This window comes from Telopea speciosissima, chromosome 1, assembly GCF_018873765.1.
Source record: "Telopea speciosissima isolate NSW1024214 ecotype Mountain lineage chromosome 1, Tspe_v1, whole genome shotgun sequence".
NCBI classification, from domain to species: Eukaryota; Viridiplantae; Streptophyta; class Magnoliopsida; order Proteales; family Proteaceae; genus Telopea; species Telopea speciosissima.
The window spans coordinates 11,022,935-11,095,023 of record NC_057916.1 but is presented as its reverse complement, the minus strand read 5'-3'; the positions used below and the strand labels follow the sequence as shown (position 1 = coordinate 11,095,023).

General features: G+C 39.6%; 4 protein-coding genes across 7 annotated transcripts in view; 1 reads left to right on the top strand and 3 right to left on the bottom strand.

Annotated features, from left to right (window-relative positions):
* LOC122651564 (calcium-binding mitochondrial carrier protein SCaMC-1-like) overlaps positions 1 to 10,617 on the bottom strand; it is a 22,907-nt gene extending 12,290 nt beyond the window's left edge. The window contains exons 1-4 of one of the 2 annotated variants that reach the window (XM_043845000.1): positions 9,554 to 10,617; positions 9,150 to 9,464; positions 3,116 to 3,533; positions 1,990 to 2,134 (exon numbers count right to left, since the gene is read on the bottom strand). In XM_043845000.1, the coding sequence (XP_043700935.1) occupies positions 1,990 to 2,134; positions 3,116 to 3,533; positions 9,150 to 9,464; positions 9,554 to 10,259 (1,584 nt within the window). In that variant the 5' untranslated portion in view covers positions 10,260 to 10,617. The remainder of the gene's footprint in view (positions 1 to 1,989; positions 2,135 to 3,115; positions 3,534 to 9,149; positions 9,465 to 9,553) is intronic. The other variant, XM_043845009.1, reaches the window with a different exon arrangement.
* A 3,785-nt stretch (positions 10,618 to 14,402) lies between these two features.
* On the bottom strand, positions 14,403 to 42,466 carry LOC122651549 (calcium-binding mitochondrial carrier protein SCaMC-1-B-like). Of its 3 annotated transcripts, none has more exons than XM_043844970.1 (7): positions 40,924 to 42,466; positions 32,078 to 32,495; positions 29,589 to 29,733; positions 28,268 to 28,383; positions 28,094 to 28,172; positions 27,589 to 27,822; positions 14,403 to 14,942 (listed from the first exon to the last, which is right to left on the bottom strand). In XM_043844970.1, exons 1-7 carry the CDS (start codon positions 42,059 to 42,061, stop codon positions 14,625 to 14,627), a joined length of 2,448 nt encoding a protein of 815 aa, XP_043700905.1. In that variant the 5' UTR covers positions 42,062 to 42,466; the 3' UTR covers positions 14,403 to 14,624. The 3 variants fall into 3 exon arrangements, with proteins under 3 accessions (XP_043700905.1, XP_043700915.1, XP_043700922.1); XM_043844980.1 differs by having other exon boundaries at positions 14,403 to 14,933; XM_043844987.1 differs by having other exon boundaries at positions 27,589 to 27,738.
* A 4,843-nt stretch (positions 42,467 to 47,309) lies between these two features.
* Positions 47,310 to 54,826, top strand: LOC122646630. Its single transcript, XM_043840218.1, has 6 exons — positions 47,310 to 48,021; positions 48,777 to 48,968; positions 49,073 to 49,312; positions 50,340 to 50,557; positions 53,185 to 53,439; positions 54,296 to 54,826. Exons 1-6 carry the CDS (start codon positions 47,613 to 47,615, stop codon positions 54,551 to 54,553), a joined length of 1,572 nt encoding a protein of 523 aa, XP_043696153.1. The 5' UTR covers positions 47,310 to 47,612; the 3' UTR covers positions 54,554 to 54,826.
* Positions 54,827 to 57,790: 2,964 nt separating this feature from the next.
* Positions 57,791 to 71,281, bottom strand: LOC122658305 (mitochondrial import inner membrane translocase subunit TIM14-1-like). The gene is made up of 3 exons (XM_043853228.1): positions 71,075 to 71,281; positions 61,167 to 61,345; positions 57,791 to 58,260 (listed from the first exon to the last, which is right to left on the bottom strand). Exons 1-3 carry the CDS (start codon positions 71,075 to 71,077, stop codon positions 58,104 to 58,106), a joined length of 339 nt encoding a protein of 112 aa, XP_043709163.1. The 5' UTR covers positions 71,078 to 71,281; the 3' UTR covers positions 57,791 to 58,103.
* Between the last annotated feature and the right edge of the window lie 808 nt (positions 71,282 to 72,089).

Here is a 72,089-nt window from a genome sequence, read left to right as displayed (position 1 = left end):
ATGCCAAATGAATATAGGAAAAACATTGTGGTTCTGATTTATAAAAATAAAGGTGATATTCAAAGCTACAAAAACTATAGAAGCATAAAACTAATGAGTCATACTATGAAATTTTAGGAGAGTTATTGAAACTCGCCTAAGACAAGAAACTACTATTTTGGAGAACCAATTTAATTTTATGCCAAGAATATCCACAACAAAAGCCATTTACTTACTTAGGAGACGCATGGAAAGATTTAGAGATTGCAAGAAGGATCTCCATATGGTCTTTTGTTGACCTATAAAAAGCTTATCACAGATTTCCTAGAGAGTTAATCTGGAAAATTACTAGAGAAGAGAAGTGTTTCAACTTCAAGTGAATATGTTGACATAATTAAAGATGTGTATAATGGTATGGGGACTAGTGTAAGAACTGTGGGTGGTCAAGGTAATGAATTCCCTATTACAATTGAGTTACATCAAGGATCAACTTTAAGCCCTTATTTGTTTGCGCTTATCATGGATGATTTAACCAGAGACATTCAAGATGAGGTTCCTTAATGTATGCTTTTTGCTGATGATATTGTTTTGGTGGATGAGTCAAAAACAGAAATTAACACCAAGTTGGAGTTACGAAGATCAACCTTGGAATCAAAAGGTTTTAAGATAAGTAGAATGAAAGCGGAGTATATGGTGTGTAACTTTAGTTACACTAAGACGGATACTGAGTTGTTGAAGATTGATGAGAGGGAGATTCCGCAAAGTTATTATTTTAGGTATCTGGACTCAATCATAAATAAAGAAGGTTATATAGAGGATGATGTTTTACAAAGAATTGAAATAGGACGGATAAACTGGAGAGGTGTGTCCAAAGTGTTGTGTTATCGACATATTCCTTCAAAACATAAAGGAAAATTTTATAGGACAGTTATACAATCAGTTATGATGTATGGTATCGAATGTTGGGCAGCTAAGAAACATAATATAGATAAACTCAGTGTAGCTAAGATGAGGATGTTGAGATGGATGTGTGGCAAAACTATGAAGGATAAAGTAAGGAAATATCATATTAAAGCTGTTTTCAGAGTAGCTCTGATACATGATAAGCTACAAGAAAGTCGTTTGAAGTGGCATGGCCATGTTCAATTGAGGCCTTTAGATGCTCCAGTACAGAGGAGTGATTTAATTCAGATTGAAGGAGCTAAAAGAGCCAGGGTAAACTTAAAATGACTCTAGGAGAAGTGGTGAGGAAAGACATGCATAGCTTAGGCCTTGTATCAAGTATGACCATTAACAGAGTTGATTGGAGGGTAAGGATCCATGTAAGCGACACCATTTAGTTAGGATAAGGCTGAGTTGTTGTAGTTGTTGTATCAATTTAGTACACAGTAACAGACTACTTTTCTTCCACTTAGGACTCAATCATGCTCTCCCCATTATTAGAGATATTTCTTATTCAAAATTTCTCATCAGATTTGGATCCACAATAAAGGCAATAATAAGCATTGAGAAGAAGTCATGATGATAGAAAATAAAGAAATAGAACCATTAATGTTTTATATTAATATTTCTCATCCTTCAGCCTCTAGTTAATTCTTTCCAACATAATAAACAAATGAAGGCCCAACTAGTGGTACCAGGTATCTGATACAAACCCATGATTTCATTTTTCACCAAATGCAAAGCTCAACACCATCTTGTGCACCAATAGGAGTGCTTCACTATCGTAAAGAAAAGCATCCAATTTCAATTGAACTTATAGAGAAGTTGGTATTTAAAGCATAGTTGTCACGGCGTCTAGGCGATCCTAGGCATTGGAGGAGGGGAAAAACAAGGCTTTACCTTGACAACTATGATTTAAAGAGTGGAGAGAAGAAGTCAAACGCGCTGAGATATATCTAGCCTTAAAACTGGCATTGTCAACCATGCTTATTAGAGCATATTGTAGGAATATTTTTCTAGCTAGATATGTAGCCTACTATGCAAGAAATTATTAGCCAAAGAACTTGCCTTTACAGTATCGACAGGATGCATTAGAAAAGCGGACAGCGCACAAGAAAGACCCCCTGCCAGTGCAGATTTCAGAACACTTCCAGAAGGAATTTCCACAGGTGGTGCAATAGCAACAACAGTAGCAGCTTTAAACCATATATTCCTGTAGATAAAATAAAATAAACTATTTTAAAATTCAATTAATAAAACAACATGCTACAAAAATGGTCCATAACCATCAAACACCACATAAATAATAAAAGAGAAAGAGAGAGTGAGGCTGAAGCTTTGTTATCTAACATATCACAATCATAGTACTAAATCTCGTTTCGTTTCGGTGTTTCGGTCTGACCGAAATTTCCGAGATACCAAAATTTCGTCGAAATATGGTATTTTTTCTGTGGGTGTAAAATGCCAAAAATGACCGAGATTTCCGAAATTTCCGAAACGAGATGACCGAAATTTCCAAAATATTCGAAATATTGCATTTTTCAATTCGATGTTGCATTTCGTTTCGACTCGACCGAAATACTCGAAATTCTCGAAATCTTGACCGAGACAAAACGAGTTTTAGTACTATGATCACAATCAGTCACACCCTTGGAAACTGTGATAATATCAGGAATTAAAGACCAGTAACACTGTAACAGCAATAGAAAGAAGAAGTCGAGACTACCAAAGAGAAGCAGCACCAATAGATCTTTAGCAGTCCCCCTCTCACGTATATAAATAGAATTCAGTTACATAAGAAAAACTAGAAGATTCCCTAGTTAGTCCTAGCTGGAGTAGAAGTCTAACTAGGAAATAAAACAAAAGAAGAAAAAACTAACCAACCAACCCAAGAAATGACAAAATAGGGACACTCCCCCTATCGTGTTATGTACACATATATAATAAATATACCCCCATGGCACATATGATACATAACTTAAAGAAAAACTGGAATTCTTATACCAAAAAAAAAAAAAAAAAAAACTCAATAATAAAATCATAAAACCTCTGAGACTCTGCATAAGTACTTAATAGTCCCATTAAAATGAACACTTAAAAATCCTTATTTAAAAAATGGATTTATGAGCTTAGTTATTCTTTTCAAAACTTTTGAAATCACTCTGCTCATTAGAACAGGACAAACTCGTCTTACCGGGGATCATCTTCAAGTCGATAAGAAGGAAGAAGTAACATGAAATTTCGGAAATGGCCATAGGATATAGATCCTTCAGGGTCAGCATTCAGAAAGCGCATCATAGCAACAGCATTATCTTCATTGGCTGGAAGTCCAGCATTTTTAAGGGACGCCAAGATTTCATTCATTTGCAGTGTTCCAAATTCGCTCAAGCATAGGGTTGTATAAGCCCGAAGAATGGTAGGTTCCTTCTGCTCCATCAAGGACAAAAACTGTTTCCACCTGAATGATTTTGAAAATAAGTGACTTCTAGTGCGGTGCATAAATTCCTGAGCATATCTCTGAGGTAATCTTCTCTTTCTCATGGCAACTTCAAGATCTTCTAGCGTTACCTGGCCATCTCCATCCCTATCAAGTTCCTCAAAGAACCGCCTTCCTGTAAGCACATATCAGCAGTTTGAAGTCAGGATTAAACATTAAGACATGACAATAATCAGAAATCCATTCCTACCTCCTATAAACCCCCAGGACTGCATGAAGAGTAAGGTCAATTAATCAAATGATAAACAGGCTCTCAACAAATAGAGGTAATAGATAATAACAACTATAAATAAAAATGTCATAGTAAAGCTCAAGTTATAGTAGTTGTTGAAACAACCCAAAGTGAGTTCAACTGAGGACCTTCACAAAGTTATAGAAACCATCTCCCAGGATCATGGTAATAGCAATGAAAATCTGTACTGCAACATAAGGTAAGTGTTAAATGATGAAGAAGATTCTGACAAATCGATTAAGTTCCACCATGTGCCATATGATAGAGGCTCAAATATCTTTTATTTTAGCACTTGATCTATGTTAGTTGAACCGTGGGTCAGAGAGAGGAAATAAAATAATGGAATTGATTGATTTAATGAGAGAAAGACCCCCTCTATTTATAATAGAGGGGAAGTTACAACTTACATAAGCTAGGCGATGTGGGACTAAACCCACACAGCCAATTAAACACTTAATAACATAAAATACCCCCAAAAGGACAAGAATACCCTCACGGTATTCTGGAGTACATTCTTCTAATACTCCCCCTCAAGCTGGATTGTACAAATAAGAGAGAAAGAAGATCCAGCTTGGAATAAAAGAAGAAAAAAAACTCTCAAAGAAAAAACTCTCTCCATAACAATGCTAACACTCCCCCTCAAGTTGGCGCATACAAGGTACTAATGCCCAACTTGAATGAAAAATGGGAAAAATAAGTTGTAGCAGAATCCAGCTCCAAAAGGAATGCAGCTCCCAAATAGACCTTCATGAACTTGAAAAAAATAGACCTTCAAACTTGGGCAGACTTGATCAATTGTTACCAATCTTCAACAATTGTCCAGGGATGAATCTCTGACTGATAATCTTGAAGGTAAGTAACTAGGGCAGCAAGCAGATGAGTCAGGCAGCAATAAAGATCAAGCAGCGGAAACAACCAAACTATAGGACCTCATATGGGCAGGCAATAACCAAACATCTTCAAAACTTTTAACACCAGCCTCCCCCTTACGGCAAACGTAACCCAATAACAAGGTAGATACTTATTGGCAATGGTGAAACCTCTGACCTTCTATGTTTTGCACCAAGTGTCCCTGCATGTTCTGCTCTCTGCAGTGGCTGCAGATATACTGTATATAATCCCCCCCCTCACGTGTAGTGCACGTGGACATAAGAGAGATTAGGTTAGAGATAGGGCAAAACATAACATTCCAGAATGGTTCAGTGGCTGCCAAGTATAATGGAAAAAAAAAGAAATGGTAAAGAAGAGAATACCATTAACTTCCAAGGGTGTTATGGGTAATGCCAAAGGTATGTTTTGGGAGGTGGTGAAGGAAAAACAGCAGTGGGATAATGGAGTAGGATTAACTTGGGTAACATAGAAAGCTCCAACCTTCTTCCATCAATCAAACAAACACTTTGAATGGAAACCCCTGTAGGGGAGAAACTCCTAACCCTAATATTCAGATCTGAAAAAGATACAAATCTGATTCGAAGTAAGGAAATGCTCCAATTGTTAAGGCTTGTTCAATCTTCAAACAGGGAGGAGCAATTGTGCAAGAGTTTCCATAATAGAAACTCCCACATGCTAGACAGTACTAAGAAGATATCCGGACAGCAATGAATGGAAGTAGCCTCAACAAAACTAGATCAGATCTGAATCTATAACAATGCTAGTATGCAAGCTCCAAAGTATGTCGGATATTAACCAGAAAGGCTCCACATGACCGAATAGTTTCGTAGGTGCAACCAAAAAATCGTGGAACACACTGTGGTAATCCCAAATAGGCTAATCTCCAGGGTAGTAGATTCGAGTCTTCAATAACGAGAGAAATTCGATCTCCAATAAGAGGAAACACAGTCACAATTATAGGGCAGCAATAACACATCAACCAGTCATGCTTACAGAAGCCAATCAATAACACCAGCCTGGTAGGTAGTGAAGCTCATAATAACCAGCCAAATAAGATAAATAATCAGACAAATCCATAGGTAATTGAAGCAGCCAGCCATATAGGAACAAGAAAAACAGCTTGATAATTGAAGAAACCAAGCCAACAAAATGCACTGGAATTTTTTTTACTAAAAAACCTGATGTAAGATGCTGAATAATGGGCTATATACTCCTCTGATGTTGATAAAATTCTCCTAAAAAAATTAACAACTGTGGACTGCCCTACCCCTTAGATCGATTATAGCCAGGGTTTTGTAAAAAACCCTGAAAGTGAATATCGATTGTAGGGAAGGGGTCTTCAACAAAGTTGAGGCCGACATGTCAAAGGTGCTTGCTTATTGTAATACTTGCTGACCAAAAACTACTGGAATGGATCTCCAGTTCGAATGACCAATCTCCTTGGTAATTGAGACTTGATCTTCATATGGGAGAAATACCTAAAAATCACAGATAATGAGGGCAGCAACTATCTTGGGCAGTAGACCTTCTTCAAGCCTTGAACTGATAAAGGAGAGTTCTCTTTTAATGTTAGAACCACCTCCAAAGCACTCGAACAACAACAAACATCCCTAGCCCAAATCGATTTTTATCAGGGTTTTGGAAAACCCTGAAAAGAAGAGATCGATTGGGGTAGGGGTCTTCAAAAAAACTTGGATAGGTGCAATATTGAGGTCGATTGGTCCTTGAAGTGGGAGTAATCGACCCTCCAAAAAATTAGCAAAAACTGAAACCTGAAAGTCAGGGTTTTTGGCAGGTAACCAAATTAGCAGGTTAAGTAATTTTTGCTGTAGAAACAAATCCAGCCATCAAAAAGGGTCCAAACTTAGGTCGAGTATGGCTTGTAGTAGTAGGGAATCACCCCCAAAAAATTAGCAGCATCTGAAAAGCGAAACCCTAAAATCGATTGGAGGCAGGGTTTTGAAAAACCCTGACAAGTTGAGATCGATTAGGGTAGGGGCTGGAAAGGTTAATGAAAGATGGAGAAATAGAAAAAAGGAAAGGAGGTCAATGGAATAGGGTAGGAGGGTGCTGGAAAAGGCTGCATATGGTGCTCCAAAAGTGGAGGATCAGTCTTCTTTAGGTGATAGGAATCTGATCTCCAAAGACAAAAGGGAAACTCCAAATCGCAGATTAGGGTCCAGCAGGATTTTAATGAAAAACTATAGAAGAGAAAGGGGGGCAGCACTAAATCATCGATATTATGTCTACCTCGTTAGTGCTGCCCCTGTTTTTGGGCTGAAAGGGAGAAGAGGAGGTGAGATCAATTGGAGGAAAAGAAGGGAGAAAATAGGGTTTTTCTCTCTAGATTAGACCAACTCTGATACCATGTTGGTTGAACCGTGGGTCAAAGAGAGGAAATAAAATAATGGAATTGATTGATTTAATGAGAGAAAGACCCCCTCTATTTATAATAGAGGGGAAGTTACAACTTGCATAAGCTAGGCGATGTGGGACTAAACCCACACAGCCAACTGAACACTTAATAACATAAAATACCCCCAAAAGGACCAGAATACCCCCACGGTATTCTGGAGTACATTCTTCTAACAATCTATTTGAAACTGGACAGGTTTGAGTTACAGGATAATCATACCCCTTCAACATGCTTGTGTTATTTTTAATTGAAAGAACCCATGTCATTCGGCGGTGATTATTGGAAAAAATGACCATTCCTTGTGCAATGCCTGCTTGTTTGTTTAAGATTAAAAAATATAAGCATGCCGCATGAGCTTGTTTGTGCTTGCTTCTTCAGTTCTGTTGTCTTCCAGTTCTATATTGCTTTTGATTAGTTAATGTAGCTTAACGTTGATTCTTGATGTAGCTTAATGTTGATTTTTTATGATAAAGGTATATGTTGTAGCATACTAAACATGTTAGAAAATAGGGAAAATTTAAAAAAAATAATAATACTTAGGCGCCAAGGCAGCCTAAGCGCTTAGTTGCCCCTCCAAAGCTGTGGTCGCCTTGTCTCTTTGACAACTATGCCGCTTCAAAGTAAACCCATAAATATGTTTTGTAATCATCAAGCGGTCATCTACATTGCTAAATCCAGTTTTTCAGAAGAGGACCAAGCATATTGAGGTCAACTGTCACTTTGTGCGGGATGCAGTAATGAGAAAACTAATTTCTATTCCATTTGTAAGTAGTTGTAACCTTTGTGAATCAGTTCAGTGATATGTTTACTAAAGCATTGTTTCTTCCAACTTTTCTTGCAGGTTGTTCCAAATTGGGCATGGGTGATGTCTATGCTCCAACTTGAGGGAAGTGTTAAGACTTTAGTTATGTGTGTGGTGACATTTAGTATATATGGTGACACTTCACCATATTTGGTGATGTTTAGTATTCTTGGTGGAGTGTAGGGATTAAATACTAGGTGACTTGTAGTTGTATTCTGTTACGACTCTATAGAATCACAACCTTACTAATAATGATCTGCCCTACCCACGACATAACACTAGCAAAGTCGTGGGTTGGGTTTTTACCTCTCCTATGGTTCTCCCTCTCTTTCTACTTCTTCTCTTATTTTCTTCTTCATTCTTCTCTTGTATATGTACTGATCTTACTTTGTCCAATACTGTCACAGATCCAACATTCTTATCATTGTCAACAACATTTTTTATGTCAAGAAATTTCATAGCACTTCAAATAGCAATAAAGTAGTCTCTGCTGATTATATACTTGCACAATTTTCATCTTTTCCTAATAGAAAACAAAAATTAATGATTTCATTCTTTAAACTAAGTTGTCTTATTCTTCCATTGTCAATGTCAACTTGATTTCACGGTTTACACCCATTAAAAAAATGTTAACTTGATATCATTTTTGCGTTATAAAGTTTCTTTTCCATTGGTACCATATAGGATTGGATTTTTAAATGCTTCAGTATATAATTGACTGTTCATTATTGCCAATGTTGTAGGTTTGTTGTGTTTAAAACAGCTTCATTTCTGACCTATACAATTATCTCCACATTATGTTCTTTCTGAAAAGCACTTCCATGATTTGATGGAAGTTCTTGTTCACTCATGAACTTATTCTTGTTGACAACCATTTTATTCACTTGCATTTGTGTATTACATAAATGCTTAATTAGCATCTATGAATCCAATATATAATTTTAGAATGGCATAATGTAGCGTGAACTATATGCAGTTATGTGGGCATAAAGTATAGCATAGCAAAGAACCTCAGTCCTGTGATCAAAACCTTGCTGGCCCACACAAACCAGCTTAAGCATTGAGAAATGAGAATAAGTAAATACAAGAGGTCAAGATTAGGTGAACTAGAAGCCATAGAGTAGGAATCATGGTTTCAGGTATTGGTATTGAATCAGCTGATCCATACCAATACTGATATGATACCGAAAAAAGGAATTCTTTATGAATTTTTGGCCGATTTGGACCGATACTGTCCAATACGAACATGACCGACGCCGATCCGATATGATGAACTAAATCCTTGTTAGGGAATTAATGACTCATCTGTCTAAGGTTGCGCTTTCAAACGCCAACTCATAATAAAAATACCTATTGGCTACAGAGGTAGTTTAAAACACGGGTACATTACCTTCAGACTCAGTATACATGAAGAAATCCTGCACAGAGAATAACTTTTTCTTGTCAGGATGGTTTTTAGAGGACTTCCCAAACTGAGGCAATCGCTCCACATTTGATAATGGAATATTAAGCAACCCATTTGCGAGCTTCTGAGGTGAACCGGATTCTGTTTCTTCCCTATTAACAGCAGAGACGCCATCATCTTCGCCCTCTACTTTGGCAGAAGAAGTTACTCCCACCAGACTTGCTGGCACACCTCCAACTCTTGCGAAGCTCAAGTTCCCGAGAAAGTAATCAACATCTGCTTTTTTTCCTTTCAGTATACCTGTTATTGCCCCAAAATGATCAAATTTAGCCAAAGGCGAAGAAGTTTCAGCTTGACCATAGAACTCTTATGACATTTCTGCTGCTTACCCTGATTGAATTTCTGAAGATTTTGGGTGAACTGGTCAAATATTAAACCTATAAGGAGTTTTAACGACAAACTGTCTCCTTCGTTACATGTTGTGCCCTTGTTCTGAAATGACCCAGCAAATTGACCATATTCCCTCCGCTTCGGTTTAGATGCAACCCCTGATGATGTTGACTCCCTGTATGAATCTGAACAACAATTCTCTTGGGCACCCTGATTCTGAAGACGCTTCCTTCCGTTTTTGAATGGGCTTGGAAATCTCTGAACAAAACTGTTAAGCAACAAAGAGCAGGTAACTGCAAACTGCAAACAATTAGCAGAAGAGACCTTCACTCCAACTGAGTCTTTCTCTTTGGACCCTTTCTTCAGAAGCACGACCTTGTGATCATTGGCTCTGGAGCTGGGTAAAAACGTTCCCAAGAACGTCTTGATCGGAAATTTTATCGATACGATTTTTTTTCTGTCATCAACAACAACAACGTCCTCGCACTGTTTCTTCTTCAGAGAAGAGCTTCTCTTACTGTTCTCGGCAGAGAAATTCAGTTCGGGGAACAGTTCGAGATCATTCGTCCCACTTCTCGTACCCACCCAGCACGACTCTAGATCCTTCGCAGCGCGACGAATACCAGATTCAAGTGGTGAAAGAGCACCCTTAACCACGTGAATGGAATTGAAGAAGGAATCTATTGGGTCATCCACAGACACCATTACTAATAGTGCAAATCAAGCAATACTTGCACTGCTTAACAGAATCACAACATCATCCGACAGGAGCAGAGCAAGAAGAATAAACGATTCACCCGCCAAACCTTCAATTTAAAAAAAAAAAATTAATGATCGTAGAGACTCAAAATCCGGTAGTCCCGATCAAAGAGCGAATGAGATTTGTAGAATGAATCAGACAAACAATTCCGTCTGAAATTACAAATCCCTAACAGCAAAACAGATTCAGAATTTGAAACAAATCTATCGAGGCCGATCAAATTCATCAGCATTGATCGGCGGGGGTTTCGGATTCGAACTCGACGCTGAGCAGAGTGGAGTGGAGTTAGAGCTGAATTAATTTCTCTTAACCAGAGGATTTTAATTTTTAATCCAATTAAGTCCATTGGAGGCAAAATTTTACACAAGCTAATTAAAAATAGGGACGAGTAACAATGGACAATAAATTAAGTGGAAGCCAGTCTGGTCTTTCGTTTTATAAGAATGAAAAATGGCGAGTGGGAAGACTGTTTTGTTTTTGGGAAAATATCACGTACCATCCCTGAGGTATGACTTATGTACACTTTCACCCGTGAGTTGGAAAATTTCACGTACCTCCTCTGCTTTCCAAACTAAGTAACAAAAACACCCACTCTGTTAATGGTAAGCATCAAACGTTAGAATTTTTATTTAATTGACCAAATTGCCCTCATCTTCTTCCCCAAATCGTTTTCCCAAAACATTAAACCTTAAACCCATTTTAGGGTTTCAAAACCCCGCTGACGCCTTTAGCGGCGGCCAAACCAGAGGACCGACGGCCTGGATGTTACTGGCGAAGGATTGCCGTGCTCCGGCGACTGCGATGCCGACATTAGATCCCCGTGAAAGTGGACGGCAACGGTTACGCCACCAGATCAACCATGTCCCGACTTCCTTTATAAACTAACCTACTCTGATGTGTTCTTGAGATTTCTTTCGTAACTCGTAAGTGATTTGAAGGGAAAACTTAGGCGAAGTTCTGAAGAACATGGCTTTGGACACGGTTGATGAATTTTATTTTTCTACTTTTTTTTTTTTTGTAGTTCATTTCTCCAATTGAAATTGATTCAATTACTGACTACTACATCCTTTTATGTTTCTGTGTAGATCGAATCAGAGAATTGACAATTGAAACATCTAGGGTTTATCAAGATTGCTGCTATTAATACCTTGATATGCATACCGAGCCTTTACGAATACGCTAAATAGAATTCTGGGCCTTTGAGATCTGGGGTTCGAACTGTCGAGGGCACTGTTAGTGCGCAACAAGTTGGAGCTGCAGCGACAGAGTCACAATCTTATGTCCAGCGATTAAAACCTTGGCTTGAGATGTCGGTAACTGTACACGTTACCGAATTAATGGTGGCCGGAGACCTGCGGTAGGGTTTTTCACGATTCCTGTTTTGGCCGCTGCCACAAAGTGGGCAGCAAGTTGCAGAAATTTTTTTTTTTTTTTAAAGGGGTGAAAGAAGGGTCGCGGCATAGAGGTTGGAACCACTGTCACAGTTCTCTACCTCATTCGGATCCTTCGCCGGATTCCTTAATTGCCGGAATCAGCTCCTGCTTTCACATTTAGGATTGAAGGGTTTGAAACCCTAAACGATTTGGGGAAGAAGATGAGGGCAATTTGGTCACTTAAATAAAAATTCTAATGTTTAACGTCTACAATTAACGAAGTGGGTGTTTTTGTTACTTAGTTTGGAAAGCAGGGGAGATACGTGAAATTTTCCAAATCTCACGAGTGAAAGTGTACATAAGTCATACCTCAGGGGAGGTACGTGATATTTTCCCTTTTTTTTTTAGGGTAAGAGGTGATAAACCAATCAGAGGCTTGCAGGCTTCAGCTGTACCCGTAACCCTAGTAAGGACAAGCACGAAAATAGTGGGGAAAAGAACACAATAGGGCCGTAGGGGTAAGGAGCAGGTAGTAGTTGAGAATTGGTTCACATGTTCAAACTTCAAAGTAGGAGAGATAAAATAAAAATGGGAGAATGTTCTCTGTGCCACAGTGCACAGGCACATGGACAGCCTGTGTAGGGGCCACAGGATGGTTATTGCACCCACCTTCATGTGCCTGGGCACAGCTTGCGCTGCAGCACAGAGAACAGCACCCCAATAAAAATATTATCAATAAAAATTAAAAAGAAAGAACATTGTGTGGGCCCTAACAGCACTCCCATGAGTCTATTTCTCTCATTCCTCCTCATATGAAAAGACATCTCTGCCCCTTGTTTTGAGGAGAAGAGAGATAGACACATGGGAGTGCTTATGTAGGCCACACTCTCGGACAGAGAACTATTTCCCTTGCCACACCCCCGGACAGAGAACTACTTCCCTTGCCACACTCCCAAATAAGAAATTTCTCCCAAAAAATATATGTAAGAAAGAAATTGCACTTAGGCTCAGTCAAGATCAATCTTTTTTTTTTTTTTTTTTTTTTAGGAAGATGAACTATGTTCGGGAGTGTGGCCTACGCCAACACTCCCATGAATCTCTCTCTCTCTCTTCCCCCATATGAAAAGACACATTTGCCCTTTGTTTTGAGGAGGAGAGAGATAGACACATGGGAGTGCTGGCGTAGGCCACACCCCCGGATAGAAAATTGATTCCTTTTTCTTAAAAAAAAAATGGGAGAAGGTTCTCTAAACAAGTGACATAGAGGACGGGCAATATGGTACTTTCAATTCATGTGAGAAGGATAGATAGACAGAGTTACTAACATACCTTCCCTCATCAAGTCAAAGAACCTTGTGCTTTTTTTATTTTATTTTGGGAAAATTATGCGAACACCTCCTGTACTTTGCCAAACGTATTAATAAACTTGAAGTTTCAAACAAATGCGTTTGTATATCCCCTCTATTTTTCAAAAAAATACAAAATTAACAATCTATTAACCAAAGCACGTTAAGTGATTACGTGGGCTTTTAAATTGGATATGAAATGACTATTTTACCCTTTCACCCTACCCTTGACAAACCAATCGCCTTTCCCAAAATTAACAATCTATTAGGCAATGCACGAGGCTCCCGTCACTACGGGATCTAAGGAGTCATAATATACGCAGCCAATTTCTCTAGGAACTTGAACCCGTGACCACTTTGTCACAATGACTCCTATTTCTCTCTCCTAAGAGGAAAATATTTCCACGAGGGTGAATCATTGTTCTCACAACAGGCGACATTGTGACACAAGGAAAATGCCTACCGCAAGTCCGCAACCTTGTTTGGGTAAGGATGGTCTAATCTGACTTGATTTTCCAATATATATATTTTTTTATTTTCTACTACAGAAGTACAGTACTTTGAAAAATCATCTCTTTTAATCTACAAGTATGATCTTTACTAACCAACCGTAGTTGGAAAGCTCTTCCAGAGCACTTTCCAATTATACGGAAATTTGGTACTGGTTTGGGAAAAAAATATGTTTGAAAAATTGCTTGAAATGTAGGGTTCACTTGATAGTAATTTACATAAAATAATTATCAAAAGACGTTATTTTCACACCATCTTTAAAGATTGGATTTTTAATGACAACACACTTAATTGTGAAATTTAGACCATTTTCAAAACAGTTTGATGCGTCAACCCTTCACAGGGGCAATTTGCTCATTTTCTGAAAAGCCTCTCAACTAGTGAAGAAGGGGACTCTGAGATAGCCCTGGAAATTTCATTTCATCATTGTCTCGGACATTCCTCGCAACATATTCTACCCATATTTTTAGATTCCACAATGCTGGTATCAATATGCTTCATTCCATTATAGTTATACAAGTACATTTCCCACATATTCTGCAGCATCATAACACATGAACATGTCTACTGGAGTTCAATCATTTGTACCTACTTGCTGATTAATGAAGTGTGGAACTGAAACATAGGAGAATAACCAATAGAATCCACATCTCATTACATGTAGAATGAACATATGATGAATATCGTAACCAACTACACAAATGTACAAATAATGGGAGTGTTACCAAAAAAGCAGACATCACCTGCTCGCACACAGCCGTCACACCCTGTCAATATTTGTTATCGCTTTGACTTTTGCTTATAAACTCGTGCCCCCTTTCCAATACACAAAAATACACCCAAAGCCGTGCTAAGAGTCTGAAAGAAAAGAAGCGATTACCTAATCTCAGATATTACAATGTCACGACAAAGCGAGCAGAGATTTCGACAGAAAACTGGAAGCATAAGATGCTGTTAAAGCCAGAAAAGCTTAAATCATCCAGCCTACATAAACGGGAAATGGAAGGCAGTACCAAATATTGTTGTTTTCCCCTTGTAGCAGTGACTTTCAGCCAGAGGAGGTCAGCCTCTTTTGAGGAAGCTAATCAACTGTCCCCTCTTCGGTCTTGTCCATAGCCTTCTTTGCGAGCTCGTAGCCTGCAAAATTCATTGCACCCAAAGGTGCAATCCAGAAGAACCTAGGCACTGCACCCTTGAAAAGGCCAAGAGGTCCTTCCCGACGAAGGATGGAGAAGACTATCATTGACGTTGACACTCGCAGACCCTGCGGTGCGGTCATCATCCTTGTCTTCAGCACATCAAATGGAGTGGTGACAACAGCAGCAAGCCCTCCAGATAAAGCCCCAACCATAATTGTCTCCCAAGGCTCCAGATCCCGTTTCAAAAGCTGCTGCACAACCTTGTAGCAACATACAAGAACACAGTGGTTAGTCATGTTGACTATTGAAGAATTTTGGGGAAATATGACTCAAGTCAATGAGACATCAGCCACCTTTATTTATAATAGAATGATGAGGTACAAGTACAATAATGCCCCTAGGACAACACTAGAGAAACCTAAAGACAATTCTACCATTATACACATAGTTTACAACACTAGATAAATATCACACATGCCCAACTTACACACAATAGGATGAAAAACCTTGCTATTAAGACCTTTAGAAAAAACACATCAGCCAAATAATCACCAAACTTAACAAATGGTATACAGATAAGACCCTGATTGAGTTTTTCCTTGATGAAGTGGCGGTCAATCTCTACGTGCTTCGTCCTATCATGCTGAACTAGATTATGAACAATACTAAATTACTAATAGCCGATTTACTATCACAATAAAGCATCATAGGAAGTTGGACAGAAACACTGAGTTCTTGAAGAAGACTTTGAAGTCATAACAACTCACAAATATCATGAGTCATAGCACGAAATTCTGCTTCAATACTCGATCTAGCAACTACAGCCTATTCTTGTTACGCGAAGTAACAAGATTCCCACCAACATAGGTATAGTACCCTGAAGTCGATCTCCTATCATCAGGAGATCCAGCCCACTCTCTGTAAAGGCTTCAACACGCATGTGATCATGAGGAGGGAAGAGAACCCCTTTTCTTGGAGCAGACTTTTTTTTTTGGATGAATAAAAATTTCATTACCAAAGGAAAGAAAATGGGGGAGGGAGGGAACAAACAAGCACAAGCCAATACAAGGCCCTACCAGAAAAGGCAAGGACAAGAGCCTCAACAAAAATAGCACTCTACAGAAAAGCGCCTGGCCATCAAAGAACAATCGAATCCAACCTCAAAGAAACCACTCTATCCTGGATCCGTGGGCACGCGGCAGAGAGCATGATCTCTAATAAACAAGCTCAGAGGCAAAACCTTTTCCTGGCAGGGAAGGGAATAGCAATGTAGGGACGGATCTTGGGGAAAGGAGGGGAGTTGGGGTTAAGACGGCAAAAGACACGAAGGGGCGGGAGGGCTTTAGGCTGGGGAACAGGGGGATTAAAACAAGAAGAAGTTGGCCATTTGGGGCTGGCCCATTAGGCCCAGCTAGGTCAGCCAGAAGGGAATGGGGGATGGGCCGAGCTAGAGAGGGAGTGGGCGAGGAGATAGAAGGGGCCACAGGGTTATCGTTAGGGGAGAGTAAGACGGGGGGGAAAGGGAAGATCGAGGGTTCATAAAAGGCTTGGATAGCCCTTTGAGGAAGGAGGAAATCCCCAAGCACGAAGGGGCAGGACTGGGAGAAAGCAGAGGAGAAGGATCAGGCGTAGAGAGAGGGGAAGAGGAGGTATGGACAATCTGGAGAGCAGAGGAGGCTGGTAGGGGATGGCGACAGGTTGCCTGGTTGTAGAGAATAGGAAGGCGACAGGTTGGCCGGCTGGGGGAGAGAGGGTCAGAGGTCAGATCATTGGAAAATGGGTTAGCTACAACATCACAGAGACTGTCGGTCAGAAGAATGGAGAATCGATTAGGACCAGCAGTAGCCGCTAAGGGAACCAACAGACCAAAGGGAGGGTGACCTCGGGGAGAGCCAGGTTCAACATCAGAAGCCGAGGTCTCTTTGCGGCGAGACTTGCGATGTCTCCTTCTTTTCCGGCCATGGCTAGGGCTACAGGAAGGAGAGGCCACCGGAATGGCAGGCGAAGGATCGTGAGAGGTAAACTGGCCATTTTAGGAGGTCATCTGGTCCAAAGGATCGTCCACGGGGATGGCATCTTCAATAGTGTCTTGGCTGAAGTTCGATAGAGGAGCAACGACTTCAATAGCAGTTTCACAAGCAATCGAAGCTGCCAATGGGGCACAGAAGGAAGATTCATGGCCAAAGGTTTTACAGATGAGACAATGGGGAGGCTTCCAATCATAATGAACTTCTTGCTTAAAAGAGTAGTCATCTCCTTCCTTAATTTTGATGAGAGGACGGAGAGGAGATTCTACAGGTACCTCGACACAGATACGAGCAAAGGCCAACCGATCCTTTCTCATAGTTCTAACATCTGAGAAAAGGGGATTACCCATAACAGATCCTACCATGCTTAGACCTTCCAAACACCAAAAGTGGAGCGGCAACCTAGGAAGAGAGATCTACAGTGGTATGGTAGAGAAATCTACCTGATTCAGCTGAAGATGACGCTGCCATTGCCGGAGAAATAAAGGCTTCTTCCCAACTTACCAGGGGCCGCCTTCAAGGGCACGATTTTTGTCGGCACCATTAGCGACTTTGAAAACAAATAAGCCGTTTTCAAGAAGGAAGATTTCAAGGTTGCCAAGGGGCTTCCATTGTTTGGACAGTGAGAGCTTCACAATGTGGAAAGGAGGGCGGGAGCCTAGAAAATGGCCAACCAAACAGTTACCCCAAAGATTTGCTTCATTGTTGAACAGACCAGGAGGGCAAAAGGCAACTCTGGAGTCACCCTCAAGAGAGGGGGAAACGAAGGGAAAATCCTTCTCTAGAGGGGTTAGGAGGAGAACTAAAAAGAGAACTCCATTGTGGAAGAGGCAGAGAAGCAAGGGGTGAAGATGGAGGGGATGAGGGAGCGACAGGGGTCACCAGGGAAGGAAGAGGAACATGTGAAGGTGCAAAGGGGTTACCGGCAGTAGAGGCCGCCAGAGGAGAAGCAGGCGAGGGCTCCGGCATGCTACATGTTTCCAAGCTTAGAGGCCAACTCAATTACCAAGCCCTTCCCTTTATGCAAAATACAACCTCCATATAAGTAGAATAGGGATCATGCATGTACTGACTAACCAAACTCACAGCATAGGCTATGTCAGGGCAAGTATGAGAGATAAATCAACCTGTCTATCAGTCTTTGATATCTACCCTTGTCGACTGTTTTTTCCTATTTATGTTTGAGATGACCATTAGCTTCAAGAGGTATATCTGCAGGCTTGGATGCAAGTCTCAGATAATAGATCAAGAGTATACTTTCGTTGAAAGAGAAAGATACCTCTTGATGAGCGGGCAACTTCAATACCAAGAAAGTAACGCAGAGATCATAGTTGTCACGGCGTCACAGCGATCCAAGTCGGTGGAGGGGTGTCACGTCGATATATCGACATGTCGCCCGCCATGGCGTTGCCATGGCCAGCATGTCGACCATGTTTTATTTTTTATTTTCTCTATTTTTCATGTTTTAATAGATGTATACTCAAGCCATGTTTTATTTTTTCTCTATTGTTTCTCAAGTTTTAAGAAGAAAATTCAGAAATCGAAGAAGGAAAGAAGAAATCGAAGAGGGAAAGAAGAAATCGAAAGGAATCGAAGAGGGAAAGAAGAAATCGAAGACAGGAAGAAGAAATCGAAGACAGGAAGAAGAAATCAAAGAGGGACGCCATAGCGTAGGTCGCCATGCAACCTTCTCCAGCGCCAGGACGCCATGGCGGCGCCATGGTGACGCCATGACAACTATGGCAGAGATCCCAAGTCTTTAATCTCAAACTCCTTTCTCAAATAAGACTTATTAGATATCTTTGTAGGGTCACTTCCAGTGACAACAATGCCATTCACATAGACAATAAGAACAGTAATATGATCACCTGATTTCTTGATAAATAATTTGTGATCAGCGTTACCCTATTTATACCCAATAGAGACCATCGCCTTATGAAAACGGCCAAACCAAACCCTGGGTGATTGCTTCAATCCGTATAGTGCCCATTTCAGCTTGCATATTTTCCCTTGAGTGTCTTTGTCAGAGAAGCCAAGAGGAATTTCCATATACACCTCCTCAAGTTCACCATGCATAAATGCATTCTTGACATCAAGTTGTTGTAGTTGCCATCCCAAGTTAACATGTGAAAGAATAACTCGAATGGTGTTCATCTTGGCCATTGGAGCAAAAGTCTTCTGATAACAATCCCATACGTCTGGTTAAAGCCCTTTGCAACAAGCCCAGCCTTGTAACTATCCACAGTGTCATCTATTTTTTGTTTAACTGTGAAAACCCATTTCAACCTATAATTTTCTTATCCTGAGGAAGAGAAACTAGTTCTCACGTGTTATTTTTCCCAAGAGCCCTCATTTCATCATCCATAGCATCTTTCTATCGTGGGTCTACTAGAGCCTCCTGCCAATTCTGAAGAATGGAAACAAAGGACAGAGAAGACACAAAAACACGATAGGATAGAGAAAGGGAATCATAAGACAAAACATGAGAAATAGAATGTAAAGTTCAAGTTCGTTTACCTTTCCGAACAGTAATAGGTAAATCAAGAGATGGATCAACAAAAGGACCAGCATGATTACTACGGGAGAGAGACTCACCTGATGGGATGGTTGGAACTATGGATCCTAGATCAAAGGAAGGTGGTTGACTGGGTAGAGTAGGCACAGTTGCAATGGTGGTATCAACTTGAATGTTCCAAACACGCCCATAAACATGTAGAGGCTTAAGAGATGACATAAACTCCCCCTAAATTGTCATTGAGGATGTGTGGACTCCCATTGAATAGATCCATTCTCTTGCTCTTGAAATATTGGTCCATCAGATGGAGAAACCATCGACACATATTCCCTAGTATTGTTTACCCCCTGAAGATGTGTTAAGGGAGAGTAATAAGCTTTAGAATCATGAAAGATCACATTCATGGTAACCAAGACACGTCGGGAAGGAGGATGGTAACATTTGTAGCCCTTTTGGGTAGCCGAGTAACCAATAAATAAACATTTGAGATCCCTGGGATCAAGTTTACCATGAGGGAAATGGTTACGAACAAAACAAACACACCCAAAAACTTTAGGGGGAACAACAAAGGAAAAAGAACCCTGAAGAACAAAGGGGGACACCGAAAATTTAACACACGAGTGGGCACGCGGTTAATAAGGTACACTGCAATTAGGACAGCTTCACTCCATAAACAAGAATGTACATGCATCTCAAACATAAAGGAACGAGCAACTTCCAGAAGGAGGCGGTTCTTGTGTTCCGCCACACCATTATGAGCAGGTGTATCAACACTACCCTGATCAATCCAATAAGATTGGAAGTCACCATCCATATATTCAGTTCCATTGTCAGTGAGAAGAATTTTTATTTTAGCATCAACGAAACACCTCATTTTTTTTACACAACAACAACAACCATAACCTTATCCCAACTAAATGGGGTCAGCTACATGGATCCGTTAAAGGCTATAACAATAAAAAAAATAAAAAAAATAAGAGAAGTAAAAGGGAGTAAAAGGAATAAAATGAAGTAAAAAAGACAATAAGTAAAGGGAGAAGTCGAAGCAGTAGTCAAAGCAGTATCCTAGGGACATTCCCCTATCAGGGGTCGGCTACACGGGTCTTTGTCCTCCACATCGCTCTATCGGCTGTCATACTAGGATCAAGCCCTACCACATGCATATCCTTTCTTACCACTTCCCCCATAGTCATTTTAGGCCTGCCCCTACCTCTTTTAGCTCCGTCAACTTGAATCTGATCACTCTTCCTCACCGGTGCATCCATAGGTCTCCGTTGTACATGACCATACCACTTCAAGCGTCTCTCACGGAGCTTCTCTGGGATTGGTGCAACTCCCAATTCAGTTCTAATACAATCATTCCTTACTCTATCTCTCCTGGTCTTGCCACACATCCTTCTCAACATCCTCATCTTATCTATATTACTCTTCCTAACTGCCCAACAATCCGCCCCATAGGTCATGGCCGGTCTTATTACTGTCCTGTAGAATTTCCCCTTAAGACAGGCATGTGTTTGTCACATAGCACTCCCGAAGCACCTCTCCATTTCAGCCATCCTACTTTAATTCTGTGGGAGACATCATCCTCTGTATCCCCCTCTTTGTTAATGATTGATCCCAGGTATCTAAAGCATTCACTTCGTGGTAACTCTCGTTCCTGAAATTTGACCACTTCATCACCTCTGCTGGTTTGACTGAAGTTACACATCATGTATTCTGTCTTTGTTCTGCTTAATTTAAAACCTTGTGTTTCCAAGCTTGATCTCCATAACTTCAACTTTGCATTAATCCCTTCCACTGTCTCATCTATCAAAACAATATCATCAGCAAAAAGCATACACCAAGGGACCTCATCTTGGATGTGTCTGATTAAATCATCCATGATGAGTGCAAACAAATATGGGCTTAGAGCTGATCCTTGGTGTAACCCAATTGCAACAGGGAATTCACTACTTTGACCATCTGCCGTTTTGACACTTGTCACCACGCCCTCATACATGTCCTTAATTATATCCACATAGTTACTGGAGCTCCTCCTTTTCCTTAAAACATGCTAAATGAGCTCTCTAGGGACTCTAACATAGGCCTTTTCTAGGTCGATAAAGATCATATGGAGGTTCCTTTTATAAGCTCTAAAAATTTCCATAAACCTCCTTATAAGGTAAATAGCTTCTGTCGTGGATCTCCCCGGCATGAAACCAAATTGGTTCTCCGAAATATTAGTTTCTCTTCTTAGGCGGGCTTCAATGATTTTTTCCCATAGTTTCATGGTATGATTCATTAGTTTTATGCCTCTGTAGTTATTGCAATTCTGGATATCACCTTTATTCTTATAAATCGGAACTACAATGCTTCTCCTCCACTCATCTGGCATTCTCTTTGTACTCAGAATCCTATTAAACAACATGGTTAGCCAAGACACTCCCCCGAAGTCCTAAGCTCTTTCACACTTCAATTGGTATCTCATCCGGTCTTGATGTTTTACCTACCTTCATCTTTTTACACAACAAATATACCCAAATGGTACGAGTATGACAATCGATAAAGGTAACAAACCAATGAAAACCAATAATAGAAACACAACGGGTAGGGGCCCAGACATCAAATGTATCAAAGAAAGGGAGTTATACTAATTTGATCAGAACTAGGGTAAACAGTATGAATCTGCTTGGCTAAAAAACAAGCATCACAGAAAGTCACTGGAATGACAATGCTGAAAAATAGAAAAAACTTTAGCTGAAGTACTAAGGGGTGGATGGCCCAAACGTCTATCCCAACGATGCAAGTCAGATAAAGCTAGTTGAGGAGAACCCAGGTGATGCTCTTAAGAAGGAATAGTAGTTGAAGGAGATGATCCATGATCGAGCAAGTACAAACTACCATGCACTCTACCATTGCCAATGGTTTTCACCGTCACCAAGTCCTGGAAAACGCAATGAGAAGGAAAAAAGGTAAATTTACAGTTCCAATCTCTGGTAAGACTATTAATAGAGAAGAGATTAGTAGTAAAGTAAGGGACATGTAACACAGCGAAAAGAGATAACAGAGGAGAGCATCGAATAGAACCCTTCCCTAAAAAAATAGAGAGGGAACCATCCGCAACTCTAACTCTTATCTTTACTTGAACATGGAGAATACTAGAAAAAATGGGTTGATGACCCGGTCATGTGATCGGTGGCCCCTTATCTATTATACAAGGGTTGGATGCAACTGAGGCACAATGACCACCAAAGGAGATACCTGAATGGGTAAAGGTGGAGTTAGAGACTGCAGGAACTGTGGCAGTAGAGGCAGCAGATGGTGAAGAAGATGTCGAGGGCTCCAATTTTGTGATGGGCTCCAGTCTGAGAAGTAGAAGCTCATCCCGAGATAAAGAGATCCCATAGGTGCAGTATCAGTTGTCTCAGTATGATGGGCAAAACCCGAATGAGGAGTAGAGCCACCACGAGATGTAATGTGACGACCATGGAGTTTCCAGCAAGTTTCCTTAGTGTGACATTCTTTCCCACAGTAATCTCACTTGACTACCACCCTATTAGTAATAGAACGGTCACCAAAACGGGTACGACCTCCTCTAGGTTGAGAATCATAACCAATATAAAGAGTTGATCTCTCCTGAGATATGGGTTGTGACATCGCAGTACGACGACTACCTTCCATCTGAACCAAGGAATATGATTGCTCCAAGGTTGGAAAGGGATCACTTCATGACTGAGTACATGAGCTCGAATTTGATCAAACTCCACATTTACTATGAAAACCACTGCAAATTTGAACTTTGGAACTTGTGTGATTTCAGGTTTCAGTTCTGTATCCATGGTTGCCTCGATGCTGTGGGCTGCATCAGTAGAGGATGCGGATCAACTCCTCGACACACCTATGGAGGATTCTAGGGAGTCTTCCCAGCTTGCTATTCTGGAGTCTGAGGACCCTGCTGGTACCTTGCATCAAAGCTACTTGTGTCGGATCTGCTGGCTTGACCACATGCAGAACCTTTCTATTTCCTAATCCTATTGTAAGTACTAATTATTTATATTGTATAATATTGATCAATTAGAGTTTATAGGGATAGAATAGTAATTTACCTCTGTGGGACCCGCATCTCCAGTGGGGAATCCAGTTCCCAGTAGTTACCCATGTTGGGATTTCCCCTGATGTCATATGATATCATTTTATAGTTAGAAGAAGCTAATTAATTAGATAATTCTAAGTAGAATCAATTTTAAGAACTAATTTAGAAATCAGATTTTTTATTAATTAAACAAACAAACCTTAATTAAACCATTATATATATCTAAGTCATTTACACTATTCACAAATCTCAAAACATAAGAATCGGTCCAGCCTTAAGAACCTTAGAGGAGAAAAGAAGAAGAAGAAGGGAAAGGAGAGGACATACCTTAGGGCTTTGATTCTCTACTTGAAATTGAAGCTTTGGAGTGCAAGACCTTGGCTGCATAAATCAAGGCTGCCTTCATCTTTTTCTCACTGCTGTACTCAGGTAGGCCCTGATTCTGCTATTCCCATCTCTACCTTCTCTATTCTTCAGTCCTACTTAACTCCTAAACCCTAATAAGCCATTAAAGCTTGCAATTTATGGGTTAAATTGACCAAAACCTATGTTTTAACCCTAAATTGAACTAATTTGGGTTCAGATGTGACTGTGACCTGAGAATTGCATATTAGGAATTTAATTCACAGCTGAATTATTCAATTGACAAACCCTAGATTGCTAATTAGGGTTAATCTCTTAAAACCCCCAAATTAATATTGGTTTTTGAAATTAAACTATTAAATTGAATTGACCCACCTTAGAATAGGTCTAAAACATGAAATTGGAACCTTGCATGTCAAGATCCAAGGGTTACAAACAAAAGCCCCAATTCTGACTTTTGGACCGGATGGAGTTGCAGGCCTGCAACCGGTCGACCGTAGGGCCTGAGCTCTGAATCCGGTTCAGTGTTTTTACCCCAATTTGTCCCCCAATGCTTGGGTTTTGACCTAGGACTCTTCCTAAGCCTAATTTATGATGTTTTGTGTTATTTTAGGACTGTATAAATCTGTTCTTGAGTGGACTATTGGAGTTCTGCTGACCTATACTAGTCTATCATATCAGGTAAGGGGATTTTGACTTAATTTTGTGTGTTTATTGACTTAATTATATCTTTGTTAAGTATGCCATGTCATGCATCACAAATATAACTTAGATCATGTAGTTTTATAGCTTTTAAATTCTTTGCATTAGTTGCATGCGAATTAGGATGCATCAGCATGATGCATTGCATTGATACTTTACTTTGGAACTGTATAAATGATGATGATATATTGGTTATCTTACAATTACTCTATCTGATACATATGCCATCATGTTAGACTGCATATGGTTAGGATTTACATTGCCCAGTACTACGTCCCTTATTAATAGGGGAGAGGTGTTGGATAACCCATGGTAGGTCCGCAAGGATAATTCCGGAATGCCATTCACTGTCCCATGTTACCGTAGAACACTCAGGTGTGGGAATAAACAGTAGGGTTAGTCGCTAGGGGTCCGTTAGCGTCAGATGTATAATGCCTGAGCTACCGGGTCTCCACCATAGTAGAATGGTTTCGCTCAGATGACCAACATCTGGTTATGTGTTTCCGGGACCGAGGCTAGCATTCTATTACAGTAGTACTTATACCTCATGTGACTTAGTATCCATGTTAGGAGCATGTTGTTTAGGGACATTCATCATAGACTATTTGTATGTGTTTGCATGTTTTTCCTTACTGGGCTCAGTGGAGCTCACCCCTGTGTACACCTTATTTTTTAGATGATATTGCTGCTATCTCTGGTGTTGTTGTGGGAGTCCCTTCTACTCAGGACATTCCTTCAGCTCTCGGAGTTGATACTCCTCTCGTGGTGGAGCACGAAGCAGTGATGACTGCGCGTTCTCTTGAGCTGCCTGACAGATCAAGCTTCTTCCTTCTTTTTTTTATACACTTTTGTACATAGACTGTGTAGATATATCTTTTGGTCATAAACTGCTGTGTGGGACAATCTTGTAGCTCAGTTCTCTTTCATATATATAACAGCTTATCACTAGTTTTCCTTTATTACTGCCTTAGTTCTATAATTTAAATTGCTTCCGTTGCTTTTAAATTCTGTATTTGTGAATATGATTGTGAATAGGGTACTGCACTTGCGATCCTGGTGGGTTGGTTGGATGTCAGAGACATCCAGTCACCATGACCCTTATAAACCGGGCTGAGGTGTGACATTTACCCCAGCCAAAAAATCATACACTCTAAGTTTGTCTTCTCTCTTCTTGGAGTTCGTGGCATCTGTGGAGCAGGTAGCCTGAAACTGGAAGTCCTCATAAAAATCTAACTTATGCCATATCCACGTAACTCAGAGTAATACTGAGATAGTGACATCTCCTTCTGCTTGGTTTCATGAACTTTCTTCCTCAACTCATAAAACTGAGCATCATTCCCAGCCTGGGAATAAGTATCTTTGGTTGCTTTCCAGATCTTGGCAGCAGTATTCATCAACAAATAGCCCCTTGCAATATTGGGGTGCATAGCATTGAGAAGAAAGGACTATGCACCATTGAGAAGAAAGGACATTACCAGGGAGTTATCTGAACTCCATTTCCTTTGAGATGGACCAGCAATAGTAGGCTTCTCAGTTTCACCTGTAAGATACCAGGCAAACCCTCAGAAATCGATAGCAGGTACTTGCTCCCATCCAACTTGATGGAGCTGGGGAACGAAGAAAAATCATTGCGAGTCCCATGACTCACTCCATTGGTCCAGTTGATGCAGTGGTTAAGTCAGACATGACTGCTGATCCCAGAAAAAAAAATCGCAAGTAGAGAAGAGAAATCTCTCTAAAACATGTAGCAGCAATTGAACTTCACAATACACGAACCAAGACTTTCAGGTCATAGATCTAGGCCGAAGAGCACCAAATAGGCAAAAAGGAGCCCTCGGTGGGAAGAGAATCACCACCAAGGACCTAAGAATGGTGGAGACCGATAAGTAGGAGTACAAAGAGAGAGAGAGTCAGAAGGTGGTGGTGGACGACGAGAGGGAAAGGGGAGAGAGGTGAGCGGTGCTAGGGTTTTTTCGACTTCACTGTGGCATTAGGGTTTGGATCCCAAGGAGGATCCTTACTCTGATACCATGAAGAATTTTGGCGAAATGTGACTTGTATCAACGAGACACCAGCCAGCTTTATTTATAATAGAATGATACAAGGTACAAGTACAATAATGCCCTAAGTCAACACTAGAGAAACCCTAAGGACAATTCTACCCTTATACTCATATTACAACAACTATGAATTCTTGTGCCAACACCATAATTCCCATTTGCCTTTGTACCATAATACTAGGTCAGAACAATTAGATTATCAACCAGGCAAAGTAATATTCTTCAAATTTGATACTTCAGTATCTAAAAATATACGTATTATTCTTGATATACCAATAATCCATAAAAATAAAATTGAGCAATCAAGGAGTAACACACGATTATGAATGGCAACGGGTAGGGAAAGGTTGGATAATGGCTTTACCCTTATCATCCAAGTAATGCAGAGGGCCTTTAACCTTGCCCTATAGCATAGGATAAAAATTCACCCTTACCCTTACAGTAGGGTATGGATAAAATCTTCCCTTATCCGGTGATAAAGCATCTAAGCTCATAGCTAGAGGTTCATTTCCCCAACTCAAATCAGCCTTCAAGGCGACAATTGTAGGTGCGAGTGAAAGAAATCATTTTACCATGGGCAGTCAAGGCCTCAAGGGGCCCTAAAATTGTTGGTGTTCTACTCCACCAAGTAATTTCTTTCTTTTCAGTGGATTAATATTCCCAGCACACTAAACACACCTCTTTTGGACATAGCTCAGTTAAACAAGTCCTTCCTTACCAACCCAAACTGTAGTCCTACTACATTCAACTTCAACCACCCGATTCTTCATTAGGGCAGTCACTGATGCAAGTTGCACATGACTGAAGTACTGAACCTTCTCAAGCAGCTTTCTCTTCTATATTGATCAGTTGGTGCTATCCCTAGGTTCCTACAAATGCATTCATTACAAATTCTATCTTTTAATGCCCCTCTACTCATCCATCTCGTATTCTCAAGATCATCATCACAGCTCCACTCATTCTATGTATGTGTTAATCTTGTTAATTGACAGCATTATGCTCCATGCATGGATGAACTCATAGCTGTGTAATAAAAATTACTTCAATTTTGCTACAAAACCAAATACTTGCAAATTCAATGCTAAAATTAAAAAATAGTTTCAACAGTGGAAACAATAGGTGATATCATGAAGAACCATTTACACTTGAATAGGTTAAATTCCATACCTTTTTGGACTCAGCATAGAGCCCCATGCCAGCAACATAGAAAGGAACTTCACGGCAAAGTGTCGCACCAGTCCCCCGAAAAAAACCCCTGATCCCATCTTTATGCAAAGTCCCCAAAATTGCCTCACCTACATTGTCAAAAATGCCAGCCTGTAACCTTTGCTTCAATACCTCACAGGGAATCCGCACTGCTGTTCCCAATATTGTACTGCAGAAGGATGCTACAGATTGGACCTAATTGACATAGCATATCAATTAAGTTACTCAGTTAGACAAAAGTGATAAAAGTTTATCACAATAAAACTCTCCCTCTCTCTCGCATGTGCTGTGTGTGCAAACTTTGTGCATGCACAGATGAAAAAGGAGGATGATATGTAACAGTGTTTTGGGCATTTTGGGTAATGCTGAACAGTGTACAGGTTGGTCATTTTCCCTATCCCTGTCCTCTTCAAACTTGACACCCAATCTTCATCAAAACAACTTAAATGATAACTGAAGTATATACCTGAATTTCTGGAAGTGTTGGGGCCACATTTACTAATATAAGCTTGCTTGCTTCAAAGGTTCCAGTTCGCAATCCATGGCTGTTGATCAAAAGAATCAAATTGTACATTAAATAAACTGAGTCAGAACAATGCAAGATCCCTCTCCTTGCAAACTAAAAGGTGGGAAAAAAGACCTAGAAAATTGACCAAGAATAGCGGGGATAGAACCCCGATACAATCCCCGAACTCCAATTTGAGGAAGCTTTGACACAAGTTCTGGGAAAGAGAGTGTTGATGCTTGCACTCGAGTCTGATGAGTCAAGATTTTTGCCATGAAAAAAGCTCAAATAATTTAGAAGTTATTTTAGACAAAAAGATTGTCGTAAGAATCAAAATAAAAAAACATCCACTTCTAAAATCCAGTTTTCCAATGTTATGCTTTAACAATTGTTCACTACTTAATTGAGCAGAATTAGGAATGTTACAGCTACAATGATAGAAGATTCTTTATGGTATAGAAACTTATGTTTTCCACAGTATGCTTACAGGAAATCAAATTAACTTGGTAGTCATTGAAACCCAGTCAAGGGGTTTTCATAAATTTTAGAACTCGTCCAGTGATGTATCATTCGACCATCACCTACAGATTTCTTAATTTTCATTATTTTCAATATTGCTATCCATGAAGACAACAAAATCAGATAACTGGGGAACCATAACCCAAATTTAAGATATACCAGACCTGATGGTTGGTTCCGTTTTCTTATACCTCTCTCTCTCTTCTGTTCTCAGCCTACCTTGGAACTATCAAACTACGCCATCAAATACTCCTTGTCATACCGTTACACCCCTTATTCCCTAGACTGGAGCGCCCTACTGAATTATTGTAGCATTTAGTACAAAGTAAAAAAAGAATACTTCTCTTCCACTTAGGACTCAAGTCACTCAACCATACCCTCCCCATTATCAGAAATATCTTCTTATTCAACCTTTCTGTTCATATTCGACTCCACAATATATGCATTGACATTTTTCAATTTTCAAATAGTAAGACAAAGCATTGGGAGGAACTCATGACAATAGAAAACAAAGAAATGAAACTATTAATGTTTGGGTCTTCAGCCTCTGGATATCTCTTGTTCTCCAGCCTCCAGTTAATTCACTCTAAGACAAGACAATGAACAAATGAAGGCCCAACAAATGGTACCAAGTATCTAATACAAGCCCATGATTTCACTATTCACCAAGTGCCTTGCTCAACACCATCTTGTGCACTAATAGGAGTGCTTCACTATCTTAAAGAAAAGCATCCAATTTCAATCAAATCAAACAGAGAAGTCAGTATTTAAAGAGTTAACTAGTTAAGACAGGAAGCCAAAACATGCTGAGATATATCTAGCCTTAAAACTGGCATTGTCAACCAGACTTATTAGTGCGTATTGTAGGAATATTGATTTTCCTAGCTTGAAAGATATGCAGCCTACTATGCAAGAAATCAATAGCCAAAGAATTTGCCTTCATAGTATCAACGGGATGCAATAGAGAAGTGGACAGCGCACAAGCAAGCCCCCCTGCCAACGCAGATTTCAGAACACTTCCAGCAGGAATTTCCACCGGTGGTGCAACAGCAACAACAGTAGCAGCTTCAAACCATATATTCCTGTGGATAAAAAAATGAATTAATGAATTATCACAAAATTCAATTAATAAAACAACATGCTACAAAAATGGTTCATGACTATCAAACACTATAAAAATAAAAGTGAACGAGAGAGCAAGGATGCGGTATTGCTATCAGCTATCTAACATATCACATATAAAGTTTCATCAATTTGAAGGTTAATACAAACATCATTGTGAAAAAGAAAAGTAGAGAAATGTGCTCCATAGAGCTCTTCTGTGTTTCACTGTTCATTTTGATCATTGATAAAAGAATCTAGCCAGGAAATGTGAATGAACAGTAACTATTCCAGTGAACAATAAAACTCTATGTTATAAGGACGCAGATGTCGGTGTTGCCATGTTGGGAGTCTGAGTCCAACATGGTCATGGGGTCTTGGACTCAACAGACCCCAAAAATAGGACTTCAGGGAATGCATATTCTTTTCATACTTAAAAATATATGACTGACTTCTACTATATTAGAATTTGAGCGTTATTAGAGGGGGTCAAACCCACACTGTTATTTTACTAACTTATTTTTATCTTAATCATTATAAAATATTTAATATGTTGATACCAGTACTACTATACCATAACAGTATTTTATTATTGGATGCAGAAGCAATCTATGGGCCCAAAGGAAATGGTCTGACCAAGTGATCACCATCAAGAACCATGAGGGTTTGAACTTCAATCCCCAGGCGAAGAAAGAACTCATGACTGCTAAAAGCCTAAAACTCAATAAAATTCAAAAATATATGAATGAATAATTAAGTTAGAAGCCCTAAACAATTCTTATATAACTCTCTGAACCCTACTTGACTCTTTCACACCACTTGAACTCCTATTCTAGAGAATATTTTATCCATTACAGCAAATAAGTTAAAAATAAAAAATAAAAAGGCTCACCGAACACCACTTTAACATGACTAATCAGGAATTCTAAGAATAAGGAACGAGCTTCCATGGAGAAGCAAGAACCTGTTAATCCACAGGATCTGAACCTCCAATTGGACTGAGAAAGGGTATGTCAGGCCTTCGTAAATAGGGGGTGTGAATTAATGATGACATTCACAATTCCAAGAGTCCAATCATAGCACCAAATCACCATGGCTGAAGAGATTCTCTTTTCACCCTGGGTGGCGGAAAACTCTCTCTAGAATAATAAATAAAATGAGAAATGACAGCTAAAAGGAATTGTAAATGTGAATGGTGTCTTAATTAAATCGGAAAATCTCTAGACCACTTCTGCCCCCATCAATTACAATTTTGATATAAGATCGATCCAATCTGATGGATCTGATAGGCCTGTGAGTAAGAGCCCCACTAAGGGGCCATTTGTTTGACGGAGACTTAGGTGGGTGGGAGAATTGGGGTGGGAAAGTGCTGATGCGGCACTTCAAAATCCCACCCCAACCTTGTTTGTTTTACCTGGGGAGTGAACTTACAAAGCTCAGGGAATAACATTAAATGTTTTGTCTGCTAACGTGGCACTTGAAAATCCCAACCCTATCCTATCCAAAGTCCAACCTCTCTAGAAGAGCCTGCCTAGAAAAGCTTTTACCAATCAACGTAGTAAAAGATCACATAAGAAAGCTATCACTGTTTGGCTGCAGGCATTCTAGGGGTGGGCAACATGTTTTTCCAAAAGGACATGCTTCTTTTTTCCATGTCTAAAAGTGAATAGCTTGTGAAACACAATTGTCAACTTTCCCATGATAAAAATCCACCCATTACACCATCCAACCCATGCACATGCATGTTTTCACTGCCACAGGGGAAGAGAAGTGACGTGAGTAGATGAAGTTCAGGCACATTTAGAAGGCAAGACCACCACATTGCCTTGGCAACAAGATTTTAACCCAAGCCAGAACAAATTTGTAAAGATCATTTCAATTTCTATGAAGTGCATCCTCTTGAATACATATATGATCCTCCTGTCTAGAACTGTTATCTATAGTTCTGTATAACATCATAAGACATAATTCTCAGGGTTTGCATGTCAAGTTCTATTATGGGGTATACTCCAATGATTTCTACTCCTTTTTGCAAGATTGCATTCCATTTGACCCACACGGATGGGCAAAGTCCAAAAGTAATTAGAATGGCTACCATTCTTAAAAGGAAAAAACTTCATCATTTTAAAAAAAAACTTGAACTTTATACAAAAATACAATAATAAATCATTAAAATCTCTCAGACTCTGCATAAATACTTAATACTCCCATTAAACTAAACGCATAAAAAATCTTATTTGAAACCAAAGTGGATTTACTTGCTTAGTCATTCTTTTCAAAACTTTTGAAATGACTGATCATTATAACATGCCAAACACAACTTACCGGGGATCATCTTCAAGTCGATCAGAAGGAAGAAGTAACATGAAATTTCGGAAATGACCATAGGATATAGATCCTTTGGTGTCAGCATTCAGAAAGCGCATCATGGCAACAGCGTTATCTTTATTGGCTGGAAGTCCAGCATTTTTAAGAGAAGTCAAGATTTCACTCTTTTGCAGTGTTCCAGATTTGCTCAAACATAGAGTTGTATAAGCCCGAAGAATGGTAGGTTCCTTCTGCTCTATCAAGGACAAAAACTGTTTTAACCGAAACGATTTTGAAAATAAGTGACTTCGAGTGCGGTGCATAAATTCCCGAGCATATCTCCGAGGTAATTTTCTCTTTCTCATGGCAACTTCAAGATCTTCTAGCGTTACCTGGCCATCTCCATCTCTATCGAGCTCCTCAAAGAACCGCCTTCCTGTATGCACATATCAGCTGTTTCAAGTCAGGATTAATCATTAAGACATGACAGTAATCAGAGATCCATTCCTACCATTATAAATCTCCAGACCAGCATAAAGAATAAGTTAACTAATCAAATGAATGAAGTGACAGGTGAACATGCTTTAAACAAGTAGAGGTACTCTACATAAACAATAACAACTACAAATGATACCACCATAGCGAAGCTCAAATTATTGGATAACCTTCGTGCAAATAAAATCCAAGCTATAATTATACCGTAGATGATTAATTGTAAAAGTCATACAGATATCAAAAAAGTTTCAAAACACAATAATTCTGAAACACTGCTTTGTAAAATTATGCAAATTGCCCTTGAAATGCAGATAGAAAGTAACATGGGTGGAATATATTTCCGATACTTAAGCTTGGTCAAACACTAGAATGGTTTAAAGTTATCCACAACTACAATGAATGCACATAAATATAACTGTCCCACAACACTCTATGTGCCTTATAATAATCCAATAAAATGGACACTCTAATACAAAGCTCTCAATTTTGTGGAAGGTAGGTAGGTCAAATTGCAGTTGAACAAGGCATCTAAAAGCTCAACCTCCCTAGGTCTTACATGAGTATCATAATTCCACTCTATTTAGCTCATGTCTTCTGTTAACTCATATCTATACTCTCCCTTCAATCCATTTCAAGACTTCTTAATGCAATCCAGGGTTCGAAAACCCCGTTTGGGATCGCTATGGCCCACTCAAGTGCCTAAATAGGTCAATGTGTAATAGTATTGCCAATCTGGTAATTAGACAGAATTTTCTAGTGGCCACTTGGTAGAAAATAGAACAAAGGATACAATGGGGACTTGCAATTATTTAACAGGGACAAACTTGGAATACATGATAAAATACAGACTAAGGGGAATAAAGGAGGAAAGAAGGGCTAATATGGGAGATGCCCCCTTGATTCTCTTCACAGAATTTGTGGTCCATACTGCAGTTCCTTGTCTCCTTCCTGATAAGCACTTGGATTACTGAAGCTTCACGGAACCTTTCAGTACACTCAATAAGAGGCTCGGCGTTCCCTAACAGAATCATGTTTTCTCCTTCAATTTCAATAGCAAAACAAGCTTCTGCTCCTCTTGTAGCTTTTGTCTCCACAACATTATCCCTTCTCCATCTCTTAATGAAATTAAAGGAGGGCAAAACAGAAGAGATCACCCTGAGGTATCTCTTGGTTTGAAATCTTAAATACTCTGTTTCTCCTCCTATTTCACAAAATTTGCACCCATATATTCTATTTTAATCTGGTTTATCTTAAATCTTGTTGATTATAAGAACCCATCAATAATTCAATTGCATTTATCACAACCCATCAATAATTCAATTGCATTTACCACAACCCATCAATAATTCAATTGTATTTCTCCCTTCTAGTCAACTCATCTGGAACTATATTAGCTTACAGCATGGATTCATCTTGTATACATACAGGTAATTCATCCATAACTAATGTAACGGAGTCCAGATCATTGGATGGAATTGGAAGCATGGCCATCTAACACTAATTACAGCTTCATCAGACATATCCTTGGTATCCTTACACCAAAATATCTGCTTGAGCATTGTATGCTATCTGTAAGTCAATAACAACCATCCAAATATCTTTCATCTCTCTAGACTAAACCAATTGTGTAAGGAAGCAAAAAATTCAGTCACTGGTCTACCCATCAAAAATCCAAACTGATTTTATAGAAGTCCAGTTTTGTGACTTAATCTATTCACAATCACTCTCTTCTAAAGTCTAATAAGTTTAATATCATGGTAGTTGGTGAAGTTTTAACTATCTCCTTAGTTCGTCCTCAATTCATCCAGCATTTCTCAGTGTTCCTAGTCCTGTCGAACAATTTTTTTAACCAATATGAGCAACCACCTCCCATCTAATTCCAAAACTCACTTGGGACGCGAAACAGATCCTATATCTCTATCATTCTCAAAGCCTTTCAGACAACTTAATTCTACGGAAGTAACTGTGGTCTGTGGTTATTGTTTCTTCACTGCTATTGATTGTGAATTATTATTGTCACAAAGGTCTGTTATTTTTCCAAATGTCACGAGGCATCTATTTGGCCACATGGACATATTGATGTAGATCCAAGCCTCCTCGAGTTGAAGAAGCCACCCTAAGCATAGGGTCATAGTAGGAGCCGTAGTATAGTCTATATTTAGTTTTATTTCTGTATTTTTAAATTGAACCGGTTCAAATTGGTTGCATTCAATTGGTTCAATTTAAGTTGGTCTAATTTAAGTGATTTTTATTATGTGTCTTTTATTTTAAGTTATTAGGGGTAGATAGGTCTTTTAACCCTTTTAAACTTTAAGTTGATTTGATTAAGTCTCCCCCCCCCCCCCATGATTTAAGTGAGGGAAGATTTAGATTTGTAATAGGATTGGGCCATTGGCCTCTTATTAATAAATAGAAAACGTGGAAGGCTCCCCCACATATTCAGAGTTTAAAAAAAATATTCCGTTGATGCTTTGCTGCTGCCGCCATTGCTCCCCTTGTGTGAGTGCTGCCTAGTGGACCTCAAGGTGAAGGACTGGTGGATTGCGGTGACTCCTTGCATCTGTTTATGATCGGAAGGTTCTTTTTCAAGCTTCTTCAAGTTGCTGATACTGCAGATCTTCAAGTCCAGTAAGTTTATTTAAATTCCTGCAATTCCCTTCGTCCTCTAATCCTCCAACCTAGCCCTAACCCATCCCATTGGTTCCCCCTAACCCTAACTTCACTTAAACACTGTTTAGCCTATTCCCTCCATCAATCATCATTAAACTTCATCCACAACCTTCATACTTTACTCAACAACAACCCTAATTTTAATTCTCCATTGCAGCCTTATAATCCCTTAAACCCTAATTAAGCCCTATAGCCCTAACTTCAAACTAGACCTAACCACCCATCAAAATCTGATCTTTCTATTTTCATCTCACTCTCCATACTGCCATTAACACTCGACCAGCTCACTTTCCCCAGATTCCATCTCTAAACCCTAGATTCTAAAAACACCCAATTTTTACAAGGTCTCCAACCCAAAACCCTAGATTTCCAACTTCATCCAAATCAAACCAAACTTACATTAATAGACTACCAAAAACCTGCACATCATTACCAAATAAAACCCTAGCTCAAAACCCTAACCCTAATTCTGACTTAGTTTACCTATTTAGTCCCAATCGGCCAGCATAGTTAAAACTCTGATTTACCTGGTACCTAGTAGGATCCTATCCTATCTAGGACTACATTGCATATGATATGTCCATTCCCACCATTGATTAGAGAGGACATGGTCTAGATTAACCACATGTCAAATTTCAGAGTCTAATTCAATCAAATACCCCCCTTTCGTATTGGCACGCATCCCATTTATGTCCATGTAAGTGTACCAGTACTCTAGAGTCTAGACATTACTGTGCAGTCTCCCAATTCTGGGTGGGAACAAATGGTTTAGATTTCTTAATATTAAAAAAAAAAACATAAAATGGATGGCTCAGATTTATCCTGTGATTTTCGAAAACAACAATTTCCATTTTTATATGGATAACTACCCTATTTAATTTCAGACAACTACTACAGAAGTAACATGGTTTTAATTTCTTCACTGCTATTGATTATTTAAAACAACCACTTCATATAGCACTTCCATCCTTCGTTAATCTTCCCATGTCTTATTCACCCAAAAAAAAAATTCTTCCCATGTCCCATTAAAATTCTTAATACATATAAAATGATCTAGGTCTCTACTATTTGCACCTAAAAAGAGAAAAAAGAGAACAGAATGTGAAATTTGGAGAGCAAAGTGAGCAACAGTGTGTGTGCTTGTCTGCAAATGTGTGCCCGTTGGGTAACACATCCATGAAATAGAATGCATATAGATATTTAAAATTATTTTTTAACAACTTATGTGAAGTAAACTTCATAGCACTTAAATAGCAACAAAGCAGTCTCCTAGTGATTATACTTTTTGCACAATTTTCATAATCTCCTCGTATGCAAAAAAAAAATAACAATTTTATTCTATAAATTAAGTTGTTTATTTCCCTATTTATCTATGATAACTTGATTTCAACCATTAAAAAAAAGGGTGTGTCTGTTTGTAACCAAGCAAGTTACAAACAGAAATATAACTAGACATTTTTGCCCTTCATACAATGAGGTGGCAATAATAAAAGTACTAATGAAGTAATTTCTCAATGTGGGAGAGAGAGAGAGAGAGAGAAGTAGAGCACCTTCCTCCTCTGTCACTGACCCACTGCAAGTCTGCAACGCACTGCTGGCAGCCATGGCGCCGTCTGTCGCAGCGGCAAACGGATTGTCCGGAGATCTACCTCTGGACCAAATTTGTTTCCAACCAGCTGTGAGTTGCATCCCCTCCACCTTTGGTGAACCTTCAGACTACTCGCACCCCCATCGCCATGATCCCCTGCTGCCCCTGGCACACCGATATGCCGCTGCAGCTCCCCACTCCGGTGTGATCGCCTGCTGCAACCCTCCTCTGTTGCTGCGATCAGCCACTGCAATACACCCAACATTGTTACAGTCCATTGCTGGGGCTGCAATACATCCAACACTGTTACAGCCCCCTGCTGCAATCCCGGGCCACCCACGATCTCCCTGCCACCCGCCTCTGCATTTGTATGTAAAATAGAAAATCCTTTGATGGTTGATGGAGAGCCAATTAGGAGAAAAGAATTCTGAGATGAAATATATGCAGGGGAAGGATCTCACCCACAAACTCACACACATTTGAGCACCAACAAATTTAATATTCACTACTCAATCTATCTTCTCACATTGGTTACAATGCAAGTATTTAAAGGGGAAAATAACAGAGACTCCTATGCCAAATATAAAACTGAAATAACTTGCAACTCAAACTCAAATTCTATCTAACTCCTACGTAGTCAACCCAAAACAAATAAAAGACTTAAATAAATAAACTAATTCCAACCCTAATTGGACCAAAAACCATTGGACCGGTTCTATCTGGGTTTGAGTTTCCAAAGCCTATCATGCTGGTCCAACCAGTGAAGTGATAATGGATCAATTCTCCCCTCTGAAAAGAACTCAACTCCGCCGAGTTCGGAAAAGGACCAAGGAGGCCATCTGAAGCAACATGCTGGAGGAGGAACGGTCCAACTACTCTATTGAGTTTAATGTCAGGGAGATCCTTAGCAGGAAGAAACTTCATGGTTTTGTTGTCGCGCTTAAAAGAGTAGGTATTCACATACCCATAATGTCATACCTTCTTATCAACAAACCACGGTCGACCAAGAAGAATATGACATACTTTTAGAGGGAGGACGTCACACTGTACCATATCCACGAATCCACCAATAAAGTCGGTGACTAAACACTTGTCTGTAACCGTAAAATTAGTGTTGTTCACCCATGCAACTTTGTAGGCGGGTGGATGTGGCTTTGTCTGCAATCCCAGGTTAAGAATAGCGTCTTCAGAGACAACATTAGTGCAACTACCTATATCGTCACTAGACTACATTATTGGCCATTGCACTTTACACGGATCTGAAAGATATTTTTGCAATGCCAATCTTCATCCTTAGTGACTATGTGAGTAGTCAGAATAGGACAAAGAACATAACAAGGACGTCACTCCTCATCGCTGTCATTGTTGTTGACTTCACCTAGTCCACACTCTGGCTCTAAATCAACTATCTCAACACCAAGGGGCTCTTCTGGACCACAAGGTATAAAAGAGTCCTTATCAACATAAGTTATCAAGCGGTTAGGACACTGAGCACTAAAATGTCTGTATCCTTTGCACGTGAAACACAAATGGGCAGCAACCTTTGGCATCACAGGAGGTCTGTCAGAATTATGCTGAAACAAAGAATATGGTCAGCTAGGACGTGAAGATACCATGTCAGAATCACGCCAAGGTGGAGAATATGGCCGGTTGGGCCGTGAAGATGCCATAGATGAACCAATAGCTTTTGGTTTGTTGAATGACTTCCTGGGGAGAAAATTGTTGATGACTGGAACTGGGACCCCTTGGAAAAGTGTCTAGAAAATTCCTTCAAGTGTATGGCCGCTTCAGACTTTCTTCTACAATTCTACCTAATATGCAACCTGTACGACATCCTCCATTGTAGGCAGTCGACTGGATGCGAGTGCAGCACTAATCTGAAGCTGCAAACCATTGCAAAACTGTGCCACCAATACTCCTTCATCCCACTCAAAATCAGATCAAGTGGCGTAATAATAGAATCTAGCAACAAACTCCTCAATTGTTAGGTTTTCTTGTTTCAACTGTGCAAACCTGAGGTGCATGCGTTGCTTGTAGTCTGTAAGCAAGAATCACTTGTTCATGGCTTCACTCATTTCAGCCCCAGTGACTAACCAATATCTCGGGTCCGTTCTGTTGTTGTTGCTTGATCCACCAGACCCGAGCTATGCCTTTTAGTTTAGCCTCTGCAAATCAGACTTTTCTGGCCTCAGTCAAACCGTACCATCTGAAAAAGGTCTCCAAACTGTGAATCCAATCAAAGTACTATTCTGGATTATTATCCCCATAAAAATCGAGGACGTCCAGCTTTGCTTCTCTTTTAGCTCCATAATCATCATATTGACCAACTCCATAAGGTAGTTGTGGTAGTGGTAGTGGTAGTGGTAGTGGTGGTATACCATAAGACAGGTCCTGTGGGAAGGAGTTGGAAGAATCCTCATACTACATGGGACTCTTTCCTTTATCAGAAGCCACCAGTCGGTCAATAGAAGCTTGCATAAATTCCATAATTGTCTTAATGGAACTGACAAGGGCAATGAGAGTATCAATTTTTTGCATCGGTTTCACCTTTATATGAATTGAGCTGTTGGAGAATTTCACTATTGGCTACCATGGTTAAGACAAACAAGAGAATACTCAAAAGGGTAATGGCACAATAGTAAATAAATAGAAGTTCCTAATAGAAGGGCGGTACAGTAACATTGAGATTTAATTAGAAACACAAGGTAATGTATGTGGAGAGGCAAACTTGGAAGTTAAATAAAAAAAAAACAAACTAGAATAAGAATAGAAGGGAGGGGTAATTCTGGAAAAGAAAAAAAAACGTAACACTCAAAAGAAAAGTAGGACGTAAGGAGTGGAGGGTAATATAGGAATAATAGGTTTTTAGAAGGGTACTTATCTCTCGCTGGTAGAGTCTAGGTCATATTTGACCTCTTGAGGGTGAGAATGGCGTTGGAAGTTGGAACAAGATCGACTACAAGGAGATCGAGCCTCGAACAAGCAGTTGGGGAAGTTCGACTGGGACTTGAAGGTCGAGGAGAACTGCAAGGACTGCAATGCGACGCAAGGTGAGGATGGATCAGGTATGTCCAATCAATCTCCTACCTCTGAATTCTTCTTCCGTCTTTTTTTTTTTTTTTTTTTTTTTTGGTTGTGTCTTTTTTAATGGGTTGTTGTTGGCGGAACCATAACGAGGTTCGATCGAAGTTTAAGAGTAGAAAAAGAGGGGACAGTGGGGAATTCCCAGTGGAAATAGAATTCTGAGATGAAATATATGCAGGGGAAGGGTAAAGGATATCACCCACAAACTCACACAAAGTTGAGCACCAACAAATTCAATATCCACAATTTAATCTATCTTCTCACATTGGTTACAATGCAAGTACTTAAAGGGGAAATAACAAAGACTCCTTTTCTAACTATAAAACTGAAATAACTTGCAACTCAAACTCAAACTCTATCTAACTCCTATGTAGTCAACCCAAAACAAATAAAAGACTTACATAAATAACCTACTAAATAAATAAACAAATATGTTTAGAACTAATTGCTGTAACCAAGGTGGTTACGAACAGATTTTCCCTAAAAAAATTGTTAACTCTGGATATCATCTATGCATTTTCAAGTTTCTTTTTCATTGTTACCATAATTCAAATTGGATTTTTAAATGCTTCAGTATATAGTTGGCTGTTCTATTATTGCCAATGTTGTACCTTTGTTGTGTTAAAAACAACTCCATTCCAACATTCTACAATTATTTCCATGTTATGTTCTTTCTGAAAAGCACTTCCATGATTGGATCAACATTCTTTTTCACTCATGAACTTCTTCTTGCTGACAATCATTTTATTCACTTGCATTTGTGTATTACATAAATGCTTAAATATATCATCCAAGAATCCAATATAAAATTTTAGAAAAGCATACTGTAGTGTGAATTATATGTAGTTATGTGTACACAAAGTATAGCATAGCAAAGAACCACAGTCCCGCAATCAAAACCTTGCTGGCCCACACAAACAGCTTAAGCATTGAGTAGTAAGTAAAAATAATAGTTCAAGATATAAGGTTTTGCTGTCAAACTTCAACCCAGAATTAACTGTAACCTATTGATTACAGAGGTACATACCTTCAGACTCAGTATACCTGAAGAAATCCTGCACAGAGAATAACTTTTTCTTGTCAGGATGTTCTTTAGAGGACTTCCCTATTTGAGGGAGAAGCTCAATCAGTTCTGTCAATGAAACAGTAGGGAGTGTGGACCGCAATCGCTCAACATTTGATAATGGAATGTTAAGCAACCCATTTGCGGGCTTCTTAGGTGAACTGCTTTCTGTTTCTTCCCTGTTACCAGCAGAGACGTCATCTTCACTCTCTGCTTTGACAGAAGAAGTTGCTCCTACTAGACTTGATGGCACACCTCCGACTTTTGCAAACCTCAAGTTCCCAAGAAAGTAATCAACATCTGCCTTTTTCCCTTTAAGTATACCTGTAATTAACCCTAAGTGATCAAATTTAGGCAAAGTTTCGGCTTGACCACTCTTATGACATGTTTGCTGGTTACCCTGGTCAAATATCTGAAGATTTTGGGTGATCTGGTCAAATATTAAACCTATAAGGAGTTCCAACGACAAATTGTCCCCTTCCTTGCACGTTGTGCCCTTGTTCTGAAATGACCCAGAAAATTGAACATCATCCCTCTGCTTCGGTTTAGATGCCACCCCTGACGATGTTGATTCTTTGCATGAATCTGAACAATTATTGTCTTGGGCACCCTGTTTCTGAAAACGTTTCCTTACGTTTTTGAATGGACTTGGAAACGCCTGAACAAAATTGTTAAGCAACAAAGACCAGGTAACTGCAAACTGCAAGCAGTTAGTACAAGAGACCTTCTCTCCAACTGAGTCCTTTTCTTTGGATCCTTTCTTCAGAAGCTCGGCCCTGCGGTCATTGGCTCCGGAGTTGGGAATAAACGTTCCCAAGAACGTCTTGATCGGAAATTTTAACAATAAGTTTTTTTTTCTGTCATCAACAACTTCCTCGCACTGTTTCTTCTTTAGAGAAGAACTCCTCTTACTGTTCTCGGCAGCACCGAAATTCAGTTTGGGGAACAATTCAAGATTATTCGCCCCACTTCTCGGACCCGCCCAGCAATATTCTAGATCCTTAGCAGCGCGACGAATTCCAGCTTCAAGTGGTAAAAGAGCACCCTTAACAGCGTGAAGGGAATTAAAGAAGGAATCTACTGGGTCATTCGCAGAAACCATTACTAATACAATGGAAAGCAGCACTAGATTTAATAGTGCAAATCAAACAAATAAAGCAGTCAATACTTGCATTGCTTAAAAGAATCACAACATCATCCGACAGGACAGGAGCAGACCACGAAGAATAGACGATTTACCCGAGACATTCAATATAAAAAAATCCGGTCGTTCCGATCAACAAGCGAATGAGATCTGTTGAACGAAGCAAGAAAACAATCCTGTCTGAAACTAAAAAACCCTAACAGTACAAAGTATTAAGAATCCGAAAGGAAGTTCATCGAGGCCGATCAAAATCATTGGCGGAAGTCGGAAATGTCCTCCATCGATATTCGATACACAAACCTTTCAAATCAGATTCGAGCTCGACGATAAGCAGAGTAGAGCTTAGCTGATTAATTTCTCTTATCTAAGTTTGGAGGATTTTAATCCAATGGCTCCGGGGGGAAATACCTGCGAAGTTTAGCGTCGAAATTCCGCGAAAATTGGGCGGTGAGAGCAGAAAAAAAAAAGACCGAAACCAATGAAGATGAAGAAGAAGAGACGCAGAGAATGGAATGAATAAATTTGAACAAAAAAAATAAGGCAAAACGGGAGGATTGTTTTTTCCTTTTTTTTCCTCCCATTTTTAACCTCCGGAACAGATAAAGCTGACGCAGGGGCCGCGTAGAACAGGGGACATCTTTATCCCCTCAATTTACCTGCCCCTCAATTTCCTCAATTCCATCTAATAGAGGGCGGAAATGATCATCCTATCCCTTGTCCGAAGACATTGCCCTAGTGGGATCCACGTCCCTCTATTAGAGGGAATTGAGGAAATTGATAGGCAGGCAAATTGAGGTGACAATTTTCCGTGTAAATGGACTTGCGATTGCGATTGCGATTGCATTTAAATGGTGGGAACGACCCTATAAAAGGAAGTTTTTTCGGTTCTAACCACTGTGTGTATGTTTAGTTTTCTGGTAAATCCTAAAGTGTGTGTCTTGTTGAATAGTTTTTTTGGAAAAATAAGATTTTTTTTTTTATATATAAGGATCCCATGCTACGTGGAGCCAGCGCCCACATATAGTAAGGTCAAAATGATCAATTTGGATCCTCTACTGCCGAGCTGCCCGGCGAGAACATGCTGCCCAGACACGGTGTTGCGCGTAATGTCTGCCTTACTCTTGCCCAAACACCTTGCCCGATTGGGGGTAAGGCGATCATTGCATGCAGTACCGTGTCTAGGCAGTATGGTCCTATCGCGCAGCACGGTCTTGCCGGGCAGCTCGGCAGTAGAGGATTTGGATCCCGAAATGATCGGGGCACCCCTAAATGAAATGAAAATTTTCATCCCTATTGGAGAGGGATCCACTAAAGAAGACCCTTATCCTTCCTTTTATTCGAAAGAAAAGGAGGATCCCGAACAAAATAGATGAAACGGAAAAGATCCAAATGAATGGAAACAAAAAAACAAATGATGAATTCCACTCTCATTTTAAAGAGACATCCTATAAAAATAGCTCAGTTTTCAAAAATTCTTATCTAGATGGAAATCCAAAAAATTCAAAGTTAGAAGTACTTGAAAAATCTGGCCCCTATTGAATGCACTTGCATGCGCTTTCATTGGCTCTTGCGTTGGTGCAAGGGCCATGTAGTTTGACAATGATCCCCTTCTTGATTTTATAGGGAAAATGTTTTTCTACAATAGTGTGGCCTATGCCAATGCTCCGCTGTGTCTATCTCCCTCAATTTCTCATGTGAAATGACATTTCTAACCCTTATTAGGGGAAGAGACAGAGAGAGGCCCACGGATGCTAGTATAGGTGAAGCTCCAAGATAGGAAACTCCTCCCCCTTTTTTTGTATTCATGCAGAGTTTCTACATTGTCAACCCCCCACATCACATCAATGGCAATATAAAAAACGCAATCATTCGCATGAGCCCAAATAATCAATGGAACAGGAAAAATAATAATTAAAAAAAAGAAACTTATTACGGTAACAAGGGTCTGTTATTTACCCTAACCCACGTCAATTACCCTCTTAAAACTACAGTCGAGAGATATTAGAAATAAATTTATGGGATAGTTAAATTAAATCACAGCCACGATTGGAAATATAAAAAAAAATTTGAAGAAAATCAGGAACTTTAACGGGATTTCTTAATAAAAGGTTAAATTGTAATTTATCACCACCTATCTTCCCCAAAATCTATCTAACCTCTCTCTCTGTTACCGGCAAATCTTCCGCTCACTCCCAATTTCTCTTTTCTCGTTCTCTCTCGCTTTTTAGTCCAAAAACCCTCTTACCCATTTCTCTCTCTTTTCCTATAAGGTTATAGGTTGTTGATTAAATCTTGTATCAGAATGCTAGGTTTTGGCTGCATCGTTCTCTTTGGCAGTAAATCTCACTGCTTAATAGTCGATGTCTCTACGAAGGAACCCCAAACTCTAATATGCAGGCGCAGAGAAGCATGGTTTGCCCGTTTAAATGTTTTTTTATATCTGTTCCCCACTCTTAACAATTTGTGTTTTGCAAATTTGCTCTTTTGGGTAGGTTTTTCCAGACAATGAAATCTCGAGTGCTGCATTTCCTCAAACCGCCATATTGTAATATCTTTGCCTCTTTGGCCATCATTATGTGATTCATGAATATGAAAATGCAAGACAGTCTCATCGACTAAAATCACCCCTCAGTGTTAAATTTCTGTCCTATCCTTCACCCCTAATGTTTTTGTTTCCTTTTCCCTTGGAAGTACTAATGCGCTTCTCAGTAAGAAAAAAGTATGGGTTTGACTGAGGAACACATCGATTAAATTCCAGTGAGCTAGTAGCACTAGTAGTAGTAGTAGAAGAAGAAGAAGATGGTAATTTCTGTAGATGTAAGGATCAACACGACCTTAGATTCTTACCTTTAACAAGTTGCCCTTCAACTCTGAGATCGGTGCTTCACGGGGGCGATTAGGTTTTAGATTAGAGAAGAACAATAGGAAAGGCAAGGGCTTACCTACTGCTCTCAGGTGGGGTTGGACAACAAGAGAGAAAAAGGAAGAAAGAAGATGATGGGATCGTTGTCTTTGTGGAGGAGGAGGTTGTAGATGTTGCAACATCGAAACGACGGAGAAAGAAGGGTGAGGCTGGAGTATATTATGAAATGACAGAAATGCCATTTTAAATGTCAATTTAAATTATAACCATGAGATTATATGAAAGAAAATGAAATGTCTAATTTGCCCTACTTAATTGATCATTTAATGTCTCATTGCTCGTTATGTATTCATCTTTTCACCATGTTGTTATTTTTCCAAACGTAACTCACCCTTGTTATATGAATAACAACCAAAAAAATAAAATAAAAATGTGAGAGAGTATCTAATGCATTAGTTGCATGGTAAACTTGTTATCTTTTATTTAATATTTAGGGGACACTCTAGATAACACGTCTATAAATGTACTTAAAACCTGTAACATTCTTCTGATTGCTCTTTATCTAATTCCTAAAAATTATTTAAGCTAACAGGGTAAAAATGACTTTTCAAAAGAATTTGAAAGTGACTTATCCTTAAGAAAGTTTTCAAGGTCATACGAAGTGGATGATGCCATCCCCAATGTTCCTGACACCCAAAACCATAGGGAGGGGAAATCGTCTTTTGTCATTATCAAAAGATGTAATTTTCTTGCACAATTTTTTAATATACGTGTGAAAAAAACATGATTTACCCTCGTTGAAAAAAAAAAAAGTATTTATGCTAAAAGGGTAAAAAGTATACTAACAAATTATTTAATGCCTTAAAAGATTTTATAAATAAGAAATTCTCAATATCTAATGAATTAAATCTACCTTCACTCATAGAGAATTAAAGAATTTTTTCACCACTTGTGAATTGTGATTGGATTATTATATCATTATTAACTTCAAACCCCAGTATACGTGTTAAAAATATCCTTCTCCAATGCCAACAAAAGGGTCAGATCTCCACGATGAAGAAAAACTAGGTGTCTATTGTAACCAAAAGTGTGCACAAAATAATTAAGAAGAAATTATATTTGATTTTTTTATCAGAGCAAGAGAACTTGGGGTTTCAGGGATAACACTAAGTTATTATTGTTCTATAGACATACATGAAATACATGTCAATATTTTAAGAGAGTATTTAATTGAATTAAAACAAAAAGATTTATTTATTGCTAATTTAGACCATAGTGGCATAATCTCTCTATTCAAAGTAAAAATAATCACATCATCTGATTAAAGTGGCAAGGCGTTTATCCCCACCAACCATCACAAGCAGCAAAAAGTAAGATTTGCCCATTTTTCAAGTAACCTGTCATTGCCCATTGGTTACACTTCAATCTCTCAATTGCGCATTCATGGTCACTCCCTCTCCTCGTATCCTACTCCTCCACTTTGGAAGCCTGCTGGGTACTGCCGTGCATCCCTCACACAAGCACGATGGAAAGTATCGCCTTACCTTCGCTTGGGCAAGGCATTCGGGCAAGGGTAAGGCGGTGCATTCCGCCTTGCTTGTGTGTGGGAAGCACACAATAGTAAAGGCAGGCGAAAGTAGAAGAATCGAATTGCCCTCTCCTTTACAAAAAAAAAAAAAGAAAAGAGGATTAGAGACCTATTTGGCCTGGAGTTAAATGACCATCGTAAAATTAATGTCGATTCAATAATTGGTTGACGGTGGATGACAAAAAATTTTACATTATCATAATGAACTAACCATTGGATTGACATTAATTCTATGTGGTGACCTATAATTTGAGCGCCGGATGATGACCGCTCAACTTTAGGCCGCAATACTCCATACCGTAGAGGATCCAAATCTCAATTCCTTCGATTCTGTCCAGGAAAAAAAAAATAAAATAAAATAAAACGAAAAAAAGGAAAGAGAAGGAGGGGCGGCGTAACCATTCTTCGTTAGATGTCACATGAACACACCGCAAATCGCTCCACGATGTCAAGACACTCTGTACATCGTTAACTGGCAATTGCAGGTACATCCATGACACCACTAACTCCGCCACGCACCTGCACAAACGGTAAACGGCAGTTAACTGCAAAGGCGGCTATTTGTCGACGTGGACGAATCCTGAACGTCGATTTTGATATCCAGCCTCACCAAATTCGTGATTTCCAAAGCCCACTGGTTCGCACTTGGCATGTCTCTGTGAGACTCTGAGTCTGTGAGTCGTGCTCGGACCATTAAGGAGCTCGGAAATGGCCATTAATGGCGATAACGGTTAAATGTCGGTTTGTCTCTTCAGAACGGATTTCAGCATCCACGTCTCTGTCAGAAAGAAAAAGACGGTGGATGCTTTTGCCTTGGCCTTTTGGCCCTTTTCTAATAGCTTCTGGAATCTCGATAGATATTGTCCGCTAGGGTTTTAACACTAATCGATGCAACTTCAATATCACGCTAAAGAGCTGTCATTTTGGTTCCGTTAACTTCGTTTTCTGCGCTATTTTGATTGCCTAAGTCCGAGTTTTGGATCCAAAATGATGCAGCCTTAGAGTTTGTGCTTCTTCGTCACTTCGTACTAATTTATAGGTGCTTGTCTTTAGTAGGAATGTCCGAAGTTACAGTGAATAGGTCATGGCGAGATGAGCTCGCAAGCCTTGTGGAAGACACGGGGATTAGGTACCCCGATGATGGCATTGGAGTCGCGCCGACAGCGACTAGTTTCAGTGGTGATGAGGGACTCGAAGGCGATACGGCTGAAGCAGAGAGCTTTAAGGATCAATTTAAAGGATTCCTGACGGCCTCCGCCGAAATGCTGCTGGAATTGGCCAGAGGTTGCAGGGATGTGGTACTGCAGAATCTTGGGAATGAAGATTCTTATGTTGTGCGGAAGTTCGGAGGGCCTTTGGCAAAGGTTTCTCGTAGACTTAGTTTCCTGAACGAGTACTTGCCGGAGGATCGGGACCCAGTTCACGCCTGGTCGATCATTTTTTTCGTTTTCATTCTCGCATTATCAGGTACTTGTGGCGTTTCTGGATCATTAGCATTTCATAAATATAAGAGAGAGCTCGGTTGTGCAATCCAAAATTTGTTGGATTGCTTCCTTCTACAAATTTATCTCAAGTTTTGGGTTTTGCGTCTTATTGTTCTTTCTTTTTTTGTTTTTGTTTTGATGAGAGTCTTGTTGTTTTCTCTGTAAGATTGTTTAGTTGTTTTGAATTTTGACGTTCTTGTGTTTTCATGCTTTTCCATCCGATTAATGATTTCTCTATAATTAATTATAGTGAAAAGAAGAAAAAGAAAAATGAACATAGGGACTGTGAAATGGAGAATATAGAGGGTAGCCTGTGAAAAGAGAATATAGACAACTTACAAGACAATTCACATAAAGCCAAATGAAGGCATGCTAGCTCAATCTGCGAGACTCAAAGAAGATAACTTTAGAGAAAAAGTAGAGCTACCACACATTACACAAACAGTATTCTACTCTCCGATTTCATGTCATACTATGTTTCTTTTCTCGTTCTCTTTCTCTTTCTCTTTTTGATTCCAAATTGTATCATCTTATCAGCCTTCTCAAGCATTTGTTTGAACTTCCTACAATCTTTTGCTGTCGCCATCCCTAGTTTGGGATATGAAAGGTTACTTTTCGATCGTATTCTTATCAATCTTATAAATCCAAGAAGTTTATAGTTTTTGCTAATATTTGGAATTTGTAATTCTATCTTTTCTTCTCATCTTTAACAATATCTAATTCATTGTCAATGTGCAGCATTGAATGTAAATACTGGACAGGATATATCTGTACCACTGATAAAGAAAGTGTATATACATCCTTCTAATGCTAGTCGTATACAACTTCCTGATGGAAGACACATTGCATATCATGAGCAAGGTGTTCCAGCTAACAGAGCTAGATTCTCTCTGGTTGCTCCACATTCATTTCTTTCCTCACGACTTGCAGGTAAATCAACTAATTCAGTATTGGCATTGAGTATATTTGGAAAAGGTCAGTGGTTGTCCCTGGTGAATTCATCGAACTTTATTGTGTACTTTGTTCTTAAACAGGAATTCCTGGAGTTAAAGCATCACTACTGGAGGAGTTTGGTGTCCGCTTGGTAACATATGATCTTCCTGGCTTTGGGGAGAGTGATCCTCACCCCAGCAGGAATCTTAACTCGTCGGCTCTGGATATGTTATATATCACGGATGCTGTTGGTGCCAGTGACAAGTTCTGGGTGATGGGTTACTCAGGTGGAAGCATTCATGCTTGGGCTGCACTCAAATATATTCCTGACAGGATTGCAGGTTATAATCCTCAACCCCCCTCTCAAAAAGAAAAATTACAGAGTTGGCTTCTTGCATTCATTCTTTTCGTTGCCAATTTAAGTAGATCTTACAGGTCCTTGCTTGATCCAGCCCCTTGATGTTGGGAATGGGACATTTCCTTGTCATTGTCATCATATAATAGTAGGAAATGGAGGGCCACATGGAGAGATGACTTGGATATTCCAGCTGTTGGATAAGGAGGTCCACTTGATTCACCATGCCGAATCTGGTGGCCCAACTTCAAACCATTTGGGCCTCATGAATTGAAGTTTTCACTTTGTATTCTTAACAGTCAAACCATTTTCAAAAGGATGACTTTTGAACCTTTATATTGCAACTCTTAGCAAAACTCTGTTTGGGTTGAAACATATTGCAGTAGTAGGGTGGTGTGCGCCACTTGTCCACAGAACTGGGTGTGAACAAGCTGCTACATAGCAGATTCCTAGTCCACTTGGAACTTTGTCTTAGTGACCGCTCTATTGTCAGCATGATTCTATTTCTCAGTGTCACATAGAAATCCTTCTCTAAGAGGGTTGTGATTCTGCTAAATGCAGTTTAGTGTGCATCCGATTTTTTTTTGAAATATACCATCCAATTACTTTTTACTCATGTTGCAAGTTCAGCCCAAACAGAGTTTGTCACATGACAGATTGTCAGATTGGAATTTGAAAATAGTGGAAAAGATCAATAGTTTGAAGAAGTTTAGAAAAAGGTTGGATGACCAATACGAGGGGAAATGTTTGCTACATGGTGGCCATATGGGTGAATACTGCCATCTATCTAACAGCTAGAATGGCCTCATCAGCGATCCATACGGCTCAAATAGATGACTCTTTACAAGAAGCTCCTCTAACCAGCCCAAGTAGAATACCTCTTCACTTATTCTTATTTATTTAACGATTGATATGGATATGCTGGCATACATAAAAGATATGTTCCACAAGAAACTGTGACTTTCTTTGTATTACAGTAAACTTTCTGACCCATCAGTGACAAAACCTTGCAGGTGCAGCCATGTTTGCCCCAATGGTTAATCCATATGAATCAACAATGACAATGGAAGAGAGACAAAGAACCTGGGAGAAGTGGACATCAACAAGGAAATTGATGTACTTCTTAGCCCGGAGGTTCCCTAGATTTCTTGGTTTCTTCTACCGCCGTAGTTTCCTATCTGGAAAGCATGGTCAGATTGATAAGTGGTTATCGGTGTCGCTGGGAAAGAGAGTGAGTGCATTTCCCCCAATTCTCTTTTATGATATTTGTAATTGATTTCTTTTTGCTTCTCTGTTGGTGGACAAGCTGAACTTAACTAGAACTGAGTTGGATAATCTAATATCACAGATTGAGAAAAGATTGCTTCGTGACATTGGTTTTGATGTTTTATTACTAGAACTTTTATTTTAGTGACTTAAATCTGATTTTTATCTTACATGTACAAGCTTCTAAGACGTGATTTTAATTTATGTACTCTTTGTTTGTAGCCTTTGAATGTTGTAAGTTGCATTAATGAAGCAGTGGTTAATTACCAGTGACTATTCAGTCAATATTCTTACTTATGAATGGATGCCTAGAAATTGGATAGCTATCTTCCCCCCCCCCTCTAAGAAGATGCAGGAGATTCTTGGACCGGCCTGGCCCAACTGGTACACTACCTTGGACCGACCCAAACTCAATTGAACCGGGTCCAATGATAATGGGGGACCGGAAAGGAGAAAGGAAAAGATAGAAAGAAATCAGAATTGCAGAGGGGAAGAGAAGAAACCGTAGAAGAAGAAGCAGAGGGGGGGGGGTTCCACACACACAAACTCACTTTTCAATTCGTTCTTCCATATCTCAATGATGGGGGTTTACATCATTTATAAAGAAAAATAAAAGATTCCTAAAAAAACCCTCTAACTAAAACTTATCCAGAAGGGAAACTAAAACAATTGGAAACCAAATATCCTACGTAACTAACTTCTAAAATAAAGAGAGAATAAGATAAACTAAAACACATTATTTCCCCAAATAAGATAAATTCCTGAAATCCTACTAGATCCAAAAAGTTCAAATTGAACCCGGTTCAATTGAGTTTGGGTCGGTCCAAGGTAGTGCACCAGTTGGGCCAGTCCGGTCCAAGATTCTCCTGCATCAGAAAGGAAGGGTAGAAATTTATAGACATGTAGAAGCAAGGTAACCAAAATGTAGACTGAGCTCCCTGTTTCCATTATACACATTAGGATTTAGAAACTTCATTGAAGTGGTTGAACCCCCTCAACCCTCTAAATTCAACGAGTGAGGTGTGGAACTAGCTCACTTTAGTCTATGCAAAAGATGCATTGTCGGACCTGTTATAGTTTTAGTCTTATGGTCATGTTTAGTTTATTTGGTGACATTTAACTACACGAGGTGTTTAGAGTTTTTGGTGAAGTTTAAGGGGTATGGTTAAGTTGTACGGTAGAAGAGATCTATAAGGGGATAAGTTGTAATCTGTTATGACTCTAAGGAGTCATTAGTTATTTATATGATATATTTATGTGATATACTACCCTACTACTCTTGATATCTACACAAACTGTGAGGTAGGGACTTTCTTCTCTGTGTCTCTCTCCTCTCTCTTCTTCTCTTCCTTCTTCTTCATGTACAGGTACTGATCTAACCTCGTTTGATATTCTCACATGGTATCAGAGTGGGTTTGATCAATAAAGTGCACTCCTATTTTCTGTTTTGAGGGTTCTCTTAAGTTTCTTCTCTTCCTTGGTTGGCAGCAACCTATGCTGCACTTTTCTTCTTGAACCCTAGTGAAGAACCATGAAAGAATAAGGTTTATATATGATGATCACTGCTGTTGAAGGCATAAACTAATGCGTATATTTTTTAAAGGTTGCAGTACCCCCCCCCCCCCCCCCTTTTGCACAAGAATGGCTGCTGAAATCTCAGTTGCTGCTGTTGAGGAGCCCTCCTTTTCTTCTGAATGATTGAAGAATATCTCTACGGCTAATCTATTTTTGGTACTTCTTTTCTGATTATATTACCCCATACGGCAGTGTTTGTTTGGATTTTTTTCCCTAGAGTTTTTCCTACCTTGCGGCTCCTCTGTTTTGGAGTTATATTCAATGGTTATGATGGTTTCTGGTTTTTGGAGCTCATACGGCTGTGTCTGTTTGGAGTTTTTTTCACTGGTCTGAAGTACACTGCTCATAGCCCCTTTATTTTGCTGAATATATCCTCTCTCATGGTTCCACCATTTGGAGTTGTTTTCTGCCCATATTTTAACTTGTGGTACCCCTGTTTTTGGGGTTATTTTCTGAACCTGAATATTGGAGACATCTTGTAATTCAACTATTGGATCATTCAAGATATTTTGGGGCTCACCTCCCCTCCCCTCCCCTCCCCCCTTCCCTAAACGCAATTACATATCACTGTTTGGTCGTCGTACCATTCCCCTATTGATTGTGGTGCTGGTACCTCAAATTTTTTTCTGTGGTGGGTGATTCTGAACCTCCTTTGGACAATATTAATGTCCAAACCAGCAAGCTAACTTGACAAAGCTTTGTTCCAATTTAAAGCAGGCTTGTAATGGATCTTTAACCAAACCTTTTTGTGATACAACAAGTGATTACCATGTGGTAAATAATAGCTTGTGTTCAGTTATTCTGGACAGACCTTGGTTTAGAATCAAATTGTGGCAGCCCATTTCGATGTGTTTCTCATTCTGATGCCCCACAAGGATTCTTCCTATCTGTTTTTGACATTCTGTGTTGATAGAGCCATGCTATTCTTAGAAAATAGCCTACCATATGCTACTATTGATGACTGCACCTAATTCATGAGGACTCTTTAACACAACACTTATTTTTTTTTTTTACCAGGATAAAGCTTTGGTAGAGGAGCCAGCTTTTGAAGAATTTTGGCAGAGGGATGTGGAAGAATCAGTGCGTCAGGAAAATCCTAAGCCATTTATGGAGGAAGCTGTGTTACAGGTGTCAAACTGGGGTTTCAGCCTTGCTGACCTTCAAGTGCAGAAGAAGCACAAAGGAAAAGGCATTCTGAGTTGGATAAAATCCCTGTACAGTCAATCTGAAAGTGAATTAACAGGCTTTCTTGGCCCAATACACATTTGGCAGGTCTGTGCAGTTTCCAGTCCTTGTTTCTTTCACTTGGTTATGCTACCTTTTATGATTTTATTGATGAACTCCATTTAGCACATGACAGATACTTTTACTAGGAAATCCGAAGTACTTTTTTGCCATAGTTAGAATGCACACTGAAGGTATAGCTGTATATCTAGTTATGTACTGCCGGCTTGGGGTTCTCTTTACCATTTGTTGTGTCACTTCTATGAGATACATGTCACAATTACCTCAGTGGATCATGTTCTATCTAATATTTCCTGGATAACTCGCGACAATTCTTCTGATCCAGAAGGGGCCATATAGAATGGATGCTAGTACCATTGGTTCTACTAATTATTTTTCCAGGAGATCTCCTTGGTGTATTTACACAGTCCTTCTAGCCAATGAGTAACTCTGCATATTTCTTCAACTATAAATGGTATTCCCATTTACACACCATGTTTCTTACTGAGTTCCAGAAACATGCTATATATTGGATGTCATTGGTTCATGTTAAGCTTATTTGACCTAGGAAATCTAATTGGTGCACCTGCAAATGCTGACTCAAATCTGGTTCTTTCTACCTAATGTGCGACACAGTTTATTTCTTAAAATATTAATAATTTTTTCATTAGGCACTATATTTGTTATGATTTTCCAGAAAAATGCTATAGATTAGAATCATCGATTCAGGTCACTCAGCCTGGGAGATTTCCTTAGTGCACACACAAGAATGCTGATTGCACCTGATCATTCTAATCATCTATAAGTCTTTGAACTATGAATGGAATTTTCTTTGGAGCACAGAAAGATTATCATTTTGGTTTCTTATATTTTTTTTAATAAATAATCTTTTGCTGTTGAACAGGGGATGGATGATGGGATTGTTCCACCATCAATGACTGACTATGTGCACCGAGTTTTACCAGGGGCCACAATTCATAAGCTCTCTGGTGAGGGTCACTTCTCCTATTTCTGTTTCTGTGATGAATGCCATAGGCAGATATTTTCAACACTTTTTGGAGCACCCCTAGGTCCACTCAATGAGATTGTGGAAACAGATCTAACTTCATTTGAAGAAGAAGTTGAAGAATTAGACGAGGTGTCTCTTATAGCCACGGACTGAAGTATTTTTAATTTCCACGTTAGGTTCAGGTAATGACGAAAAAAGGAATCTGTAAATACCCCCATTTGCTTTGCTCGAGTAGGTAAATGTGAAAGAAAAAGCTAAAAAATTCTAACAAATAATCTACCATTTCCCCATTTCTGTATTTAATTCTTGAGCAGGCTATGGGTATGGAATGCATGGACAGTTTTGGATGAGGTGTTGAAGAAAAGGACAAAGGGAGTTTCTATATTTTTCCACCCTTCCCCTGTTAATGGAAATAGTCTTTCTGATTTGTATTTTCATCCTTGGTGAAGGTTTACTATCATTTCTATGATGAGAATGTGAAAATTCTCAAAATCTATAGTGGACAAGACAACTAAATAAAGTTGCACAATGGCAGTAATTTGCAAAATCTTTACAATCAGAATGTGTTCTTTTCATTTTTATGTGGGTGCTTGAACAATGCATACTCCAGTGTAATGTGCAAGTTGGTGATTCAATTGATGGATCCGTTTCAGTTTTGATGGGTTTCAAGTGAATGAAAAGGAAATAAAATAGAAACATTTCGAATCATTACTAATAATGATTGTGTGACTAATTTAAAACAATTAGATTGTGTTTCATTTTTCAACCAAGTTGGTAGGATTGGTATAAGAAAATAAAGAATCCAATTGAAAATGAAAATATTTAAGTTTATCATGTATTCCACTATAACAGTTTAATTAGAACAAAAACTCTTCAAGGTTTCAGAATGAAAATCCACACAAAAGATTAAATAAACGGGCAGAAGAATTGCATTTACATTAGACAATTCCAGTGCCTTGCAACTGAAGAGCACCTTCATGATGTTCTGCAACTGATTGTGGCCTAACAAAAGCCATTTGGAACCCCTGCTCGCTCTCCTCATGAACCCGACACACACTATCCTTCTCTCCATCTTCTTCGCTTGAAACAGCCGTATCTTGAGCAATAGCTCCTGAGCAAGAGTGGTTATGTGGCCCTTTATCAAGGGTGACGAGCCATGTGAGATCACAGAGCCCCATATTGTAAGATAAAATTACTGTTGCAGAGACCAAAAGTTGAAGAATCCAAGGAAGAGTAGCTAACACTGCCCCTGCAACGGCAAAGATCTCTACTTCAGGCCCATTTTGTGTGTTGGCTGTACCCAGACGGAAGAGAAGGATTCCCCCAAATGTCATCAAAATAGAATGAATAATGATCAACCGGTATCGAATGCCTTGGCGACCATAGTTTCTCCATCTGCAATTACAGGAAGGAAGAGCTGGTGAGGTTTGTCCAGTACCCATATTTGAGATTGCTTTGACGAACTTGGGGAAACCTTAGTATTTTGTGTTATTTCAGTCTTCTCCTGAATCTGCTGTACTTAGTTTTCGTTTGGATACGAAGTCTCAACTTCCAAACCATTTGGTCAGTTGGAAGGATCTAAGTTGCTAAATATTTGGTATTTGAAACTGAGTGGGAAACCTTTCTATTGCTTCATGCTTATTGGATATAACAGACATTTTGCCTTTGACCAATCCGGTTCCGGATGGTTGGGAAGTTGTGGATTGCACATGTTTTCAAATATCGGTATTGGATCCGCCGTATTGAGGCCGATACTGATATCTGGCCTATAATAAGGGTAAATTTGTTTAAAATCGATTTTAAAAAAAAAAAAAAATTTAAAATTGATGAAAATCATCCGATATGACCGGATACAGCTTTGAAATTAAAAAATGAGGGAAAAATAGTCCTATATGACCCCATACAGTCACACCAATACATACGATACCAATGTAATTTTCTAAATTTGGCACATCTCATTTTGCGCGTGATTGTACCTGGCGTAAGTACACGCTGCCTTGCGGCACACCAATTAACATTCTTTCTCCCATAATAAAATAGTAGAAAATTAATTAAATTTACCTTTTGCAAGTTTTTTGAATCCAAAACTTCAAAAAATATCATGAATATATGAAAATACTTCTTCTCGATTCCAATTTTTAGGGTTCCAATCAATTCCAACCGATTCCGGGCTAAGTAAGTCCATGGATTGGAACAATCAAAGCTTATACCATGTCCAATTCTAGGCTTTAGACCTTAATGCCCCAGTGGCCTGTAGAAGGTGTAAACCGTTCTGTCGAGGCAGAATCATTGTGACTAATATGCCTTCTGGATTTTTACCCAAAGAAAAAACCCAAAAAAAAGCCTTTTGGATGATAATAACTAGGAACGAATATCCTACCGGAGCATAAAAAGGAGAAAAATTAGTGTTACAGGGAGATTGATAAGAAATGAATATTGGAATGGACGCAACTGCAAAAAAAATGTTGCTTCAAGGCATAAGATGATTAGGGATGATGAAGAAGATGTACAAGAACCTTCTAGAATGTGAGATTGGAAATGTTGTCACCTAGATGGTTTTATCTGTGAATCATTACAACTAACAAAAAATGTACCAAGAATGGTTACATCTCTCTCATAAAAAAAACCAAAAAAAAAAGAAAGAATGGTTACATCTCTATCCACTCTTCCATAAAATGCTCACATTTAAATTTCAGTTCAAACGGAATTTATCAGGCAACAAAATAAAGCTTTGAAAATCAGGTCTATGGGAAAGTGCACAAATAGGCAACCTGCATGGATATTATTAATATTAATGGTATGCCATCAACACAAGGTAGGGTAACTCATTAAACTAGGTTTTGAAATTGGTTAATCCAGGCCAAGTGGCACAATGACAGTGTATAGTGTAATATGAGCTATACTTGGAAGCTTTACCAAAATTGCCATATGATAGCTCAGTTGGGACCCAAATTTTGTGGACACGTAAATCCTGAAATCATTTGTTCACATAACCCAAACGAATTTGCCAAGTGAGAAGTTGGGGCTTTAAAAAATTCTGGACCATTACTAGGCGTGCATAGATATTACACAGATTAACATACCAATACATGCTGCAAGAGAATTAGTTTGGCCAATCCAAACCATGTCCTCTATTCAACAGTTAGAATAAGGGCTGTTGAGCCCCTGCAGATTTGATGTTATTGCAAGTGCACTGATCTGTAGGAATATGTTGAAACATCAAAAAGTGCACTGATCTGTAGGAATGTGTTGAAACATCAAAAGAAGCAAAGGCAGCAAATACTGGATACGCCCATTACAATCTGCTAAATTCAGTCTTAGGCTTCCCAAGCCAATGATACTTTCATTTCTGGAACCAAACAAAAAAAGTTACAAAGCTCAAGAAAAATGGATGCTCAGTGGGCTTACTCCATTGCTCTAAATAATAATAATAAATCCATGGTCCTATCTTAAATGATTTCTTCATATCTAATACATGGAAAAATTTATATATAAACCTTTTTGGTCATAAAAGAATTGGAAAATCTCTTGCTTCAATAATCGCATGACTAATACAAACGCCCAAGAATTAGATTGAACATGTATTATAAAGTAACAGAAAAAACTACTCCCTCTTCCATTTTGATAGACAGTGTTTCACTCTTCTAGCTCAACTTCCAAGATTTGACAAACAAGGCTGGAGAGGTATTGGAACTCAATGGTATCAGAAGGCCGATCCACTTCCCTTTGTCTTTCCAAGCATTATGTCTTTTGCTTCATTAATTTTGGAAGCAAGGTAATGGCTGCCACCTGCATCTGGGTGGTTTGCAACCATCACCTTTTTGTGAGCTTCCTTAACCTTGTCTGGAGTTGCATGTTCCCTGTTAAATAAAAAACATTCTGATTAAGAGAGTGGAAATAGCTAAATAAGGTACATAAAATTTTTTCTTCTGGATTGGAACAATAAATATTAATCTGACATAAAGTTAATAAGTTCAATCTAGTGAAAATGAACAGATGGATCTCTATGGCAAATTTGACCAGAAAAATTATTATTGTTTGGCTAAGAAAAAATATCTATTTTCATATACATAGTGAGATTTTTTATTTTTTTACAATAAAGAATGGTTTAAAGGGTGACCTCTAGCACAGTGCAGAGTACAATTACGCCCCGCCAACTCAACAAGCCTTGTTCCAACTTCCAACTATACAGTGTAACTTTCAGGGAACACCGAAGAATAAGTTTTATGGCAAAAAAATTTCTACATAGCGGTAGAAGAGAATGTAGCCATTGGAGTGTCATTATCCCCTCTCGCTCCCCAACTATGTGAAGTTTGAATGCCCTTGGCACTATTCCAGGAGCCACTTCCAACCATCAGAACCCATGGATTAAGAGATTCTCTGATGTAGATTGGAGGAGGAAGAGAAGATGAAGATGGCCAGCCAGCCTTCATGGCGGCTGGGTTTGGTCCAATTCATGGGCCAAGTTTGGGGCACATTACTACATGGTATCTAGTCCTTGCGTGGGTATATTGTTTCTAATTTTATTTCTAGCATCTTTAGATTAGTAACACTCTATTTCTAAGGTGGTTGCTGTAAATAGGAAACCTATCTTACTGCATATATGGATCCTATTAGTTACTATTTTCTAGTTTCTTTACTGTACGAGGCAGCCCTACTACATGTGTAAGACTGTTCTTAGACACTACCTATTTTGTTGTTTACCTTTTCTAGAGGCACTAATACCCTCTATATATTGTAAGGGCCTTAGAACCTAACCCCCCACGATTTTATGAATGAAGATTGCTTTGGCTTGGTGCCTTTGTTGTTTATAAGTTGAAGTGTGATTTCAGTTCTCATCAAGCCAGCACCAAGAAGATACTGTGGCATCAAACCTGACCTGCAGCACTTGCATGTGGAGTCTATTACAGCAAAATTTCAGACCTCAACAACTCCTATTCTGGCTAACAGATCCAACCCTTATTTTGAGCGTGTACTCCTACCTCTGGGACCTCCTTTCGATCTCATTTTCAGCCACATCCAGTGGTTGGATCTCATTCAAGTCTGTAAGAGTTTAATCCTGTCCCAGTTTCTAAATTCAGAACTTGGTGTTATCTTCACATCCGACCATCAATTATTTATAGGGTTTGAAGCATTGCTCCATTGTTAGTACCCTACCTTCGACCAAGGATTGAGTGACATCAGCTGGTTAGTTTGCTAGTTATTGGTAAGTTGCTAATTTGTGAGGCTACTTACTAATTTCAGTAACCCACCTATATGTCCTAATCTGACCGTTGGATCACAGCCATCTTTTGAGGGCTTGTTCACCTATACTAGGGTTTTGTTCAACCCTAGTCTCAAGACCATCAGATTTATGGTTTGTTAGTTACTGTTACTTGTATATTCTGGTCTTATTCTATACCCTACGGTTCTACCTTGTGGGTGGGTTTAACTACTTACTGTTTTAGTAAGTTTAGCCCCATTATTTTCTCTTTACCATGGGTGAAGGAAAACTCAAGTCCTTTCAGGATTGATACTAAAAAGTTGGCAATTTTTTCAGCAGTAAGAATTGGACATGTTTATCACCCTCAGGTTTAGGTGATTAACTAAACCAATGTCAAGGGAAATTTCAACTTGAGGCTTTATTTTTGAAAGATTCATTTTAAAATTTTAGGTTCTGGGGTGCAAGTGGGGGAAGAGATCAGGCTTGTGAGAATTAGAGATTTATTGAATGAAACATAGATTTGCAATATTTGAAGGCTGAAGCTTAAAGCTTGATGTCTTTATCCTATTGCACAGGTGCCAGCTCCCCACATTACTGCTCTCTCTTTGCACACACAGGCTAGTTTGGCAACCAATAGAAAGGTCTGACAAGTGGAGAAATAAATATTTTAATAATTCTTCCTTCTGAAAGCTGATTTCACAAAGCCACTGCTTTACTTTTTTTTGAAAAAAAAAAAAAAAGCTATTACAGAAGTAAATATAATTTTGACCCTTAAGGAAGAATAACATAACTGAAGACGGTAGCTAGCACAGGTGAGGAGTGATATGATGCATATTAGAAATAGTAAAACAACAGGAGGGAAGTTGAATGGATTGAATTGGTAAGCCAGGACAAGTATTTGTGAGTTAGCAGAAGAACTGGCCCAACATTGTCCAAATGGTGGGGATAAAGCTGAGTTGAGCTAGGACAAAAAGATGACTGGTTTTTAAGCGGCAAAGCGTCTTGTCTGGCAGATTCTTCCTATTATTAGCTAGCAGCTCAATTGCTGGACCTAGACACCAGTAATACAGTACCAGCAGCCGAGAAAAAGAAGTATGTGACTGACAGAACTTTCAGAAGTAGCAAGACATAACAAAGTGTCCACAAAAGAAGGCCTACAAGCTAATGACTCCAAAGAAGCCAATTAAGCCCTTAACCCCATAAACCTATGGAAGAAGTGGTGAAAAAATCCAGCAGAGAGCCACACTGAAAATCTTGCAGCTATGATTTCCGTACATTTGGGATTTCCTTTGGTTTGTCATAATTTGGGATGAGAGTTCTATTATCACTAGACAATCATGCAGTATTGATCACAGAGAGTCAGTGAGGAAATAAAATTCCTGGATTTTCTTGAGGGGGATAATTTTCTGTTATCATGTTTCATCATCATCACTATTTCCAGAGAGTGGGATTCCTCACTTATTGCAGATCTCCCCCACGACCCTACATAAAATTCTATAAGCATCAATACAAGGCAAAAAGATCCTAGAAGTTAAATCCCTTTTCATAAGATGCCACCCTTACCTAATGCCAAGAATAAGAGCTGCTTCCCTTTTTGTCATTGTAGGTTGGAAACCACCTTCATAGAACTTTCGGATGATAGGTGTAGCTGGACGAGTCTTAAATGATTGCCAAGCTTGGATCCCATATCTTCCAGCAAGAGCAGCAGCTGCTACAGCAAGTCCAGCTAGAAACGGTGAAGTCTGATACACACGAGAGATACAATGTTCATTATTTTGAATTTCTGATATAAATGCTTGTGCTATCAACATTAAAGTACAAGTAGATGAGTTCTGGAAGTGATATTGAAAACATTATTCATCAACAGTTCTGTTTCCTTGACCAGAGCTGTTAAGAAAGATAAATGTGATATTTCTGATAAAACCATGAATAAGTAGTCATCAAATAACTGAGTTTCCCATTCCCTCTAGTAAGATCTAGGTTCAGCTCAGCTCTTTCCAATAAAGGTGGCTAGTTACAGTCAAACCAATCACTTTTAGAAACTCAAGCACTGACATGAGATGCCTGAAGATCATCAACCAATCCTCATTTCAGTTCTTGTTGAACCTGAAAAGTTCTCTCTTTTTTTGTACTTGTAACCTACATCTAATCTATTTGTTGAGAAATAGAATGGTTTAATGCTTAAGTGAATCAATATGATTCCCTAAGCCCTGTATTTATACTAATAAAAGAGAATTACATAGACACTTATGCCCATATATAGCTGACATAAGTATAAACAAAGAAAAGAGAATAAATAACATAAGAAGAAAAATAAAAAGGAAAGGACCAGAATACCCCTACGGTATTCTGGCCTATATCTCTAACACTCCTCAAGTTGGTGCAAAAATGTCACACATGCCCAACTTGGCTAGAAAAGGATGAAACACTTTGCCAGTCAGCCCCTTTGTGAACACATCAGCCAGCTGATCAGCAGACTTCACATAGGGAACACAGATGAGTCCAGCTTCAAGTTTCTCCTTGATGAAATGTCTGTCCACCTCCACATGCTTAGTACGGTCATGTTGGACAGGATTATGAGCGATGCTTATGGCAGCCTTATTGTCACAATATAACATCATTGGAAGTTGGACAGCAACTCCAATATCTTGCAACAACCCCTTAAGCCACAACAATTCACAGATACCATGAGCCATCGCACGAAATTCAGCCTCAGCACTGGACCTGGCCACCACATTCTGTTTTTTGCTACGCCAGGTGACAAGGTTCCCACCAACAAAAGAGCAATATCCAGAGATGGACTTCCTATCACTGGAACCAACCCAATCCGCATCAGTGTATGCTTCAACCTTCAGATGACCATTGGGAGATAAGAGTATCCCTTGTCCTGGAGCAGACTTCAAGTATCGTAAGATGCGAAGGACGACCTCCATATAAGAAGAATAAGGGTCATGCATAAACTGGCTGACCATACTCACTGCAATGGCAATGTCTGGCCGAGTGTGAGATAGGTAGATAAGTTTGCCCACCAACCACTGATAACGACCTTTGTCAACAGGTGAGCCTTCTTTCTCCTTGAGTCTTGTCGTAGCTTCTATGGGAATTGCCGAAGGATGACACCCTAGCAACCCTGCTTCAGATAGTAGATCCAGGACATACTTTCTTTGAGACAGAAATATACCCTTTGAAGAACGAGCAACCTCTATCCCGAGAAAATATTTCAGAGTCCCGAGATCCTTAATTTCAAACTCATGGCCAAGGAATAACTTCAACCTGTTGATCTCATCAGCATCATTACCGGTCACTACAATATCATCAACGTAGACTATGAGGAGAGTAACCTTAGCACCCACACGTTTGATGAACAAGGTATGATCAACATTGCTTTGCTGGTAGCCCACGGACAACATAGCCTTGTGAAATCTATCGAACCAAGCTCTAGGTGATTGTTTCAAGCCATAGAGTGCACGCTTCAGTTGACACACCTTACCCTTGGTAGCGGGACTTGAAAAACTTGAAGGAATGCCCATATACACTTCTTCCTTTAGTTCACCATGGAGGAAGGCATTCTTCACATCCAAATGCTGAAGATCCCATCCAAGATTCACTGCACAGGATAGCAATACTAGTACAGTATTGAGTTTTGCTACCGGTGCGAAAGTCTCCTGGTAGTCAATGCCATAAGTCTGAGTGAAGCCTTTAGCAACCAGACGTGCCTTGTACCGATCCACTGTACCATCTGCCTTCTGCTTGACCACAAACACCCATTTACAACCCACTGGTCTTTTTCCTGGAGGAAGAACTACAAGATCCCACGTATTGTTTTTGTTCAATGCTCTCATTTCTTCCAACATTGCTGCCTTCCACTTTCCATCTGTAGATGCTTCCTGCCAATTTTTAGGAATGGAAACAGAAGAAAGGGAGGTAACAAATGTACGAAAAGAGGGAGAAAGAGAACTATAAGACACAAAACGGGAAATAGGATGTAAAGTGCAGGTCCTGAAACCTTTGCGATGAGCAATGGGTAGATCAGAAGAGGAAGGCTCACCAGGAGAAGGAGGATCTGGATCCTGAGGCGGCAACTGGATGGGTATCGGTGCTGCAGTGGTCTAATTCTGCTCTCTGTTAGAACATCTCCGGTTGTAAGTGAGAATGGGGGAATTGTCAATGGTCTTCTGAAAGTTACGAATGGTCCTCTGTACTGAAGTCAGCTCCCCCTGAATAGGAACATTACCACCATCTGTTTTCATGATCTCCCCCTGTATTGGATTCCCCTCAAGTGAAGGGACAGCAGCCTCGGGAGGCTGGACAGCAGCCGGGGAGTGTTGGTCGGTGGCTATAGGTGATGGGGGGAGGGGAAACCCAAGAGTATGAACCACATCTTCACTAGAACGCTCCCCCTGAAGAGGTGGGGAGGAATAATATGAAAGGGTTTCATGGAAAACCACATCCATACTGACTATAGTACGGCGGGTAGGAGGGTGGTAACACTTGTATCCTTTATGGGTTGGAGAATAACCCAAAAAAATACACTGTAACCCACGAGGTTCAAGTTTGCCAAGGGAATGAGTATCCCTAGCATAACAGATACAGCCAAAGACTTTGGGAGGTACCACAAAGGAGGAATCACCAAGTAAAACGTCAAATGGGCTATGGGAATCCAGAACCCGGGAAGGTAACCTATTAATAAGGTAAGCGGCAGTGAGCAAGGAATTAAGTCTCGAAGCGTATCGTATCGTCTCAGCCGATACGTCTCGGTATCGGTTGAGGTCAATACGATACAGGTCGAGACGTATCTTTTTTTTAAGTTAATTTCTCGACTGTATCGAGACGTATCGACCGAGACGATATGATACGATACGATTGATACGTATCAATACAGAGGAGAGTTATAAAAAATTTTATTTTATTATATTTTTAAAAACGATACGTATCAAGACGTATCGAGTCGTCTCGATATGTATCGATATATATTGACCGATACATAGCGATACATATCGAGACAACTCGATACGTCTCGATACGTATCGTTAACTTAAAAAACATATGGCCATTTCATTCTTGTCACCTGAAACTCGATTTCTAGCAGCCCTGGCGGAAAAAAGCTCTTCCCTGCTTTGAGAATCCCTTCCAAAAACACATTTAAACTTGCTTTTTGGGTAAGATTTCTTGAGAGCTTTCAATTCTTTGCCAAAAACGAACTTTGAGGAGCTGAAATCACATCATTTGGTGGATCTAACAGCCCACATTCGAATTCAAAAGCTGTTCTTGAAGGGTTAGGTAAGTTTTTTGAAAAAAACTTGAATCTTTTGCTTTAATCTTTGATTTTTGGTATGTTTTTTGGTATGAAGCAAAGAGAATATGTTAAACTAACATAAAAATTGCATTCTTTGTATGCATTTACAAAGATTTAGTTTCAAATCCATGTTTCTTTGGCCATTTTTACCCAAAACCAAAAATTCCTTCTTTAAAATGATTTTTTTTTTTCCTTCTTAACTTTAAAACAAATGGTAATGTTTATAATATATGGAGTACATTATGTATAGATGTATGACATCCCAAGAAGATTATACATTTACCCTAAAATCTATATACCATGAGTGGGAGAGTCACTACCATCAGTATTTTGACTGGGCTCAGTATTGTGCTTATGTTCGGACAGTACACAACATCATCCTAGTCGCTCCTATTGTTGAAGACCCTTACAGACATGACTTTGATCCACTCCGACATTCTTCATGGCAATAGAGTGACTCTACATGTAAGGAATTTCATCTTTTAATCTTTTATAACAATTTCAAAGTGCCGCACTTGTCTGGTTATTGATTATTCACAATTCTTAGTATATATGCATGATATATGACACAAATTGCTTGTTTATATTGTTTTTTGTGTCCAAAAGTGTATTTTGATCATTTTCATGCATTTCTGCACTTATCGATACATATCTTCGATACGATACGTCTCTTAAAATCACCTGACCGATACGATACCCAATACCGATACTTAAATCTTTGGCAGTGAGAACCGCATCACCCCAATACTTGGATGGAACATGTCGAGCAAACATTAATGCTCTTACCACTTCCAATAAGTGGCGATTCTTTCTTTCGGCCACACCGTTTTGGGCCAGAGTATCAACACAACTAGTCTAATGTATAATCCCATGATCAGCAAGGTACTTTTGAAATTGGGATTCCTTATATTCAGTGCCATTATTACTCCGTAAAACCTTAAGAGTGGCCTGGAATTGGGTCTGGATCATTTTATGAAAATGTTGAAAACAAGAAAAAACTTGGTTTTTAGACTGAAGAAGATAAATCCAAGTATTTCGAGAATGACAATCAATAAATGAGACAAACCAACGATGGCCAGAGATAGAGGTCTTACGACTAGGTCCCCAAACATCCAAATGCACCAAATGAAAACAAGAAGAACTCCTTTTATTAGATAAAGAAAAAGTTGCACGTGTCTGTTTGGCTAGAACACAAGCCTCACAAAAAAAATTATCCTTATTACATTTGGTGACCAAAGATGGAAATAAATGCGCTAAAATTCCTAATGGAGGGTGACCTAATCTAGAGTGCCATTGGTAAAGTTCAGAAGAGACCAAGGAATTCTGATGGAGTGGAGAAGGCAGCGGTGAAGGAAGATAACCATCATCAAGCAGATACAGCCCATCGTGAACTTTACCCAATCCAATCGTCTTCCCCGACGCCAGATCCTGAAAAACACAATGGGAAGGATAAAAGGTTACCTTGCAGTTAAGATCACGAGTAATACTACTAATGGAAAGGAGGTTAGTAGTAAAATTAGGTATATGTAAAACAGAAGACAAAGGGAGGTTGGAAGTACAGTTGATGATTCCTTTTCCAAAGATGGAAAAAAGGGAACCATCAGCCACCTTGACCTTGTCTTTCCCAGAAGCGGGAGAATATCTATAAAATAAGCTAGAAGTACCAGTCATGTGATCTATAACCCCGGAATCAATGATCCAGGGATGTGAAGCTACAGAAGCACAATGACCACCAAAAGGGATACCTGACCGGGCAAAATATGAACCTGAAGGAGCTAAGGAATTGGCAAGTGGCAGCGGAAGTAGTAGAGGCAGCAGCAGCGGGAAGACCATAGCATACGCAGGAAAGCCTGTAAATCGTCCTGAGATAGACCAATGTCTGTAGCCGGGGCTGTATCAACAGATTTAGATTGATGTGCCTTGCTTTTAGGCTTTTTCTTGGCAACCCGCTTGGCTTCAAAGTCAGTCGGTTTCCCATGAAGCTTCCAACACCTGTCCTTGGTATGATAAGACTTATGACAGTGGTCACAGGTAATAGGACCTGACGGAGAACTACCAACAGATAAAGTCCCAATAGGGGCAGCAGTAGCCTGGGCAACAGTCTGGAGAGCCAATCTGTCCGAAACAGGAGGATGTAACATAGCAGCCCTGCGGTTTTCTTCTGAAGAGACCAGAGCATAGGATTGTTCAAGTATGGGAAAAGGAAAATGGCCCAACACTTGAACACGAATCTGGTCATATTCAACATTCAACCCGGCCAAAAAGTCATACACCCTAATCCTGTCAACATGCTTCTTATAGGCAACGATGTTGGTAGCTGTATCAGGGTGATAATCTAAAAAATGGTCCAATTGCTGCCAGAGGCTGCAGAGAGTGGCATAATATTTAGACACCGTGAAGTCCCCTTGAGTAGTATGAAGGACCTTTTTGCGAAGCTCATACACCTGAGCATCATTACCAAGCTGCCCATATGTCTCTTTACATGCTGCCCAAATCTGAGAAGCGGTATCAAGTAGAAGATATCCCTGGGCTAGATTTGAATTCATAGAACCAACAAAATATGACATAAGAAGACCATTGTTGGCTAACCATCGAGTCTTGGCAATACCAGGGGCAGTCGGCATAGGGATAGTCCCATCAATATAACCAGTGAGGCCACGTCCAGCAATAGCAAAAGAGGCTGATCGAGACCATAGAAGATAATTGTTGCCGTCTAACTTGATAGGGTTAGGGTGGAGATCATGGAAATCAGATTTGTCATGGCTAACCTGATCAGATGTAGCAGTCGAAATATCAGTGGAGTCACCCATAGTGAAGAGAAGATCTGTCCAACAGCAAAATAGGAGCCCTCCCCAATATCGAGTGTGTGAGTGTTATGGAAGAAAACCCAAAAACAGAGATCGATGGGGCAGGGAAATCCCACAAAAAAATTGTTGAAGAAGGCTTATCCACGCTGTCCAATATACTGAAAGTAGGTCTCGATTGGGGGAGATGGTCTTCAGTTTCTGTTGTAATCTCGATAGTAGCAGTCCAATGTCGCAAGAGGGTCTCCAATAGAAGGAGAAGCAGTCCTAATCAGTCGAGGACTGATCTTCCCAAAAAAAAACAGGAAACTCTAATTAGCGCAATATGGAACCAGCAGCCATCGAGAGAAAAGGTTTAGGTCATGAAAAAAAAGGAATAAAAGAGGTGGGAAGGGGCAGCAGCTGGATCATGTGATCACCTCTGCAGTGCTGCCCTTAGAGAAGGAGAAGAAGCAAGGAGAAGGGGGAGAAAAAAAATCGAGAGAGAAGGGAAAGGGAAGAGAACACGATGGGAGGGAGGGGTTTTGAAGAGAAAAAAAATCAGAAGTGTCGTTGCTCTAATGCAAAGTTGAGAAATAGAATGGTTTAATGCTTAAGTGAATCAATATGATTCCCTAAGCCCTGTATTTATACTAATAAAAGAGAATTACATAGACACTTATGCCCCTATATAGCTGACATAAGTATAAACAAAGGAAAGAGAATAAATAACATAAGAAGAAAAATAAAAAGGAGGAAAGGACCAGAATACCCCTACGGTATTCTGGCCTATATCTCTAACACTATTTATACTCGATACATGGTTGGACTCAAAGTACTCCAATTGCTGAGGCATTGGAAGGAAGTTTCCAGAGTGATGAGAGGCCAACTCCTGAAATTTGTTTTGATGCATGCTGCTATTTCATTGAATGGTCCATCTTGTTTAAGGAGTTTAGAGGTCTCAAGTAGTAGGATTCTAAGTACTGGTGGAGGATCGCTTTGTAAACCTTCTTTATTTATTTATTTCATGAATTAATGAATTTAAGAGGAAGAGGAGGAGAGGTCTCAAGTAGTAGGACTCCCAAGCACTGTGGAGGGTCACTTTGTAACCTTCTTTTTTTATTTATTGGGAAAAGGAAGTACACGCTGTCAGTGTTTACTCTCCTCTCTTCCCTCTCTCATTAAATATGTGGGTCCCCCTTTTCTCTCCTTATTAAATATACCGTTTGGCTATCAACTATTGACTTGGCGAGTAAGATAAAAATATTAGCTGCAGTGTGTAGATCCTTCTTTCTTTCATTAGGGGATTCATGCACAACACCCCACCCATACACAATTCTTCAAATGGGGGGGGGGGGGGGGGAGGGAGGTTTTGGTAATTTTGACCCACGTTAGTCTCTATTGCACAGTTATGTGTTCGACTGTGCACATGCACGGCTGTGCACATAACCTTTGGCCATAAAAAAATGTAAAAAAGAAATAATGGTAGACAACCGAAAACACTTAACAAAATATTCAGCAATATTCTTCGCAGATCCAATGTTTGAGTGGAACAAGATGCTAATAAGCAGTCACTGATCATGTATGTACCTAGTTAAGCAGAAGTATTGAACCTCCCTTTGCGTCCAGGCAATAAAATTATGAGTCTCCACAATGCTTATGTGACTCAAACCTTTATCATTGGAAGAGCAAATGATAGGGATATAATCCAAGAGCTAGTAAAATCACAAACCATCAAACCTAGAAGGCCAGAGATTGGTAAGGGTTTAACCATAAAAGTAAAGCTTCACAACTAAAGGTGGGGATCTCCAACTGTATATTCCTAGACATTAGAATGGGAAGAGACAGGAGTTTGGTAGGGGCGAGGGAAGAATCACTCCAGATAAGATAAATGACAAGAGAATGCCCATGTGCCACATGAGAAGAAATTATTATGATAATCATTTCAACAGAGATGAAACTGCCAAGAAACAATTAATAAATACTCTCCTTGTAAAGGGTCACAATATCAGTATAAAGGACAATCGTGTGAAGAGGCTCACCCCTCACAAATCCCCATCAGAGCAACAATGACATGGGTGAAACCTCCTAACGCCGGGGGGGGGGGGGGGGGGGGAGGAAATGGAACCAGATCTTAAAGGCGAATGGACAATTAGAAGTTTAGAACCAACGGCCAACTTATTCCTTGCCCACATTGCATATGTAGCAAACATGAGACAGATGATGCTATCGTAGAGCCTCCTTGGTAGCGCATAACATATATTAACCTTTCAGTGAGCAATTTCCCAGCAAAGATCCTTCCATTTTAGGGGCACTGGGACTCTTTTCTAAGAGACTATGCACCCAACTGTTAATAGGGCCACATGAGGCAGCAAAGAAAAGATTTGATATAAATATACCAGATCCACTCTCTACCAAAGATCAAGATGTCCTAAAGCTTTCAAGTAAGATTTGACCACTTTGAACTTTATTCTCCTAAAAGCATAGCCCATCGCCATGCCCAGCACGCAACTGTTAAACCTAATCCAATCGAATAAAGAACAGACTTTACATCTTTTGCAATGGACATTTAGATGTCACCCTCTCCACTAAAATAAAATCCTAGCCTAAATCTGAAGCCTACAGTTGGTTCCTAATGGGCTTTAATTTCCAGCAATATTCCAATCCGAGATGCTTCTGTTTGAATCTCAGGACCAATATCAATTATTTTATCATCAAGCCACAAAAGAACACACAAAGGTCAGTACAAAGAAATTTTCAAGACATCACCTTAACAATGTAATTAGAGTCAAACTTCCACCCAATGAATCTAATAGTGGTTTTGGTTGTCTCCTAGATGGATAAGATTTGGTGATCTCTGTCCAAAATTTCAAACATGCTAGCCGAATAAAACAAAAAAAAAAAAAAAAGTCTTTCACTACTGTGCGAACTTGTGCAGGACCGAAGGAGATGTATTAAGCCTGTGAAAGGCTCTAGATAACTCCATCGAAAATGATGTGAAAGGCTCTGCAAAAAACCCACAAACTCAGAGACAACAGATCTCATGGTTGATGGATGTTAAACAAATTTAGATTTGAAGCAACTCACTGGAAGAATTTAATTCAATCTAGCTCATTAGTAGCCAATATAATTTCTTTAATTGATGATCAACAAGAGAACAACGGGGGGGGGGGGGGGGGGGAAACAGTAAAGAAGGAGCACTCAATAATCGAACACCAAATCGCCATGGAGATGTTTCCATTCTCTTACAACTGCCTTGTCTTTTAACAAATATCAATAAAAACCTAATGACTCAAAGCAGCAAAATGGGTGTTTGAAAACGGGGGAAAAAAAGAAGAAATAGAATTTCACATTGGAAAACAGAAAATGGAACAAAGAGGGTCTCAACTCACCATATCCGCGAGAGGTTCAGGGTTGAAGAAAAGAACATCGGTTTGTAAATAAATTATTTGGTCTTTTCTTTTAAGCTGTGAAGTTGTTGCTCCGTCTTAACGCCTGATTTAGAAAACAAGAACCCATTCTTAGGGTTTTCAGAGGTTCACCGAAGCTGCAAATGGACTTCCCCAGAAGTTCTTCTAAGTTTTTCTCATGCGTTTTTTTTATTTTTTATTTGAAGGGGGGGGGGGGGGAAGAGGGGTGTAGCCGTGTTGGGGCATGCCTTAATGAATCGGGAATCGGGTATCGGATCAGAGTATCGAATCGGCTGACACCGATCCTAATTGTTAATGGTTGCATTGAAAATTTGAAATCAGATCGGCCAGTTCAATCGAATCGATTCTTGAGCCGATAACATTTTCACCTCCAAATAGCTTAGAATCGGCCGGTTCCATGCGATTCCAATCAATCTGGATTAGAACCGGCCCTGACCGATTCATATCCGATTCCGTTTTTTAAAACCCTGGGGAATGGATGCTATTGTGCCGACCAGGTGGTGTTTGCTGAATTTACTATTATACCCTCTCTTTTTTTTGGGGGTGGGGGGGGGGGGGGGGGGGAGGGGAATCGTTATCATTTCTTGTTCGCTGCCCGACCAGGATTGTCCTGTCCCCTCACATGGGGGTGCGAAATGACAACCTAACCCCCTGCCCGAACACACTGGCCGAGGGAGGTTAAGTCATCATTTCGCACCCCATATGAAGAGACAGGACGGTCTTGTTCGGGTAGCGAACAGAAGAGGATAAAAATTAGGGGGGAAGGGGGAGAGGGATGGAGAAGGTTCTTTGACCCACCGAATGCTCTCTTATTTTTTTGATAATAATTTTTTGGCAAAAGATTTTGTGCATGGTTGTGGATTGTGCACAAAACCTGCTTATGCTGTTTTGTTTCTTCGTGTTTCTTTGGTGTTTGTTTTTAACATTTATCCACACTTGAAAATATAGGTGCCAAGTCCTTTGGGTTAAGATAATT

What these genes read in the sequence shown, in the direction of transcription:
- LOC122651549 (XM_043844970.1), bottom strand. Translation starts at nt 42,061, where the DNA reads ATGGTTTCTGCGAATGACCCAGTAGATTCCTTCTTTAATTCCCTTCAC. An exon ending in CGACTTGAAGATGATCCCCG is followed by an intron (nt 29,734 to 32,077) that starts GTAAGTTGTGTT and finishes TTTTATCCACAG; the next exon opens with GAATATATGGTTTGAAGCTG. An exon ending in TCTATGCTGAGTCCAAAAAG is followed by an intron (nt 14,943 to 27,588) that starts GTATGGAATTTA and finishes TGTTGCTACAAG; the next exon opens with GTTGTGCAGCAGCTTTTGAA.
- LOC122646630 (XM_043840218.1), top strand. Translation starts at nt 47,613, where the DNA reads ATGTCCGAAGTTACAGTGAATAGGTCATGGCGAGATGAGCTCGCAAGC. An exon ending in TCTTTCCTCACGACTTGCAG is followed by an intron (nt 48,969 to 49,072) that starts GTAAATCAACTA and finishes GTTCTTAAACAG; the next exon opens with GAATTCCTGGAGTTAAAGCA. An exon ending in TATTCCTGACAGGATTGCAG is followed by an intron (nt 49,313 to 50,339) that starts GTTATAATCCTC and finishes AAAACCTTGCAG; the next exon opens with GTGCAGCCATGTTTGCCCCA.
- LOC122658305 (XM_043853228.1), bottom strand. An exon ending in GCTCTTATTCTTGGCATTAG is followed by an intron (nt 58,261 to 61,166) that starts GTAAGGGTGGCA and finishes TTTATTTAACAG; the next exon opens with GGAACATGCAACTCCAGACA.